This window comes from Bufo bufo, chromosome 1, assembly GCF_905171765.1.
Source record: "Bufo bufo chromosome 1, aBufBuf1.1, whole genome shotgun sequence".
Lineage (NCBI taxonomy): Eukaryota > Metazoa > Chordata > Amphibia > Anura > Bufonidae > Bufo > Bufo bufo.
Genome location: NC_053389.1, coordinates 602,104,326 through 602,170,174, shown reverse-complemented (window position 1 = coordinate 602,170,174; position 65,849 = coordinate 602,104,326). Strand labels below are relative to the sequence as shown.

Genomic DNA, 65,849 nt, shown 5'->3' with positions numbered 1-65,849 from the left:
AACCGTGAAGATTGCGTCACAACCACGTGTGGCTGTGCCCTAATACGGCTGAACAAAGCGTTTGCTGTATTCTGTCAGGGCTCCTCCTGGCCAAACTGCATAAAACTTTTCTGTTGCTTTAGCTACTGCATAGAAGTATGAACCTGTAGTTGTAATGTACTGTCCTTGTGTAGGGCAAGATATTCAGCTGACAGATGTGTTGTAACAGTAAAAATCTTCACGGTATACATATCTGCTTGCTGACTTAAAAGCATACAGTGGCTTAGATGTATAGATGTACAACCCTATGTGAAGCAAGCACTGAAAATCCGTGTCCAGTTTGTTAAATAAATAAATCTTGTGCTTTTCTAATGCAAAGTTGCCTTCTTGTTCTTGTCTCATTTTATGCCCAATGTCAACGTGATTTATGTTTCTTGTAATAAGTCTGTATTTGCATATCTGCTCCATCCCTTTTCTAGCAAAAGCTGCACACAGTAAATTAGTGTCATTACGTTGACTAATATACCCCATATTAGTCAACGTAAACAAAACACAGATGAGCAAGTCCAATGTGAAAAGCTGTCAGTGTGAGGTCCCGTTCTGACCTCCCCTCCTCTGACGGGATCGCCCAACATTATGGCTCGTTCACATGAATCCGTATACGGAACTATTCATTTTAAATGAATCCACAAAAGATGTGGACAGCACTCTGTGTGCTGTCCGCACCCGTTGCTCTGTTCCGTGGACCCGCAAAAATTTTGATTCCTGTCCTATTCTTGTCCGTTTTGCAGACAAGAATAGGCATTTCTATAATAGGCCTCCTTTCCGTTCCGCAAATTGCGGAAGGCACACGGGCGCCATCTGTGTTTTGCGGATCCGCAATTTGCGGACTGCAAAAAAAAAAGCAGGGTCGTGTGAAGGAGTGCTTATACTGATTTTATAATGCTGTGTGATTCAGAGTCCTGGAATCTACTGAATTAGGGCTCATGCACACGACCGTATGTATTTAGCGGTCCGCAAAAAAGACGGATGACATCCGTGTGCATTATGTATTTTGCTTAATGGAACAGCTTTTCCCTAATAGAACATGTCCTATTATTGTCCGCATTACGGACAAGGATAGGACTGTTCTATTTTTTTGCGGAACGAAAATACGGACACGGAATGCACACGGAGTAACTTCCGTTTTTATTTTGCGGACCCGTTGAAGTGAATGGTTCTGCATACAGTCCACAAAAAGAACGGACAAGGAAAGAAAATACTTTCTTTCCTTGTGTATGAGCCCTTACACTGACAGCATTATGTCAATGTAATTCAATGGATTCCAGGTCTTGCATGGGGACAGCATTGACTCGCACTGACGCACACTGCTAGTTTCTTGCATTAAACTCGCTCAGGTGTCTGGCCTTAGGGTTGATTTTATTCACTTTTGCGGTTTTAGGCCTCTTTCACACTAGCAAGTTTTCCGCCAGGGTGCAATGCGTGACGTGAATGCACAGCACCGCACTGAATCCTGACCAATTCATTTCAATGGGTCTGTGTCCATGAGCGTTTTTTTTTTTTTTTTTTTCACGCATCAGTTCTGCGTTGCGTGAAAACCTCAGCATGTTCTATATTCTGCGTTTTTCCACGCAGCCCTGGCCCCATAGAAGTGAATGGGGCTTCAGTGGAAAACGCGTTGCCAGGAGATGGTTGCCAGGAGATGTTTGTGAACCTTCTTTTATCATGCGTGTGAAAAACGCATCAAAACACATTGCGCTTGTGTCGAAAAAACTGAACACAATTGCAGAAAAAACTAACTGAACTTAGGGCTCTTTCACACTTGCGTTGTTCTTTTCCGGCATAGAGTTCCGTCGTCGGGGCTCTATGCCGGAAGAATCCTGATCAGGATTATCACCATGCATTCTGAATGGAGAGAAATCCGTTCAGGATGCATCAGGATGTCTTCAGTTCCGGAACAGAACGTTTTTTGGCCGGAGAAAATACCGCAGCATGCTGCGCTTTTTGCTCCGGTCAAAAATCCTGAACACTAGCCGCAAGGCCGGATCCGGAATTAATGCCCATTGAAAGGCGACGTTTAGCTTTTTCTGAATGGTTACCATGGCTGCCAGGACACTAAAGTCCTGTTTGCCATGGTAAAGTGTAGTGGGGAGCAGTACGGCTCCCGGGGCGCTTCAGAGATACGTCAGGGCGCCCCACGCGCATGGATGACGTGATCACATGGATCACGTCATCCATGCGCATGGGGCGCTCTGACGTCATTCTGGAGCGCCCCGGGAGCCGCACGGACGGTAAGTATACTGCTCCCCACTACTACTATGGCAACCAGGATCCTTCTTCAAATGCTTTCAGTTCACTTGCGGTGTTAAGGATCCGGCGGGCACTTCCGGCAAATGGAGTCCACGACGGATCCGGACAACGCAAGTGTGAAAGAGGCCTTACTTGCAAAATGGTGCGAGTTTGACTGAATGCATCTGGACCTAATCCATCACGCAAGTGACGGACTTGATTTTTTGGCTATTTTTTTTTTTTTGCATTGATGTTAGCTGAAAGTCCATGGGGGGTGAAATATGAGACAGGGCACACAAGCATTTTGCTACCGTCATTTTTGTTAAGTAGGTAGCCTTTAGGTGGAGTTTTTGGCAGCGTTTCGTTTTTTTTCTTCCCCCTGATGTTTTGACATCTTCTCTGTTCACGCAATTTAGAAAAACGTACACTAGAAAAACACTAAAAATCGCATGCAGTAAGGAAAAAAGCACAAGCAAGTCTCTATGACTCGTGTGTTTTTTTGTGTTTGTTTTTTTTTGGGTGGGGGGTGTTAAATGCCAGACCAAATTTGTAAAGCAGAAATGTACCCCTGTAGGTGACAGGTGGTAAACTTACATTGTACTGTATTAAATTGTCAAAGGTGCCCACTCTCCACATTTCTAGTATTAAATGCAAATATGTACAGAACATTGAATGTACCTAACCTGAAAATGCCATTTTTATTGAGATGCATTAATGTTGTCTAAAGCAGAATGTCAAACACTGCACTGTATGAACCTTTCTTGATAAAAAAAAAAAAGTTGCAAAAGGAAACCTTTGTTCTGGACCTATGAAACACTAGTGTGTCATAAGATTTCCACCTTGACTTCTCTGCTAGTCTACAAAGATCAGTAGTTAGAACTTAGCAGAAATATTTTCCACTTCACGTAGGCAATGGAAACTCAAACATCTCTGAAAGGCTGCGCTGCTTAATCAGCCCTGTATCTCTATATGTTCTGTGTTTATCCTTTTGGATCAAAATTAACTTTATCCATACGCCTATGTTCATCTGTTAGATTTGAGCAGGATACATTTTTGCTGCCACATATGTTAAGAATTATGATGTAATGCATTCTTGAACGGCGTGTGCTACTATGCTGTGTTACAGAATGGTTTCCCCTTTACAGTAACCATCAGGATTTCTCAATGTCTTCTTAGTAACTAGCTCTTTTTTCATTGGAGAATAACTACTTGCCAAATTATTATCTGTATCTATGTGGTGTTGTAAGCTGGTGCCTATACCTAAAGTTGGCTTGTTGCAAACATTTCTGCAACTAACATCAATTTTATTCATCTGAATAGGGTTGTTCTGGATTGTGTGCATTTTACTACTGCGACCACATATTATATTGTGGCTTTTGTAACAGAGGGGCAGACATTAACCCATTCACTGTCCTAGACGAGCAAGGTTAGACAATATTTCCCTATGTGCCCAAGACCCAAAGGATTTTCTCATAAAACTAACCAGCCTTGCTAATTATGGCAAATGATTTACCATGCAGCAATATTAGGCATAGGTCCACATAACTGGATCTGCTGTAGGGTGAAGTTCCTATTCCTTAACCCCTTAGCCTTTTTCTTACTGATGATCTATCACAGCAGGCTGGTGATGTGGCATTCACTTTTTCTTTTTCGACAAAGATGGTCAGGTCCATAAATATTGGGACATCTACACAATTCTAACATTTTTGGCTCTATACACCACCACAATGGATTTGAAATGAAATGAACAAGATGTGCTTTAACTGCAGACTGTCAGCTTTAATTTGAGGGTATTTGCATCCAAATCAGGTGAACGGTGTAGGAATTCCAACAGTTTGCATATGTGCCTCCCACTTGTTGAGGGACCAAAAGTAATGGGACAGTTGGCTTCTCAGCTGCTCCATGGCCAGGTGTGTGTTATTCCCTCATTATCCCAATTACAATTAGCAGCTAAAAGGTCCAGAGTTCATTTCAGGTGTGCTATTTGCATTTGGAATCTGTTGCTGTCAACTCTCAAGATGAGATCCATAGAGCTGTCACTATCAGTGAAGCAAGCCATCATTAGGCTGAAAAAACAAAACAAACCCATCAGAGAGATAGCAAAAACATTAGGCGTGGCAAAACAACTGTTTGGAACATTCTTAAAAAGAAGGAACGCATCGGTGAGCTCAGCAACACCAAAAGACCGGGAAGTCCACGGAAAACAACTGTGGTGGATGACAGAAGAATTCTTTCCCTGGTGAAGAAAACGCCCTTCACAACAGTTGGCCAGATCAAGAAAACTCTCCAGGAGGTAGGTGTATGTGTGTCAAAGTCAATAATCAAGAGAAGACTTCACCAGAGTGAATACAGAGGGTTCACCACAAGATGTAAACCATTGGTGATCCTCAAAAACAGGAAGGCCAGATTAGAGTTTGCCAAACGACATCTAAAAAAGCCTTCACAGTTCTGGAACAACATCCTATGGACAGATGAGACCAAGATCAACTTGTACCAGAGTGATGGGAAGAGAAGAGTATGGAGAAGGAAAGGAACTGCTCATGATCCTAAGCATACCACCTCATCAGTGAAGCATGGTGGTTGTAGTGTCATGGCGTGGGCATGTATGGCTGCCAATGGAACTGGTTCTCTTGTATTTGATGATGTGACTGCTGACAAAAGCAGCAGGATGACTTCTGAAGTGTTTCGGGCAATATTATCTGCTCATATTCAGCCAAATGCTTCAGAACTCATAGGACGGCGCTTCACAGTGCAGATGGACAATGACCCAAGCATACTGCAAAAGCAACCAAAGAGTTTAAGGGAAAGAAGTGGAATGTTATGCAATGGCCAAGTCAATCACCTGACCTGAATCCGATTGAGCATGCATTTCACTTGCTGAAGAAAAAACTGAAGGGAAAATGCCCCAAGAACAAGCAGGAACTACAGACACTTGCAGTAGAGGCCTGGCAGAGCATCACCAGGGATGAAACCCAGCGTCTGGTGATGTCTATGCGTTCCAGACTTCACGCTGTAATAGACTGCAAAGGATTTGCAACCAAGTATTAAAAAGTAAAAGTTTGATTTATGATTATTATTCTGTCCCATTACTTTTGGTCCCTTAACAAGTGGGAGGCACATATGCAAACTGTTGTAATTCCTACACCGTTCACCTGATTTGGATGTAAATAACCTCAAATTAAAGCTGACAGTCTGCAGTTAAAGCACATCTTGTTCATTTCATTTCAAATACATAGTGGTGGTGTATAGAGCCAAAAATGTTAGAATTGTGTCGATGTCCCAATATTTATAGACCTGACTGTATGTGAGGGATGAGTTGCCATTATTATTGGTACTAACTAATACGGGGTACATAGGACTTTTTAGCTCTTTATTTCACTTTTTGGGAAACTGGATAAAGAAATGGCAGCAATTCTGCCATTGCTTTTTGGGTTTCGTTATTGCGGTGTGCACTGTGCAGGAAATATTACAAATTAACAATATTTTGCTAGTCAGTGCGATTACAGGGATACCAATTTTATAAAGTTTTTAGGTTTGGCTACTTTTGGGGGGGGAAAAAATCATGTTTTTGTGTCAATTCTCAGCCATATTTTTATTTTTCTGGCAATGCTCTTGTTTGAGGGCTTATTTTTTGCAGGATGAGTTGACATTTTTATTGGTATGATTTTGACGTACATCAGAAAAATCTCACTTGATATTTTTTTATTTTTTGCCAAGGTAACCAAAAAATGTCTGTTCTCGCATAGCTTTTAGTTATTTTACAGCATTCACCTGACTGGGCAGGTCATGTGATATATTTTCCTATCTCCAGGGCCACGTTTCTCACAGTGGTTCAGACTGGATGGTAAATTTGGTGCATGATTAAGTTAACATCAACTACTGGTTGTCTTACTTTGCGCCAAAATTTCTGATGCAGTTTTGACACATTATTCCTACATTATGCTTAAACAACCCCTCGCAGAGTGAGAAGGGATGGGTTATTCTTTGTCATATTTGCTTATAGATAATCTAAAACTTGACATCACAAGTGTGTCAAATCTTTTAATTTGACACACAAATTCTATATGCGACATTGCAGGCCAATGTGTCTGTAGTCTGTAACCATAATGACTCATGTAGACGGGAGCTGTGTACCTAAAACGGTAGGATTTCTTCTAATCAAAACTGTTCAAAGTTGCTTCATTTTTTTATTTTTTTTTAGCCCTATTTTATCGTTTATTTCTACAGTAATGTTTGTTTCAGAAGTTACTGGCTAATGAAATAATTTTTTCTCATTTATGGATTTTGTAAACTATTAAACCAATGTACAGTATCTGGAAATATGTGTATGGACCTTACAAATTTTAGCCTCTAGGGGGCAGCATTTCCACCAGATTTTTCATAAGTATGCATGCATTAATACTGCATTCTGGATAATATGCTTATTTGCAGACATCCCATCATTGCGTCAAACACAATTAACTTTATTCATATCATTTTCATATGTGGAAAAACAGCTGGCAAAGAGATAAATTACAGTATGGGATTATGGGATGTGTATGCAGCAAGTGAGGGCTTGTGGTCTCGGCCTTAAATTATCACCAGCATAACACTCTTGGGCAATACTTGTCTATCAGACTCTGGTAATATGGCCGCAGGTTCTCCACATCAGGCAAATCTTCAGTTTTCGTGTAGAGATCAAACTTACTATGGAAAAAGATAAAGGAAATTTGAATTTGAAATGATGGCAAACTGATTAATTGAATAAAAAGGTATTTCCATAATACAATGTTATGGCATATTGCTGGCATACAACATAAACTTTTGATTGTTGGGGTCCATCTGCAACTTAAGGACCATATTAGCAGTGGCATGCCAAAGGGGTGGAGGGGGTGCCCTGAGTGCCCGCTGTCAGAGTGGTGCTGGATGCAAAGAGCGCTTCTATCAATTCAGATGGAAGTGCTCATTGCTGGAGTGACAGTCCTTTCATTTACTGACCGCTCAGCTCCCTGCGCTCCTTTTCTCCTCCAAGCCGGGGCACTGAATGGAGCCGTCTGCTCCCTGCTTCACCATTCAGCCCTGCCGACACAGATCGTGCTGCCGAACTGTTTAGGAGGAGCGTGCAGGCGCGGAACTCTGCTTGTGCACCTCTCCCACACGGTGCTGCAGGAAAGCTGATCATCAGGAATGGGACATGGTGAGTAGCTACTGTGTGTTTTTTTTGTTAGTTTTTTTTACACTGAGCGGGCACAGAGAGGAAATTACTTCTGTGTAGGGCCATAACAATTGTTATGGGGGCACACAGAGGGCATAACTACTATGAAGGGAATGTAGAGGGCATATCCATTGTGAGGGGGAGGCACAATAAAGGGATAACTACTGTGAGGTGGGACAATGTGGGCATAGCTACTGTGCCCTGCTCACATTAGTTATGCCCCCTGCTGTGAAGGGGTGAAATAAGGCTAGTACTACTGTGAGGAGGGCACAATTTGGGTATAACTATTGTGAGGGGCACAGTGTGGGTACAAGTACTATGAAGGGGTGCAATGAGGGCATTACTACTGTGAGAGGTAATTATTATTATTTTTTAAATGTGGGGTTGCTAGAGAAAGGACCCGCCCAAGGTTTCAAACTCCTTAGGCATGCCACTGCATATTAGAATATTCTCCCAGTACTGCTTGCCACCAACTACACAAGGAAATTCAGCTTCTACGGAGGGAGAGGGGCAGGTCTATACAGGGCAAGAATGCCAGTGTACCAGGAGCAAGATGTCTTGAAAGGTGGGAATCCCTACTGTGTCCCCCCCACAGTAGTTATGCCCACATTGTGTGGGGGCACAATATGGGCACAACTTCTGTGAAGTGGCGCAATGAGGTCATAACTACTTTGAAGGGGCACAAGGTATGGTGGGGTGCCAGAGAAAGGACCCATCCAGGATGTCAGACATCTTAGGCATGCCACAGCATATTAGAATATTCTCCTGGTACTGCTTGCCATCAACTACACAAGGAAATGCTTCTTCTAAAGAGGGAAGAGGGCCAGGTCTACACAGCGCAAGGATGCCAGTGTACCAGGAGGAAGGTGGCTCCAGCCCTCTCCTGCTTTCTGCTTTGTAGCTGTGGGAATCTGGCTCTGAAGTGTCCAGCCGCTGCTTTCACTCTGAACTTCCCTAGTCTTGCTGCTTAGGATAGTGAAGAGGACGTTTCCACAGCCCACTGACAGCAGTACCAGACATATTTTTTGTATTTATCTAATACAGAGTTCCAGATCTACTGTTTGAGATCACAAGACCATGCAATGAAAAAAAAAAATAATTCCTGCAGCTACCACTAGAGATATCTCACTTTTTCAGAGCTTCTATTGAGTCTAAAGTGAACCTGTCACTTGTTTTAGGGCCAGCAAACCACCAGTATACCATTATGCTGCTTGGGTTTAGGATCCCGAACATGCCCATAGCAATCCTATCCATCCCCACAAAGAATAGAAAATGAAAGTCAGACTTGGGACCCATTCAGATGGCCGTCTGAATGAGCCCTTACTGGAAGAAGTGTAAGGGCCCATTCAGACGACTGTAGTGCTTTGCGGATCCGCAAAACACAGATACCGGCCATGTGCGTTCTGCAATTCACGGGCCGCAACCATAATAGAAAATGCCTATTCTTGTCCCCGATTCCCTACCTCTGATCTACATAATTACATGTGGTTGATTTGGTGGCCCTAAACCAGATGACAGGTTCCCTTTAATAATTATAAATCAGTGAGCTTCCAGTAATAAGAATTTTTACATTTTAGGCTGAGTTCACATCAGCGTTCAGCCTTTCCGTTCTCTTGCTCCATTATAGGAGCAGAAGAACGGAAAGGATGGATTCGGCACATAACTGAGCTGAACGGGGCCTACGGAGCCCATAGACTATAATGGGGTCTGTTAGGTTTACGCTCAGAAGATGATTTTGGAGCGGAGATGAAAGTAGTACATGCAGGACTTTTGTCTCCACTCCAAAATCATCTGAGTGTAAACCTAACGGACCCCATTATAGTCTATGGGGTCCTTAGGTTCCATTCGGCTCAGCTATGTGCCGAATCCGTCCTTTCCGTTCTCCTGCTCCTATAACGGAGCAGGAAAATGGAAAGGCTGAACGGTGATGTGAACGCAGCCATACTCAATGTTTTTCCAGGAAGCCCCCTCTTCAAGTGTACCCCTGAATTTTCCTTCAGTTGTAATATATTTTGTATTAAGATATGTCAAATCTATAGATTACTATATACTTAGGGTAGTTTCACACTTGCGTTGTGAGGATCCGGCAGGCAGTTCCGTTGACGGAACTGCCTGCCGGATCCGGAAATCCGTGTGTAAACGGATAGCATTTGTAGACGGATCCGGATGCTGATCCGTCTCACAAATGCATTGCAATACGGGATCCATCTCTCAGGTGTCATCCAGAAAAACGGATCCGGTATAATTTTTTTTTAAACATTTATGAAGGTCTGCGCATGCGCAGACCGGGAAACCGGATCAGTTTTTCCGGCAAAACTTGGTGCCGGATCCGGCATTAATGCATTTCAATGGAAATTAAGTGTTCCGGAATTTTGGCCGGAGAAAATACTGCAGCATGCTGCGGTATTTTCTACGGCCAAATACCGTAAGAGTGACTGAACTGAAGACATCCTGATGCATACTGAAAGGATTACTTTCCATTCAGAATGCATTAGGATAAAACTGAAGCGTTTTTTTCCGGTATTGAGCCCCTGTGACGGAACTCAATACCAGAAAACTTAAACGCAAGTGTGAAAGTACCCTTAGCAATTTAAGATCATTCATTACAAATCATCTTAAAAAGTAATGCTTACTTGAATTCTCGCACCCAAGGTAGCATCTCAAGGTCTTTCTCATTGCTAAGGTGTCTGTAATCACCTCCTGTATGCCATGGGTAAAAGGAATGGAATCTGATCATGTACATGCCCTAAAAAAATAAAAGTATGGTATCAGTAAATTATCACTTTCAGAGCTAACAATTTTAAAGTTAAGCGGGCCTCCATTTATTAGCACAAAATAAGTATTTAACCCCTTGGATACTGGAAGTTTTTTCATTATTGCGTTTTCATCCTTTTCCCTGTCTTCCCAGAGGAATAACTTTTTAATTTTTCAGTTCACATAGCCGTATGATGGCTTGTTTTCTGCGGGACAAGTTGTACCTTTTAATGCCACCATTTAACATGGCATACAATGTAGTGGAAAGTAGAAAAAAACTCAAAATAGGGTGAAATTAGAAAAAAAACTAAATTATGCCATGCCACAGTTTTATGGGTTTTGTTCCTATGGCGTTTTTATGCTGAAAAACTGACCGGCGCCCCTCATTCTCTGGGTAAGTACAATTTTAACTATACCACATAGGTGTAGTTTTTTTTGTGTTTTAATACTGAAAAAATAAAAACCTTGAAAATATATATTTTTTTGGACATCACCATATTCTGACCACCATAACTTTTTTTTTATAGTTAGCAGTTTACTGAGCTGTGTGGGGGCTCATTTTTTTTAGGGACAATCTTTCTGATCACGTTATACAATTTTTTTGGGGTAAGAGAAATGATGAAAAAATAGCAAATCGGCCATTTTCATATATTTTTTCCATAACGCTCCCTTGTGCTGTGATTGGGAAAGCCGGTCCTTCATTCTAGAACACTATCTCTGAAGAGACCCAGCATATTAGAGCTGTAGTTCCTATAGTGGCTTGCAGGTGTCAGGTCTCCATAGGATAACCGCAAATGGAGCTTATATTGTAGTTCTATGGAACTACAATGTAAGCTAAAATAAATCTAACTAGTGTATATTGTAGCCTCCTAGAGGGGTTAAAAAATAAATAAATAGAATCACCCCCACTTTCCTTAGAATAAAAAAATAAATATATAAAACAAAAAAAAAAAAATCATGGGCATCGCCGCATCTTAAAACACCTGCACTTTTAAAATATTTATCCCATACAGCGAAAGGCGCAATTACGTTTTTAATTTTTTCTGTATTAAAACACACAAAAAAACATACAAATGTGGTATCTTTGTAATCAAACTGCTAATTGTATTCACAGGGGCAGGATTCAGTAGGGCAGCATTTCAGTTCCCATAATTTAATATTACTGTACATTTCCCTGTTGGATCACACAAAGCACACTTTTTTGAAATATTTCTTTAAACCGTTCACTTGGGTCTATTGCTGTTACATTTTTGTTGTAGGGCCCCATGGAGTTTAGAACATCCACCTTATATCTTCAGTGCTGGTGAGAAGAAGCTGCTCTAAGTGCAATGATTTTTATTGACTGGTCTACACAATAACTGGAATCACTCCATTGCCTGTATACAAAAAGATGCAGGTGAAAGGACTAAACTATTCAGAACGTGTGACCACCAGTGCTGGACACATTAGGTGGACATTCTAAGAGGAATTCAAAAGAACACTAGGATGGACCATATCATGTACTGTATGTTAACAGTATGCAAAAAATTATTCAAAAAAAAAAAATTGCTGATCTCAGTGGCGTAGCGGGGGGAGACTCGGGAGTGCCAGGCAGCAGGCATTTCAAGGAGGGCTACGGGAGCCTATGGCTCCCGTGCCCTCCATTCTGCCTCATAGGCTTCAGGCCAGGCCTGAAGCTAGGTAAAGCCTAGAATTTATTGGCTTCTTTGAGGGCATGATGTCATGAGATCATGTGACTGCTTCCTCCCGCCCCTTACAGACTGTGCCAGATGCAGGAAAAGGGCTGTAAGGAGAAGCAGAGCAGGGAGAGTGCAGGCACTTATTCTGTGGTCAGTGACTTCTGGTGAGGGGTCTGGGGGCTGTGTTTTTATGTAGTTTGTAGTGGAGTATATGAGGGTGTGAGAGCTGCTAGAAGCTTTTATAAAGTCACCCACAGCTACATTGCTCACCATACAGTACATTCCCTTACAAGGTATTTTAAATCCATAAGGTGGTTTTGCCTCCTCTGTGCGCCCTCCACACTGTGGGTTTTGTCTCCTTAGTACCCCCTCCAGACGGTGAGTTTTGTCTCCTCTGTGCCCCCTCCATACAGTGGTAGAGATGAGCGAATTTCATATTTTGAAATTCGTTTAGTGGTAAAAGCAGAATTGTGTTATGGATTCCGTTACCACGGACCATAACGCAATTCTATGATGGAATGTACACTGCTCAAAAAAATAAAGGGAACACAAAAATAACACATCCTAGATCAGAGTTTATTAAATATTCTTCTGAAATACTTTGTTCTTTACATAGTTGAATTTGCTGACAACAAAATCACACAAAAATAAAAAAATGGAAATCAAATTTTTCAACCCATGGAGGTCTGGATTTGGAGTCACCCTCAAAATTAAAGTGGAAAAACACACTACAGGCTGATCCAACTTTGATGTAATGTCCTTAAAACAAGTCAAAATGAGGCTCAGTAGTGTGTGTGGCCTCCACGTGCCTGTATGACCTCCCTACAACGCCTGTGCATGCTCCTGATGAGGTGGCGGACGGTCTCCTGAGGGATCTCCTCCCAGACCTGGACTAAAGCATCTGCCAACTCCTGGACAGTCTGTGGTGCAACGTGACGTTAGGTGGATAGAGCGAGACATGATGTCCCAGATGTGCTCAATTGGATTCAGGTCTGGGGAACGGGCGGGCCAGTCCATAGCTTCAATGCCTTCGTCTTGCAGGAACTGCTGACACACTCCAGCCACATGAGGTCTAGCATTGTCTTGCATTAGGAGGAACCCAGGGCCAAGCGCACCAGCATATGGTCTCACAAGGGGTCTGAGGATCTCATCTCGGTACCTAATGGCAGTCAGGCTACCTCTGGCGAGCACATGGAGGGCTGTGCAGCCCTCCAAAGAAATGCCACCCCACACCATTACTGACCCAATGCCAAACTGGTCATGCTGGAGGATGTTGCAGGCAGCAGAACGTTCTCCACGGCATCTCCAGACTCTGTCACGTCTGTCACATGTGCTCAGTGTGAACCTGCTTTCATCTGTGAAGAGCATAGGGCGCCAGTGGCGAATTTGCCAATCTTGGTGTTCTCTGGCAAATGCCAAACGTCCTGCACGGTGTTGGGCTGTAAGCACAACCCCCACCTGTGGACGTCGGGCCCTCATATCACCCTCATGGAGTCTGTTTCTGACCGTTTGAGCAGACACATGCACATTTGTGGCCTGCTGGAGGTCATTTTGCAGGGCTCTGGCAGTGTTCCTCCTTGCACAAAGGCGGAGGTAGCGGTCCTGCTGCTGGGTTGTTGCCCTCCTACGGCCTCCTCCACGTCTCCTGATGTACTGGCCTGTCTCCTGGTAGCGCCTCCATGCTCTGGACACTACGCTGACAGACACAGCAAACCTTCTTGCCACAGCTCGCATTGATGTGCCATCCTGGATAAGCTGCACTACCTGAGCCACTTGTGTGGGTTGTAGACTCCGTCTCATGCTACCACTAGAGTGAAAGCACCGCCAGCATTCAAAAGTGACCAAAACATCAGCCAGGAAGCATAGGAACTGAGAAGTGGTCTGTGGTCACCACCTGCAGAACCACTCCTTTATTGGGGGTGTCTTGCTAATTGCCTATAATTTCCACCTGTTGTCTATTCCATTTGCACAACAGCATGTGAAATTGATCGTCACTCAGTGTCGCTTCCTAAGTGGACAGTTTGATTTCACAGAAGTGTGATTGACTTGGAGTTACATTGTGTTGTTTAAGTGTTTCCTTTATTTTTTTGAGCAGTGTATAACGGAATGCCTTTTGAGGCATTCCGTCATAATAGAAGTCTATGGGCTGCATAATGGATTTGTCCGTTATGCAGGGGAGTCCTCTCTTATGTGTATTATTATAATATATAATGGCCCAGGTGTATTATAATATATAATGGCCCGTCTGTATTATTATAATATATAATGGCCCCTGTGTATTATAATATATAATGGCCGGTCTGTATTATTATAATATATAATGGCCCCTCTGTATTATTAGTATATATAATGGCCCCTCTGTATTATTAGTATATATAATGGCCCTCTGTATTATTAGTATATATAATGGCCCCTCTGTATTATTAGTATATATAATGGCCCCTCTGTATTATTAGTATATATAATGGCCCCTCTGTATTATTACTATATATAATGGCCCCTCTGTATTATTACTATATATTAGTGTGCCTCAACTCTGGTCCTCCTATCTGTTTGGCTCTACCACAGTATTGGGGGGCAGCAGGATGACAGTGTTGAGGCACCAGAATTTAGTGCTGTCTTCCCCATCCCTGCACGCCGGCCCAGGGAGGCTCTGCTAACCGTGAGTAAATGAACTACCACCCCCATCAGCCCATCGTAGCCTCACGTGTTGCCCCTGCGGTCCGGTTTGCTGCATGAGTTTCTAGCTTTAAAAGGCTATACTGGAGTTGATACTTGTCTGAACAACACTTACCTCATCTGGTATTGTGCACTGGTTAAACTTAAGCACTTGGTACAGATATTCTGCAGACAAAAAATCAATAGATGGAATCAGAACTCAAAAGTGTGCAAATACAAATAACACTCTGCATGGTGATAATGCAGAAAAAACATTTATGGTTTATATATTATGATGGAATCAGTTAAAGAGGTTGTCTCACAATTATATTATCATAATATTAATAGGGGTGTGTGGAGCAGCAGTCCCAGGAGCTCTGGGGTGACGTACAGTTGTCATGGCAACCAGGGGTCTAGTGAAGGCCCCCAAGCCTGCCAGTACTTCTATTACACCCCGCATAGGTAGTGTTTAGTAGAATAACGGTTAGGGTGACAATATGTCATCTTTTTCCCGCACATGTCCTCTTTCTGGGACCTAAAAAAGTTGTCTGGCCGGGATTTATAAATTAGCAAAAATGTGGGGAAACGGGAAAGGGGGGGGCAGGTGAGCACTATAATGTGCTACAGTGCAAGAGCTGAAGGACCTGTGATGATGTCACCGTCATGTGATCAGTGTGGGCCGGGGGCAGAGTTCATCAGTGGAGAGGAGAAGTGGTAAGGACCTGTGATGATGTCACCATCATGTGTTCAGGGCAGTCAGGGGCGGAGTTCAGCAGTGGAGAACCGGTGAGCCTGAGAAACCGTGGAAGTTGTAGTCCTCTCCTATTATACTGCCACTCTGAATTGTTCACTGATATCCCATAATAATGGCCTAGGTATGCTTGGAGTTATAGTCCTCTCCTATTATACTGCCTCTGTTAATTGTCCTCTGATATCCCATAATAATGGCCTAGGTATGCTTGGAGTTATAGTCCTCTCCTATTATACTGCCTCTCTGAATTGTCTTCTGATATCCCATAATAACGGCCTGGACAGGCTGGGAGTTATAATGAAAGCACTAATGTGTGTGCCGCATATGCATATCTCCATTTGACAAAGTCTTGGCCCTGCGTGGAGCGGTGTATTTTTTGACCAGTGCCTTGTAGTTGGAAAGCTCTATGATACTATTTAGACCCTGGACTAGGCGAAAATTAATGTTTGGTCATTTTGTATTATAAATTATGCTACCATAATATTTTTATGTTTTTTTTTTTAATTTCCAATAGACTAGAAAATCCAATAGACTAGAAAATCATATCAGTCTGTACATAATCCGTATAATCAACAGTGAACAATAATCCGTTTAAAAAAAAAAACTTAGGTTTATGGCCAAATATTGAGTTAAAGGGTTTCTGTCACCCCGCAAAACTCATTTTTATTTTTTTTGGATAGTTAGATTCCTCATAGTGCGATATAGGAGAATATAATGCTCTTACTTACTTTCATGCGGCCGATTCTTTATAAAACGAACTTTTATAATATGTAAATGAGGGCTCTACCAGCAAGTAGGGCGTCTACTTGCTGGTAGCTGCTGCAGCAATCCGCCCCCTCGCCGTGTTGATTGACAGGGCCAGCCGTGATCTCCTCCTCCGGCCGGCCCTGTCAGTAATTCAAAAATCGCGCGCCTCGCGTCATTCGGCGCAGGCGCTCTGAGATGAGGAGGCTCGTATCCTCAGCACTCCCTCAGTGCGCCTGCGCCGATGACATCTTCTCTTTCGGTGATGTCATCGGCGCAGGCGCACTGAGGGAGTGCTGAGGATACGAGCCTCCTCATCTCAGAGCGCCTGCGCCGAATGACGCGAGGCGCGCAATTTTTGAATTACTGACAGGGCCGGCCGGAGGAGGAGATCACGGCTGGCCCTGTCAATCAACACGGCGAGGGGGCGGATTGCTGCAGCAGCTACCAGCAAGTAGACGCCCTACTTGCTGGTAGAGCCCTCATTTACATATTATAAAAGTTCGTTTTATAAAGAATCGGCCGCATGAAAGTAAGTAAGAGCATTATATTCTCCTATATCGCACTATGAGGAATCTAACTATCCAAAAAAAAAAAAAAAGAGTTTTGCGGGGTGACAGAAACCCTTTAAGGAACAGAAAAAGTGGCAGGAAAGTAGGTGTACTTTACCATCATGACCCCAGGACATGAGTACATTTTCTAGTCCACAATTAGGCTCATAGATCCCGTATTCTGTGCTAAACAGGGAAAATATCAGATAAGTTGCACTGTTTTCTGATTACCTATATTGTACAAAGAAGAATATAATATCTGCTACTTTCAAGCCTCAAGCACACGATTTTATTTTTCATCCATGTGCTATCCAAATTTTTTGCTGATAGCACACTGACCGATTGATAGCTATGGGGCCATGCACACATACGTATTTTTTCAGGTCTATTTGGCCGTTCCTCAAATGATAGAACATGTCCTATTCTGGTTCATATTGTGAACGAGAATAGTTCTTTCTATTGGTGAGAGTGAGAAAAGTATATAGTGCACATGGTAGGTTTCCGTATTTTATGTATCCATTGTTTGTGGACTGAAATATGGACACAATCTTTAAAGTGGTTGTCTCATCACAGATGATGGGGGCATATTGCTAGGATCATCATTGTCTGATAGGTGCAGGTCCCACCACTGAGACCCACACCTATTTCGAGAACAGAGCCCTGAAAGTGTTGGAGGGTGCACTCCATTCATTTTCTATGGGGCCACTGAAAATAGCCGAGAGCTGGCTCGGCTATTTTCGTCGGGCCCATAAAAGTGAATGGGAGTGCACCCTCCAACACTTTCAGGGCTCTGTTCTCGAAATAGGTGTGGGTCTCAGCGGTGGGACCTGCACCTATCAGACAATGACGATCCTAGCAATATGCTCCTATTCACTTCTATGGGGAGAATGCTTCTTGGCGGCAGGACAGGAGTCCTCCGGCCACCACCTTGCGGGGCTCCGTTCCCGATATAGGTGCGGGTCCCAACGGTGGGACCCGCACCTATAAGACAATGGGGACATATCCTAGCGATTTGCCCCCATTGTCTGTGATGAGACAACCCCTTTAAATTGATCAAATATTTTACGATGTATATAATTGATCTCATCAGTGGCGTAGATAGAGAAGTAAGGGCCCACAGGACAGAAGGGTTGTCACCTAAACCCTTTTCAATGACCCTTGAGCTTTTTTTTCCACTGCCTCATTTGCGAAAAGTTGATCCCTTAGAGGGTAGAGTCCTGACCACGTTTTCACCTCCAGTAGAAGAGGAGATAACCCCAACTAAGACTGGGCCCCCTCCTGCCTTGGGCCCCATAGCAGCGATAGGTTATAATAGAAAGATCTGCAATTGTTCTGTGTTTTTGACCCGCACCTAGTTTTGGTTCATAATAACTGAACAGTTATTTGGTCAGTTATTTGAAGTGTGAACTCAGCCTTAGGGTACCTTCACACTAGCGTTTTTCTTTCCCGGCATAGAGTTCCGTCCTAGGGGCTCAATACCGGAAAAGAACTGATCGGTTTTATCCTAATGCATTCTGAATGGATAGCATTCCGTTCAGTATACATCAGGATGCATCAGTTCAGTCCCTCTTACGTTTTTTGGCCGGAGAAAATACCGCAGTATGCTGCATTTTTCTCTCCGGCCAAAAATCCTGAACACTTGCTGGAATGCCGGATCCGGCATTAATTTCCATTGAAATGTATTAGTGTCAGATCCGGCATTAAAATTGCCGCATTAACGGATCCGTTCTTCCGGTCCGCGCAGACCTTTAAATCTATGAAGAAAATAAATACCGGATCCGTTTTTCCGGATGACACCGAAGAGACGGATCCGGTATTTCATTGCATTTGTCAGACTGATCCCCATCTGGATCCGTCTGACAAATGCATCCGTTTGCGTCCGGATTGCCGGATCCGGCAGGCAGTTTCGGCGACGGAACTGCCTTCCGGAATCCTCTGACGCAAGTGTGAAAGTTGCCTTAGTTGTCCATAGCATATGCAAACAATCAGATTAATCTTTTCATTTTCTAAACTCACTCTGAAAAATGAAAGGTGGAATATTATTGGTTGCTATAGGCAACTAAACCAGTTTTCCTTTATGGTGGTTCTCCCCCATATAGAGCAATGATTTACCTGTATACTGGGTGCTTTGTGTCTGGATTGTTTTTAAATGTTGTGTCACTAAATACAATGGATTTTTGAAACTTGCAGCCAACTGGAAAAGTGTCCCCAACAACAGCCCACTGTAAAGAGGATTATCAATGTTATTCCCTAAATCAGAATTAGACACTGTCATATATATGCATTATTTAAACTTAAAAGGGGTTATCCAAGACTAGAAATTGTCCCCCATATGCCCGGGCCCCTCACATTGAATATACTTACCTAACTCCCTGCTTCCGGTGCCGCTCCTGGTCCCCGCACCGCCGCTGCTGCTTCTCCCCGTGCATGGATGAAAACATCCGAGTGAATCCACCCTAACTACAATATTTCTTAAAAATGTGCAAAACTGAGGTTTAAAATTGTCACAACAAAGTGTACACACTATCATGGGCACTGGCCCTGTGCACTCCACTTGCGAATGTGAACCCATTCACTTGAATGGGTCCGCAATCCGTAACATACGGCCAAAGATAGAACATTTTCTATCTTTTTGCGGTGCGGAAGCACAGATTGGAAGCCCACAGTAGAGCTTCTGATCCGTGCCCCCACAAGGTAAAAAGATAGGTGAAGCGCTATCTTCGGTCGTATCTGGCGGATGCAGAACGCATTCAAGTCAGTGGGTCCGCATCCATGATACGGAATGCACACCGCCAGTGCCCGTATATTGCGGTCTTGCTGTTTACGGTCCGCAATACGGGCACTGAGCCAGTACGCTCGGAGCATGAACCCTCATTGAGTGTTTTTTCTTTCTAGGGGTCACTTGTCTTTCCTCCACCCATGCAGATTGCACTACAGATGCCGCTTTATACCAGTGCAGATGCTGCCAATAAATGATCTTTTCTATGTCAGTATAAAAGATGTGATCAGTTGCTGATTACGTGGCGTACCTGAGGCTCATTTTCCAGGGCCAGAATCTTTCCAACATCATGCAACAAGCCAACCAAAGGGAACCAATCTGAAAGAAGCAAATGTGTTAACCTCTGAGTATAGGTAGGTTGTAGGGTGCTCCCACATTTACCATAATTTTTAGGCCAGGGTCACACGTGATAAAAAGTAGAAATAAAACCGGTTGCATTTTATGCTGTGCTTCCGCAGCAAAAAACACATGGAAAACAGCAACAAAACTGCACATATTACCTGTGGTTTTTGCTGCGTTAAAACCAGCAGACTTCATTGGAAAGGGGGAAATCTGCTGTATAAATTGACATGCCACGGATTTCAAATCCTCAATACCGAAGATTTTCTGCTGCAGTTTGTTCAGGCAGCATGTGCATGAGAATGCTGAAAATCTCATCCACTTTGATGTACAATACAACACTGCGGATTTGCTGCATGAAAATCCGTGGCAGCAAATCTGCAGCTTATCAGTCACATGTGACTCTAGCCTAATAGGACTTTATTGGTTTGTAGCAAACGCCTGGAAAATCATGCGTTTTTTTTTAACAATAATTCTTTTGTTATACCACTTTATAGCCACACAATATTTTACTTAGCGCTCATGCACACAAGCGTGTATGCCCCTTCCCTGTATTGCGGACTGCAAACAGCAGATCCCAAATATACAAGCACTGGCCGTATGCACTCCATAACACGGATACAGACCCATTGACTTGAATGGGTCCGCAATCCTCAAGATATGGAGCGCACCGCACAGATCGGAAGCACTACAAAGTGCTTCTGTGGGATTTGAGCCTGTGCCTCCGCACCGCCAAAAAATAGAACATGTGACGGTGCGGAGCGTCTCTTGCAGATTGCAGACCCATTCAAGTCAACAGGTCCGTATAAGCAAACAACGTGCACATGGACAGTGCCCGTGCATTGCGGACCACTATTTGCAGTCTGCAGCACAAGGCACACACGCTCATGTGCATGAGCCCTTAAACACACACACAGGGCATGCTGTGATTTAACAAAAATTCCAATACAGTGTTTGCATGGAATTTTATAATTTCCTATTGGCCAAAAAGTTTTGATTATGATTATGTTACATTCACACGAACTTATTTTGTTCCCCTGTCCGTTTCATATATTTTTTTTTGCAGATAGGTTGTTAACCCATTCATTTCATTGGGTCCACAAAAAATGCGGACAGCACACAGTGTGCTGTCCGCATCCGTATGTCCGTTCCGTGGCCCCGCAAAAAATATAGAGCATGTCCTATTCTTGTCCGTTTTGCGAACAAGGATAGACATTGTTACAATGGATCCACTAAAAAAACCGATGCAATACGGATGCCAAAAAGGACGTCATCTGTATTTTTTGCGGATCAGTGTTTTGCGGACTGCAAAACACATATAGTCGTGTGAATGTAGCCTTACAGAGTACAAAAAACTTTTTGTCTAATGCGACCCTGCAGTGATATAATTAATACTCCACTCCCGCTGCCCCTTCTACTGATAATAGAAAAGGGGGCAGATGGAGGAAAGTAACTCATGAATACAGGATCAGACCTTGCATACTCTTTACATAGATATGCATAGGAGCTGCATACACAAAATGGTGGGGCTTTAAAAGAAAGGCTTTTTTTTTTTTTTATCTCGACACTTCAAATTAAAGTCCAGTGGAGCCAATTTGGAAAAACTAGAACACCCAAAAGCACTTAAAAGTACACTGCTCAAAAAAATAAAGGGAACACAAAAATAACACATCCTAGATCTGAGTTAATTAAATATTCTTCTGACAAAATCACACAAAAATTAAAAAATGGAAATCAAATTTTTCAACCCATGGAGGTCTGGATTTGGAGTCACTCAAAATCAAATTGGAAAAACACACTACATGCTCATCTAACTTTGATGTAATGTCCTTAAAACAAGTCAAAATGAGGCTCAGTAGTGTGTGTGGCCTCCACGTGCCTGTATGACCTCCCTACAACGCCTGTGCATGCTCCTGATGAGGTGGCGGACGGTCTCCTGAGGGATCTCCTCCCAGACCTGGACTAAAGCATCTGCCAACTCCTGGACAGTCTGTGGTGCAACGTGACGTTGGTGGATAAAGCGAGACGTGATGTCCCAGATGTGCTCAATTGGATTCAGGTCTGTGGAACGGGCGGGCCAGTCCATAGCATCAATGCCTTCGTCTTGCAGGAACTGCTGACACACTCCAGCCACATGAGGTCTAGCATTGTCTTGCATTAGGAGGAACCCAGGGCCAACCGCACCAGCATATGGTCTCACAAGGGGTCTGAGGATCTCATCTCGGTACCTAATGGCAGTCAGGCTACCTCTGGCGAGCACATGGAGGGCTGTGCAGCCCTCCAAAGAAATGCCACCCCACACCATTACTGACCCAATGCCAAACCGGTCATGCTGGAGGATGTTGCAGGCAGCAGAACGTTCTCCACGGCGTCTCCAAACTCTGTCACATCTGTCACATGTGCTCAGTGTGAACCTGCTTTCATCTGTGAAGAGCACAGGGCGCCAGTGGCAAATTTGCCAATCTTGGTGTTCTCTGGCAAATGCCAAACGTCCTGCACGGTGTTGGGCTGCAAGCACAACCCACACCTGTGGACGTCGGGCCCTCATATCACCCTCATGGAGTCTGTTTCTGACCGTTTGAGCAGACACATGCACATTTGTGGCCTGCTGGAGGTCATCTTTTTCTCAGGGCTCTGGCAGTGCTCCTCCTGTTCCTCCTTGCACAAAGGCGGAGGTAGCGGTCCTGCTGCTGGGTTGTTGCCCTCCTACGGCCTCCTCCACATCTCCTGATGTACTAGCCTGTCTCCTGGTAGCGCCTCCATGCTCTGGACACTACGCTGACAGACACAGCAAACCTTCTTGCCACAGCTCGCATTGATGTGCCATCCTGGATAAGCTGCACTACCTGAGCCACTTGTGTGGGTTGTAGACTCCGTCTCATGCTACCACTAGAGTGAAAGCACCGCCAGCATTCAAAAGTGACCAAAACATCAGCCAGGAAGCATAGGAACTGAGAAGTGGTCTGTGGTCACCACCTGCAGAACCACTCCTTTATTGGGGGTGTCTTGCTAATTGTCTATAAATTCCACCTGTTGTCTATCCCATTTGCACAACAGCATGTGAAATTGATTGTCACTCAGTGTTGCTTCCTAAGTGGACAGTTTGATTTCACAGAAGTGTAATTGACTTGGAGTTACATTGTGTTGTTTAAGTGTTCCCTTTATTTTTTTGAGCACTGTATATGGGAACAAAGGTGTAAAATAACTAAGTATCTACACAGTAGACTCTAGTAACCTTTAGATTTGTCATATGGAGCTTCTGAGAGTTTAAAGAGGACCTTTCATGCGATTTTATTAAGGGAGATATATACCTGTACTGGCTGCCACCCTGCTTGATTTTTTTAAATATGCCTCCTATGCCCCCGCTAGCATACTGAGTGGGAGAAATCCGGCGGGGCATAGGAGGCATATTTAAAAAAATCAAGCAGGGTAGCAGCATCATCGGGGGGTACCCCGCAAGTACAGGTGTATATCTCCCTTAATAAAATCACGTGAAAGGTCCTCTTTAAAGTAAACTGCTGATATTTTATTCTTCTGGTTGTGGCACCTACCTTTGTCTGGGTGAGCCTTGCGGATGCCCTCTGCTGTTTGGTAAGCATGGAAAGAGTTTGGGAAGTCAACATCAGGATCAGATTCATCCACCAGATTATCCAGCAAACTTAGAGCCTCCATAGCACTCATCTTTTTATGCGTACAAGAACTCCAGCGTGCATGCTGAATAGAAAGTTAATGGGACATTTTATAATGGAAAAATACATAAATCATAAGCCTTGATGTTAAAACTCACATTCTGCTATAGAGGCATAATTTGAATGGTCAATATGTAATGCTACATTTACCCTGCAATGGTACCTGGAGGGAAAATATCTGGCTGGGTGTGGCTTTGATTTAAAAGAAATGCTACCTCTAAGGTTCCATTCAGACGTCCGTAGTGCATTGCGGAGCCGCAATACACCCGGCCGCCACCCCCATAGAAATGCCTATTCTTGTCCGCAATTGCGGACAAGAATAGGACATGCTCTATTTTTTTTCCGGAGCTGCAGAGCGGAAGATCGGGCCACCCTCCGGAAATGCGGATGCGGACAGCACACTGTTTGCTGTCCACATCTCTTCCGGCCCCCTAGAGAATGAATGGGTCCGCACCCGTTCCGCATAATTGCGGAATGAATGCGGGCCTATTCTACGGACGTCTGAATGGAGCCTAAGGGGGATATCTCAGGATTAATGTAAAAAATTAAAATCAGACATCATATAGTACATGACCTTCTCTTTACAATCTCTGACAAAGCTAGGACCAGTCCTGTACCTCACAAGGATCTAGAGATCTCTACATTCATTTCTCCAAGTGATCCACTAGATTGTCTTCAGGCTGGTAGCTCAGAGGGTGTGCCCTTCCTAGGGGGTGTGTGTGTCCTTTCTGCTACAGCTCTTTCCCCTTAACTGTCACAGCTACAGTAGATATGGCTGGTGGCAGTTGTAGGGTGATACTAAGCAGGTGTGTCCACCTCATTGAGGTGGACAGAGAAATAAGGAAAATAACAAACAGCAGGTGGCGCTTTACAGATACGTTTTATTGAGTAACTTGGCTATACTCATTTTTTTTTGTTATGTGCAATTAAAAACGTATGTAGGTTCAGGTGCTGGTTTTAAAAATGTTGAATTTTTTTTCTGATGCAACCATTTAAGTTATATAAGACCTACATGATAAAATAGTCCGGGATCTTTTACTTTATTTAACTGTGAAAAGTGACCCAATTGTGAAAGTAATTTAGGTTATTGGGAGGATGTATGACTTGGTGCAAATCTCATGGAAATGTACTGTCAGACATTCAATAGCTCTATTAGTGATACTTTATTATGTAACCAGTAGATGTCAATCATGCAGCACCTTTGAGCCTAAGGTATGAGATTAAAAATAAAGTCATGTTAAAGTATGTTTAATATAGATTCCTTTATAAGATACATTAGATTAGGTCTTCTACATGTGTGTGCCACTATGGAGGCAACAAGACATAAAGGCTGTAGTTAAAAAGATATTGCCCAAAACGAGCAGCGCTACTCTGGCAGCTGTGGCTGCCAAGAGACAGCAGCAAGATGGTGGCAGACACAAACCACCAAGGAAACAGGACAGGAGATCCAGTGAGTGTTTCGGCAACCATTCCCACAAGGGCAAGTGAGATGGTGTGTAATGGCGGTTGCTGACCACCGATGTTCCCCTACTTACCACTGCAGTTCAGGGCTCCGTGTTCGGCGATGATCAGCTGCCGGCGTTTCCCTCTTCACCGACGTAGTTCTGGGCTCTGTCCTTGCAGGCATTGTCCATCCTGGAATCTGCTCCACTGTTTCCTTCCAGCCATGAGCACAGCATGTTTTCCAGCCTGGTCCCTGTAGCACTTCCTTAAAGGGTTTCTATCACTTCGTATGACATAATTAGCTGTCAGACACTAGCGATCCGCTAGTGTCTGCTCTGGCCAACCATCCTAATATAACAGCTTTTGGGGCAGCCGTTTTGCTAAAAAAATAAACTTTTATAAATATGCTAATGAGCCTCTAGGTGCTATGTGGGCGTCATTAGCACCTAGAGGCTCCGTCTACCTTCATACACAGCCACCGCCCAGCGCGTCCCTCCAGCCCGCCCATCTCCTGCTGAATGCGATCCTCTGTGCGACGCAGCGGACGAATTCTCGCGCATGCGCCGTGCGCGGCTGTATTCGGCGCATGCGCAGTGAATGTCTGACCGCTTCCCTGCTCAGACATCTCCACTGCGCCTGCGCCGATGACGTCATAGTGCTCCAAGGAACAGGCGCAGTGGAGATGTCGGAGCAGGGAAGCGGTCAGACATTCACTGCGCATGCGCCGAATACAGCCGCGCACGGCGCATGCGCGAGAATTCGTCCGCTGCGTCACACGGAGGATCGCATTCAGCAGGAGATGGGCGGGCTGGAGGGACGCGCTGGGCGGCGGCTGTGTATGAAGGTAGACGGAGCCTCTAGGTGCTAATGACGCCCCCATAGCACCTAGAGGCTCATTAGCATATTTATAAAAGTTATTTTTTTTAGCAAAACAGCTGCCCCAAAAGCTGTTATATTAGGATGGTTGGCCAGAGCAGACACTAGCGGATCGCTAGTGTCTGACAGCTAATTATGTCATACGAAGTGATAGAAACCCTTTAAGGGCCGACGCACATCACTTCCTGTGATTTATGGGTTTAGTGCATGTGACCGTGCTGACCAATCCTAGCCCTCTTGCAATATATAATAAGTGGTCCAGCCCCTTTCCTAGGTGCCTGAGCATCAAAGGTTGCTGTTGTCTGTGCTGATGTTCCTGTATACCTGACCCTCGCTTGTGTTTCTGGACTCCACTACCTGTTTGATCCTTACCTGCTCTGTCTCAACTCTCCTGTTGCCGACCCGGATTCCCTGACCTTTACCTGTGCCGCCTGTCCTGAACCATTGCTTGTTTGATTTCACTTCTGCCTCATCCTTCGGTTCTGCACTGTCGCTCCTGGTTATGATTCGGCCTGCTGACTACGACTGTAAATCTGGTACCTTGCACTGGTACCCCCTGAACCAGCTGCCATGTGTGCCAATCCTCCTCAATAGGTAACAACCTGGTGTTCCCCTTGGAAAGTCTATCCCCACCATCAGGGATACTGTGAAGAAGTAGGGGTTCACTTAGACAATGCCCTTAGAGGAGGCTGGTTACGTGGCACATCCATTGGTTTGTGACCTGGTGGGGGGCACAGACCATGATGTAACACCAATATTGTGCACGTAGGTATTCCTTATGCCACCAAAACAGCTCTGACCCATCAATACATGGTCTCCAAAAGACCTCTGAAGCTCTCTGTTAGGATACCTGCTCATGGTTGCCACTACCCTGATCTCACCTGTGAGCAAGGACACAATGCTACTGACCCTGCTGCTGCCACAATGCTTCTGCCTAGTACTCCAGCCTCTTAAGGCATGCAAGTGATCTCCTTTGGCCTCTTAAAGGGCCAGTGCACACACTTCCAAATCCTTCCCGAGCCAATAGCTAGGGGTCTCTGGGTATTTAAGGTGCACTCTCCGTGCAATGCAGAGGATGCATGAGCTTAAGGTTCCTGGTGAGAAGCAAAAGTGTTGAAGTCTAGTGCTTCTGTGATTCTCCTGCGTTTACACTGCGTTTGTTCCTGTTTGTGCTCCTATACTTCCAGTTTCAATTTCAGTTCTGTTCGTGTATAAATTAACCCTGTCTGTCTGCCTTGTTCATGTTCCTTTCTAGTACCCAGCCTACCTGCCCTTGCATTGTCGTCACTACTATCTGGCCTGCCAGCTTGTTCTGTGTTTTCATTCATCTACACTACCAGTGTGAAGTCCGGATCTAATAACCTACATTTAAGCCTCAGTGACTGTTCAGACTTCTCCTGTGGTTTTCCTCTGGGTTTTGTGAATTTTCTGTATTCTGAGCTCCCGATGCCTGCAGCAAAATCCTGACCCCTAGTAGATCAGCTGCCAACTTCACCAGGTCAATTCAAGGAGGTAGAGGACCAGTGGTTTCCCTGCAGCAAAGGCCAGATCCCTGTACAGGGGTCAAAGAGTTTATACCAGGGGAGCTCCAATATAACCTCCTCAGGGTTAGCCCTACTCCAAACCGGCCATCTCAGTGAGCCGGGCAAAGAAATGAGAAAAAAAAACTAATAGCAGGTGGCACTATACAGATGCATTTTATCGAATAACTCAGTGGCTGTAAGATCCTCACCTGCTTTGCACTCCAGGGGAACCAAGAGGGGTCCTCGTGGAGTTGCGGGACAGGTTATGCGTGTCTCTGATGCACCAGCGCTGACCCCTTTGCGAACCAGTGCGGGGATGCGTTTGCGTGGACATCGGAGGGGAGGACCGTCGGAGTCCCGGGGACAGAGTGGCCAGGCGAGTGACAAGACGCCGCGGCCAGGGTTGTCTCCGGTGTCTCCTGCGACTTCCGTTTCCGCATCTGGGTCCACGCGCTCGCATACTCGCGCTGAGTCAATCATGCGTCCGTGCGTACGCACGAGGGCAGGTTCGTAAAGGGATACACGGTCGCGAGTACGCGCTTCTTATGCGCTTCGTCGACCAGTGGCGCATAATATACTGACTCACAAGAGCAAAGTGGATTAGGGAGCCAGCCATGGGTTAATCAACTTGTGATTGCCTTAGGCCATGTACTCAGGTGCAGGGCAATTTGTTCACCTATGGTAGTGGACACTTGGCACCCTGGGATTGGTCAGCAGGCATTTAAAAGGAGGTCTCTCAGGGTGATCAGTGCCCACTGTTATTTTCCCTCAACCAGGTATAGGTCACAACTGCTAGTGACTGAAGACTGCCAGGAACTTTGTCCTTTGCAACGGACCCAAGATCTGGAGTGACTCGACTGCCAAGTGCACAGCATCATTCAGCACAGGTTGGGACTATTCCTGGAATCTCCTTGCCTGGTTTTTGTTATTATTCCTTGTTACCAGCAAGTGTCCTGGACGTTTATGTTTCTGGTGAATAAACACCTTTTTGCTTTCATCACTGGTCTGTTTGTTGGTGCCTTGCATTACAGAACAGTGGGCCCAACTAACAGTTGCCATGGACAATATCCAGCAGCAGCTGAGTGAATTAACGGGAGCCGTTAACCTGCTGTTCCAACGACGCCCAAATATACCAGCAGCCGCTGCAGCGCAAATCCAAGAGCAACTGACAACTGTGATGGAGGAGGTTCAGCAGCTTATCCAGGGAGCCTCAGCACTACCCGTCACTATCGCAAGGCATCAAACAGAACCTAAGATCCCTCTGCCTGACCCCTTCACAGGAGAGCGACAGGAGTTCTTAAACTTCAGGGACTCCTGTCTCCTTTATTTCCAGTTGTGTCCGATGGCTTCTGGCACTCTCAGGCAGAGAATTGGGATTGTAATGTCACTGCTACGTGGAGACCCCCAACGTTGGGCATTTAATTTGCCTCAAGACCATACAGCTTTTTCGTCAGTGGACGCCTTCTTCGAGGCTATGGCTGTGATTTACGATGACCCGGATCGTACTCGCACCGCAGAGACCAATCTTGAGCATATTCAACAAGGCCGCCGCCCAGCTGAAGAATACGCTGCAGAATTCAGGCGATGGGCAGCTTTCACCACCTGGGGCGACGCAGCCCTACGCCATCGCTTCCGTTTGGGACTTTCGGATGCGGTCCGGGATCTTCTTTTGGCCTTGCCTACCCCCTTCTCGTTGGAAATGGCTATCTCTCAGGCAATCGATGCCGACAGGCGAATCCGTGAGAGGCGAGTGGAACGGTCGTCTCGGTTTTCATCCTCTCGACCACATCCAGGGCCTCTTAAATCGGCCGAAGAGCCAATGGAGGTTGGATCCTCCCATCTCACACAGGCAGAACGAGCTCGTCGCCAACAGAAAGGCCTGTGCCTATATTGCGGAAAGTCTGGACACCTCGTTAAAACCTGTCCCCTCCTGCCGGCGGGAAACGAATGAACCTAGGGGGCATAGAGGAGAACCCCCTAGGTGCTATTATCCCTCCTCCAAGCCGGGTAATGGTATCCATATCCTTACGGTGGCAAGACAAGGTCCATGAGTTTTCAGCACTAATCGATTCTGGGGCCGCTGGGAATTTTGTGGACTCAACCTTGGTTCGTCGACTTGGCATCCCGTTGATCCAGCCGAAAACCACCATGTCAGTGACCGCGATTGATGGTTCCCCTCTTCAAGATGGTCGTGCAGTGTGGATGACTCCGGGAATACAGGTAACGGTGGGGGCTGATCATCGGGAGACCTTAAGCCTTTTTGTCCTTGACATGCCATCCAGTCCCGTGATTTTGGGTCTCCCTTGGTTAAGGCTCCATAATCCAGTAGTGGACTGGCGCTCGGGTCTTATTTGTCAGTGGAGTACGGAATGCCTTACTAAGTGCATTCGTCCCGACCTGTCACTAGCCTCCATGGAAGTATTAAGTACTTTACCACAGCAGTATCATAATTTCCGAGATGTGTTCAGTCCTCAGGGGGCTGATGTGTTACCTCCCCACAGGTCATATGATTGTCCTATAGACCTGTTGCCAGGTACCATGCCACCACGAGGGCATCTTTATAATCTCACTGGGCCTGAGGTTCAGGCTCAGCGGGAGTATATTAAAGAGAACCTTGAGAAGAATTTCATTCGTCCATCCACTTCCCCTGCTGGAGCTGGATTCTTCTTTGTGAAGAAGAAGGATGGAGGCTTGAGACCTTGCATCGATTATCGTACCCTTAATCGGATTACGGTGAAGAATTGGTATCCACTGCCTCTGATTGATGATCTGTTCTCTCAGGTGGCAGGGGCCCGAGTCTTCACCAAACTCGATTTAAGGGGTGCTTATAATTTAGTTCGCATTAGAGAGGGTGACGAATGGAAGACCGCATTTAATACCAGAGACGGGCATTACGAGTATCTCGTGATGCCTTTCGGTCTCTGTAATGCTCCCGCGGTCTTCCAGGAGTTCATCAACGATGTTCTCAGAGATTTCTTGGATAGATGTGTTGTTGTCTATCTAGATGACATACTAATCTACTCTTCGGATCTGGTCTCTCATCGGAGACACGTGTGTCAGGTTTTCCAGAAGCTGAGGGAGAACCGCCTCTATGCCAAACTTGAGAAGTGTCTGTTTGAGGTGAAGGAATTGCCTTTCCTGGGGTACATTATCTCAGAAAAGGGATTGGCTATGGACCCATCCAAACTTTCTGCTGTCTTGGATTGGCCTCAGCCTAGGGATCTTAAGGGGTTGCAGCGTTTCTTAGGCTTTGCCAACTTCTACCGCAAGTTTATTAAGAATTTTTCTGCGATAGTAGTACCTCTCACCAACCTCACTAAGAAGGGAGCTAATCCTTCTAAGTGGACGAGAGAGGCAGTCAGAGCCTTTGAGACGCTGAAACAGGCCTTTTGCACGGCACCAATTCTTACTCATCCAGACACCTCCAGACCTTTTGTTCTCGAGGTCGATGCCTCAGAGGTCGGTGTAGGGGCAGTTCTCTCACAGTATTCTGGGGACCCTGAGAGGTTACATCCCTGTGCCTTCTTCTCTCGGAAGCTCTCTCCAGCCGAGTGTAATTATGATATCGGCAATAGAGAGCTTCTGGGAGTAAAATTGGCTTTTCAAGAGTGGAGACATTGGCTAGAGGGTGCAGAACATCCCATCACGGTTTACACTGACCACAAAAATTTGGAGTATCTAGAGAGTGCCAAAAGACTCAACTCCCGACAAGCCCGGTGGGCATTGTTTTTCACCCGCTTCAATTTCCGCCTCACTTATAAACCAGGTTCCAAAAACGTGAAGGCAGATGCCCTGTCCCGCTGCTTCCCTGAGGTTGCTTCCGTCCTGGACTCTGAGCCAGAAACCATTCTCCCAACTAAATGTTTTCTTGCTGCCCTGGGGGCCGCAGAAGTAATGGAGGACTTGTCCTCTCTTCTTGAGCCTTCACAGGCAGAGAGTCCACCTGACAAACCCGAGGGTCGATGGTTTGTACCCATTAACCTTCGATTGAAGGTCATCCAACAGCTTCATGACTCAAAGTCTGCCGGGCATTTGGGTGTTAAGAAAACACTTGCCCTTGTTAAACGTCACGTGTGGTGGCCCAACATGTCCGTGGATGTTAAGGCCTATATCCAGGCATGTACTGTTTGTGCCAGATGTAAACCGTCCCGGTCTGCCCCTTCTGGGACTTTACTCCCACTGCCAATTCCCCAGGCTCCATGGACTCACATTTCCATGGATTTCATCACAGATTTGCCAAGGTCCTCTGGAAGTACGGTAATCTGGGTAGTGGTGGACCGTTTTAGTAAAATGGCCCATTTTATCCCACTCCCTGGATTGCCCTCGGCCAGAGAATTGGCAGATCTGTTCTTGAATCATGTCTTTCGATTACACGGAGCGCCGGATGACATTGTTTCAGACAGAGGAGTGCAATTCATCTCTCGCTTCTGGCGTTCTTTCTGCTCCCGATTGGGTATTAATTTGTCTTTTTCTTCTGGTTTTCACCCAGAGACCAACGGTCAGACGGAAAGGACTAACCAGACCCTGGAGCAATATCTCCGGTGCTTCGTGTCAGACTGCCAGGAGGAATGGGCAGCGTATCTACCCTTTGCGGAGGTGGCTTATAACAACTCTGAGCATGCTTCCACTAAGATGTCTCCGTTCAGGTGCGTGGGGGGCAGGGATCCAAGACTCTCTTCTTTGGCCGGACCCTCCACTGACTCACCGGTGGTGGATCAATGGTTCGAGGATAGACGTCCCATTTGGTCGTCGGCCCAGCGGAATCTCCGCAGTGCGGTGGCGCAACAGAAGAAATTTGCTGATCGTCATCGCACCGTAGAGCAAAAATTTAAGGTGGGAGATCAGGTGTGGGTCTCCACCCGGAACATTCCGCTGCGTCAGCCATCTTCCAAGTTGGGTCCTCGATTCATTGGCCCATACCCAGTGACACAAAAGATCAACCGAGTTACGTACAAGGTTGCTCTTCCACCGTCGATCCGAGGAGTGAACACCTTTCATGTTTCACTTCTCAAATCGGCAGCCGACTCCGCTCCCTTCATTCAGACCCCATCCCCGCTGGAGGTGCAAGGGGTACCGGAGTTCGAGGTGAACAGAATTTTGGACTCTCGTTTTGTCCAAAGGTCTCTTCAATACTTGGTGGACTGGAAGGGTTTTGGTCCAGAGGAGAGATGTTGGATACCTGCTCGCCAGGTGCATGCGGATGAGTTGGTGGCAGCCTTTCACCGGGATAATCCGGGGAAAGCTTGCTTGGAGTCTTCAGAGCCGCCTCCTCGAGGGGGGGGTAATGTAAGATCCTCACCTGCTTTGCACTCCAGGGGAACCAAGAGGGGTCCTCGTGGAGTTGCGGGACAGGTTATGCGTGTCTCTGATGCACCAGCGCTGACCCCTTTGCGAACCAGTGCGGGGATGCGTTTGCGTGGACATCGGAGGGGAGGACCGTCGGAGTCCCGGGGACAGAGTGGCCAGGCGAGTGACAAGACGCCGCGGCCAGGGTTGTCTCCGGTGTCTCCTGCGACTTCCGTTTCCGCATCTGGGTCCACGCGCTCGCATACTCGCGCTGAGTCAATCATGCGTCCGTGCGTACGCACGAGGGCAGGTTCGCAAAGGGATACACGGTCGCGAGTACGCGCTTCTTATGCGCTTCGTCGACCAGTGGCGCATAATATACTGACTCACAAGAGCAAAGTGGATTAGGGAGCCAGCCATGGGTTAATCAACTTGTGATTGCCTTAGGCCATGTACTCAGGTGCAGGGCAATTTGTTCACCTATGGTAGTGGACACTTGGCACCCTGGGATTGGTCAGCAGGCATTTAAAAGGAGGTCTCTCAGGGTGATCAGTGCCCACTGTTATTTTCCCTCAACCAGGTATAGGTCACAACTGCTAGTGACTGAAGACTGCCAGGAACTTTGTCCTTTGCAACGGACCCAAGATCTGGAGTGACTCGACTGCCAAGTGCACAGCATCATTCAGCACAGGTTGGGACTATTCCTGGAATCTCCTTGCCTGGTTTTTGTTATTATTCCTTGTTACCAGCAAGTGTCCTAGACGTTTATGTTTCTGGTGAATAAACACCTTTTTGCTTTCATCACTGGTCTGTTTGTTGGTGCCTTGCATTACAGTGGCTATGCCAAATTTCTAATTAAATGCAATTACAAATAAATTCAGATCCAGGTACTAGTTTGAAAACTGTACAATATTTTTGTGCGACAACCCCTGCAATAAATTCTAACTCTTTGTATGATGCCAAGAAGGTCAGATGACCTTCAAAAATTAATCCCTTCCCAATCATATATGCAGCATCTATGTAAGTGTAATCGTGTGTGTATGTGTGTATGTTGAACCCACCTTTTTCTTGACAAAGTCCACAGTTTGGTATGTGTGCATAAGAGTGTAGGTCATTTTCACTCTGTCCACCAGTGGGCCATCCTAAAACAAGTGGAGAGATAAATCTTTATTTTACAGTTTCTGGAAATGTAGCACAAGTATACAACTGGTACTACTATGCTTCTTAAGATGTCTAATCTTAACTAATAACCGATAGCCACATGAATTATGCAGGAAGTAAGTTAAAATCAGACCATGTGGTTGATGTGATATATATCTAGAGTTTAATCCATGTAGCAGCTCAAGCTTCATGCTTAGTATGGGGTTTTGAATGCTAGTTTCTCAAGACACCCACCACTGCGCTAACAGGTAAGCTCCCACTGCTATCTTTGTGTTGTGTTGTACTTACTTTGTAATTCCTGTATTGATCATTTTCAGGCTCTGGCCGGTAAGTCAAAGATGGATCCTGCAAAGAAATTTTTTTTTTGCATTACATTATGCACATTGTATGTAATTTTATGTAATTGGATGCACCTTTATAATAGGTAGCATTAGGCTGTGCTCACATTTTACACTGTATTAAGCACTATTTCTACTGCCAAACGAATAGACACCACAGTGGCACCCTATAGACCCAATAGTAAGTCAGTGGGGTCTGTTGGGCACCAGTGGTATCCATCATAAGGTAAATTTGGTATTGCATGTGGTTTTCATTATGAGTGGAAACCACAATGCAGGTGTGAACAAAGCCTATCTCAATTTATCCTGCTCTATTTTTATTTTTATTTTTAGTAAATAAAAGTAAATCATAGCTGTTTGATTTTTTTAAGTATAAATACAATGCTGGTCTGGGGGTCAGACTGCTGATTATTACCTTATTACAAAATGCTAGATAGACACCTTATTACCAAAAATGGATGGCACTCAAGAAATCTGCCCCCACCAGAGATTTATCTATAAAAGATCTTATGAGCAGATGATGTTGACATTGTCCGATATCCCACAAAAATAGAAATCAGGACAGCATTCCATGAAAAACAATGATAAATGTTGGTGCACGCCCAATGGAGCCAGGTACACTGTGACTCCCAATGTACAGCCCAAAAGGCGAGGAAGGCATCAAATGATCTTAATTGCCAAATGGAGAGGAACTTTGATCCATAGAGATCTGCATCTCTGGATATGATCCCAATGGATTAAAGTTCTTCTCCACTTGGTGATCAAGATCGTGTGCTGCCTTACTTACTTTTTGGATTGCTTATATCCAATTAGAAATGCTGTAGGTATGCAAATATACAGAATTTTATAGAATAGATCTAGTGAGCTATTCGATTTGTTACTCACTAGCTGAAATCTCTTTAACCACCTCCCGTCCGCACGTTGACTATAAACGTCCGGGAGGTGGTTCTCTATTTCTGAATGGACGTTCCAGAACGTCTGTTCAGAAACTGCAGCTGCACGCTAATCGTGCAGCTGCTGATCGGGTTGCCCGCTGTCAGTGACAGCAGGGCAACCCAGAGAGAAGACAGGGACAGTGCCCAGGTGTCCTTGCCTTCTGGATCACAGCATAGACAGCGCTCACCGAGCGCTGTGCGCTTCCTGTTCCGGCCCGGCGGTCATGTGACCGCCGGGACCGGAGAGTGCAGGAGCTGTGAGGTCTTTCAGAGACCTCGATCAGCTCTGCACTGAGGCTGTATAGCACTGTATTGCGCTGTACAGCCTCTCTGGGGAGGGGGGGGTGTATTTCTCCTGTAACTGGGGCTACTATGTCAGCCCCAGTTACAGGAGAAATCAACAGTGAAAAGAAAAAGTTAGGTAAATGTCCCCCAGAGGTCTTGTATGACCTTATGGGGGACGAAAAGTGTAAAATAAAAAATAAAGTGTTAAAAAAATAAATAAATAAATAAAAAAAAAGGTTTCACATGTAAAAAAAAAAAATTCCCCAAGTAAGGAATATTTTTTTTTTCTTCTAAAAATAGAAAAAATAAAATAGACATATTTGGTATTGCCGCGTCCGTGACGGTCGGTTCTATAAATATATCACATAATCGACCCAGTCCAATAAACACCATAAAAAATTAATAAAAATAACTGTCAAAAAAAGCCATTTTTGTCACCTTACATCACAAAAAGTGCAACACCAAGTGATCAAAAAGGCGTATGTCCCACAAAATGGTACCAATAAAACCGTCACCTCATCCTGCAAAAAATGAGCCCCTACATAAGAAAATCTCTCAAAAAATAAAAAAAAACTATAGCTCTCAGAACATGGACACATTAAAACATAATTTTTTTGTTTCAAAAATGCCATTATTGTGTAAAACTTTAATAAATAAGAAAAAGTATACATATTAGGTATCGCCACGTCCGTAACAATCTGCTCTATAAAAATTTCACTTGACCGAACCCCTCAGGTGAACGCTGTAAAAATAAATAAATAAAAACTGTGCTAAAACAACCAATTTTTTGGTCACCTTGCCCCATAAAGTTTTATAATGAATGATCAAAAAAATCATATGTACCCAAAAATAGTACCAATAAAACTGGCACCTTATCCCTAGTTTCCAAAATGGGATCACTTCTTGGGAGTTTCTACTGTAAAGGTGCATCAGGGGGGCTTCAAATGGGACATGGTATCTAAAAACCATGTGGAGTTCCTTTTCTTCTGTGCCCTGCCGTGTGCCTATACAGCAGTTTATGACCACATGTGGGGTGTTTCTGTAAACCACAGAATCTGGGTAATAAATATTGAGTTTTGTTTGGCTGTTAACCATCGATGTGTTAAAGAAAAAATTGGATTAAAATGGAAAATCTGCCAAAAAAGTGAAATTAAAAAATTTGATCTCCATTTTCCTTTAATTCTTGTGGAACGCCCTAAAGGGTTAACAAAGTTTGTAAAAATCGGTTTTAAGTAACTTGAGGGGTGTAGTTTCTACAATGGGGTCATTTATGGGGGTATCCACTATGTAGGCCCCACAAAGTGAGTTCAGACCTGAACTGGTCCTTAAAAAGTGGGTTTTGGCAATTTTCTTAAAAATTTTAAGAATTGCTTCTAAACTTAAAATGGCATTTCCAAAATGATGCCAACATAAAGTAGACATATCGGGAATGTTAAGTGATAAATATTTTATGAGGTATCACTTTCTGTTTTAAAAGCAGAGAAATTGAAATTTAGAAAATTGCAAATTTTTTAAAATGTTTGGTAAATTTGGGATTTTTTCATAAATAAAGGTGAAATATATTGACTCAAATTTATAACTATCATGAAGTACAATGTGTCACGAGAAAACAGTCTCTGAATGACTTGGATAAGTAAAGACGTTCCAAAGTTATTACCACATAAAGTGAGATATGTCAGTTTTGCAAAATTAGGCCTGGTCAGGAAGGGGGCAAATGGCCCAGATGGGAAGTGGTTAAGGCTAGGGTCACACAACAGCTGGAACGGGCATTGCAAAGTAGCAATGATCCCATAGAAATTAATAGGATTGCAGGGCGAGTAGTAAAAAAAACATACAACACTGCTGAATTTTTTGCAACTTGCCCTGCGATTCTATTCATTTCTATGAGATCATCTTTACTCTGTGATCCTAGCTGCGACCACTGTCACGTGGCCAACCTAAAATATCATCACACTACGTACATAACAAACTAATAGAAAATTTAAATAATTGTATAATTATTCATCCCCAAAAATTTATTTTTATGTATTTGGGTAAATAGTATGTTGAATTTCACATTGGCATAGAAGTTTAGCAGAGTTAACAAAATTTGGTCGTGCAATGTTTTAATTGCACAACTTCAGTACTAAATACTAAAATAAGATTGATTACAACACCATTGAGATTGAGTTATTAACCAATGGTGTCAACAAACAGTGCAAATTATTGATCTTAGTTTTACGTTTCTTTTCATTTCATAACAAACACGGATTCCTGTATTTCATGGCAGTAATTCTATCAGTTCACTAAGTGCATGCCTGGATTCAAGCTATTGCCTTATGTTGTGCAAACAGCAATAATAACTTGCCCATTTAATACATTTTTGGACACTTGGAAAATATTTTCACAGGTTGGAATGTATTGTTTTGTTACCATAGAAGCACCATTATTGCCACAAACTTTCACACTGTCACCTGTTCTATATTCTTCAGTATACATTACAGACGGAGCTGCTGGAATATTTCCAATAATCATATTCCAACAATATATTCCACAGCACTATATTGACATACACTATAGAAGGGTGAATTCACATGTAATTTATTGTGGCATCACTTGTGCATATTTTTTTTTACATATATTACACACTTGTGTTTTTGGCATTTAAAAAAAATGCAGCATGTTGAAGCAATGACGCTTTCTTCAGGCAAGTGGTTTCTAGGGCATGTTTTTAGTGGTAAAAAATGGTGGAGAAAATTTGTCTATGAACTTAGCCTTTTAGAGCTAAATGCACAAGATGGTGCCATAGTTTCCTGACCCCAGTGCTGACTGCTAAACCAGTGAACCTACTACCAAAAAACAATCAGAACTGCAAAATGATATGAATTTAACACAACATATCAACAATCAGTGGTGAAGGACAAGGACAGTAACCCATTATCTCCATTAATTCCGTAAAATAACCTTCAATATTAGATCTTGCATACGTATAAGAAATATCTATCACCAAATGTATCCCTTCCCTACAGCATTAATTTTTGAATGTAGATCTGGAGGTACTCACCAGCTGAAGTACCTTCATCCTTTGAGCTACCTGTGATGGAAATAATGCTCTGGAGAAGTCAGGGGATCACAGAGTAGCAACAAGAGAGAGTTCTCCCACTTTATTGGAATTATTATGTAAGAGTGGCAATGACCAGGCAATAAGTGACCCTTTAACCAGAGAATAGGGCAGAGGTTAGAGGTGTTTCTGCTGAGTCTTCCAAGCCTGTCTGGATCAGCGGTTTGTAGTATAACCCTTTCAGGTCATTAATAGTGAGTAATATCATGTGCTATCATTGCATAACATCTCCTAAAAAATGAGAATAGCAATTTGTTTGGTTTTTCTCCCTCCCAATAATTGATAATGATCTATATCATCTCTACCTTTCTAACTCATTCTTTCATTCAAAATATTACCTTACGACTTCATATATACAGGACCCAGGGGCGTAGCTACAGGGGAAGCGGCTGCTTTGGGGCCCTGACCCAGAAGAGGCCCATCCAGGAGGAGAAGGACTAAAAGACTTTGTCAGGGCCCCCTCAACAGTATTACACAATGAAATTATATACAGTGACAGTATAGATAGTGTATAAAACGAATGGAACAGCTGCCGGGCCTGGTCTGAGAGAGCGATCTTTACTAGCCACAGCAATGGGGGCGGCATAAAAGGAAGGGGTTGCGAAAAAATTACTGGGGGAGGGGGGACCCTATTCAAAAATTTGCACTGGGGCCCAGTCATTTCTAGCTACGCCACTGACAGGACCATTCTTTTATTGAGTGAAAGGCTGAAGGTCATATTTTGCAAAATCTAAAATTGTGCTTGGGAAGAAGGACTTCCAGCCTTCACAGAGCCATAGCTCCCAGTTGCATGGGGTTTACCTTACCTGCGGTACATTTAGTAAATTGCTGCCCACCCTATATATCTTAATACCCCATAACCCCCCCCCCCCCACAGTAATGCCCCTGCATTTTAACTTGTGTTAGGCCTCATGCACACGACCGTTCCGTTTTTTTTTGCGGTCCGCAAACCGTGTGCCTTCCGCAATTTATGGAACGGGCGGCCCATTGTAGAAATGCCTATTCTTGTCCGCAAAACGGACAAGAATAGGACATGTTATATTTTTTTTGCGGGGCTATGGAACAGAGCAACGGATGCAGACAGCACATGAAGTGTTGTCCGCATCTTTTGCGGCCCCATTGAAGTGAATGGGTCCGCATCCGAGCCGCAAAAACTACGGCTCGGATGCGGACCACAACAACGGTTGTGTGCATGAGGCCTTATTTGAATGGACATGATTTTAAATTAACTATATGTAATACTTGAAAACAGCCCAGGTGGCATCAACTGCTTGTAGTGCAGTTATCAGTAGTAAAGCTCTCTGGATCAACTTGCAGGATGACAGGCCGAAAAGGATGGACAAATGTCTTTTTTCGGCCTTATGTACTATGTTACTACTATGTTACATTCTGACTACTATTGATTTGGAGCAGACCGAATTGTATATTTGCTTATCTTTTATTTGCTGGTTTTCTTGGCAGCTGTATAGCAAACATTTCAATTTATTTGACCATTTTCATTGAAGAATGTTGATACATAGATATGTGAAATCATTTCATTTTATGCATTTTCTAGGTCTGTAAATTAATAATGTAAAACAAAATACAGTATAACACATTTCAAGTGACAATGGGGGATTTATCAATAGTAATAATATGGATCCAAAAAATGCTGCACAGCTTTTTTTTAATTTGGATGATCTGTGTACTTCCATAGTCACATAGTATGGTTGAAAAAAGACATCCATCCATCAAGTTCAAGGAATGATGTGAGGGGATGTGAGTTAACAGAAGGAGACTTCTACATATTTACATAAGTGTTAATATTATTTAGTTCTAATAATTCATCTAAGCCTTTTTTCTTAAATCATCTACTGTTCTTGATGGAACGTGTTCTGAGGTAGACTATTCCACGGATTTACAGTGCTCATGGTGAAGAAGCCTTGTCGCCTCCGAAGAGGAAACTTTTTTTTGTCCAGTCAGGGAAAATTCAAGATAGATTGATACACAGAAATTATGGGGGAAGACAACTGCAACAGTGATGTCCAGTAGTTATAATTTCATATAATGGATAATAGTATCATACAAGAATTGTGCCAGTACATATAAAGATACCCACACAGGCCCCTATGTTTTAAACTAACATTACATCATGGACCTAACAGTTACAAAATATCCGGACAGAAGTTGATACCAATGAAAATGATCCAGAACAAAATAACAATTATAATAACTGTGACAGAGCATTAGGCTTCGTTCCCATCACCGTTCAGCCTTGTTTCCGTTCTCCTGCTCCGTTTTGGAGCAGGAGAATGGAAAGGACGGATTCAGCACATAACTGAGCCGAACGGAACCTAAGCACCCCATAGACTACAGTCGTGTCCATAAATATTGGGACATCGACACAATTCTAACATTTTTGGCTCTATACACCACCATAATGGATTTGAAATGAAACAAACAAGATGTGCTTTAACTGCAGACTGTTAGCTTTAATTTTATTTTTATATATTTTTAATTGATGCATCATCAGGTAGAAAGATTACATTTGTATCCAAAATCATACATTTAATGATACAGGATGCATTTAGTTTTCAAGTAAATATTAAAAAAATATTTAAAAAAATGTAATACATGGCAAATTCAAAATAAAGAACAAAATTCCCACCCTCCCTATCACTTCAAAACTTCCCAAAAGGATATCTGCTCAAGTTCCTCCCTCCCCAACTTTAGAATCGTATATAAGTAACATCACAATGAAGATACCATTGGACAAGAACCCAGAGTCCTCATTTCAAATTTTCCCAAGTTCCCCTTCAACACCTTTCTGTGTATTGGAAAGCTGACATGAGCCTATTGATGTCTGTCCGTGTAAGGTGTTTTTTTTAAAAAAAAGGTCTTCCATTTACGAAACAAGCCTTTTGTTTTTTTTTTCCTTCTGGAGTTCCGTGTCTAGTTTATCAATGTACATAATGTGAGACATCTGGGATATTAGATCCTGTAACTGTGGGATATTTGGCTTCAGCCAATTATTTAGAAGGCCACTGTTAAGGAAATTATCTAGCTTTTCTGAAAGTGGATATAAAATTCATAAGATGTTTTCATTTTCTCTGTATACGTGATATAATGTGGTGACATTTGAAAAAAAACAAGCATATAACAAGCGTAAGCTAAAAAAAAAAACTATAGAAGTGAACTGTGTGTGTTAAGATAAGGTTTGTACGTACTACTAACCAAAATTAGCATCTCTTGCTAAAACACCTAAACTCATTAGTTAACACATTTTTGCTAAAGTGAAACTGGTAAAATACTAACTGTTCTGTCCCCACATGAAGGCGAATGAAGGTGTAACTGATAATGACTTTGTGACTATCCTACTTTCGTATCCAAGCAGTGGAGCAGACCAGACCGGCAGATGTTCAGGTTAGATGGATCCAGATGTAGACATGAGGATGCAATCAAACGTGGGTTTATTTGATCCAAAGCAGCGACATACGGTGATGCAATACAGTGATGCAGTAGCAGAGTAGATGCTGTCATGTGGATGTCTTTCCTGAGGCTAACTGCTGGTCAAAAACTGATGCCTTCACAAGCCAAGCACTGAAAAATGGCTACAGGAAGTGACAAGGACCAAGGCTGCAAAAACCACGCCCAGCAGAGAAAAACTTTATTTAACAAGAACAAGGCGTGCAGCATACGAATTCCGGGCAGCAGAGAACAATACATTGAAACAACATAGTAAGAGAAGAGATAATAATACAGTGTATGAACTAAATTTGAAAGAACAGCACACTAACCAATCAATAGATGGATTCAAAAGCCATTATTGAAATGTCTGTAAACCAATCATGTTTTACTTTGTGGGGTTACACCCTTTGAACTGTGTATAAATAAAGGGTTCAGGACACTTTCATGTTGGGTTCCTGACAAGGTTTTGAACTATACTCAGACTTCTGTCATTTTCCTCCGTCGACGTCATTCACCTGAACACGAGGCAACGATCATCACGTGGCTGACCCTTGGCCTGCCACAACATTTTCTGGTGGAGAATTGCGGACACCACAACAACGCTCCTAGCTGCAGATCGCGATACGGAGACCAGGACCCAGGAAGACCACGGTAAGTAACCCATTGTGTTACTACCTGTCTCCTGAGCTCTGCTTGCTGTTCTGCAGTGTGGTGTGTGAACGTGGTGCCTGTACCGTGTTCTGGTGAATGTATTATTTCCCCTATATGTGCAAAACTGTCTTTAGGCGTATGAATGCACGAATGTGTGAGTGGCTGAGATAAGCTGAATCTTGGAGGGGTCTGGCCCTGCTCCTCCTGAGCCAAGCTGAAAGTCTAGAGCTCGCTGACTGGCTTGTCTGGTCCCTGACTCTGGAGGCCTCTGGTTCTGGTGGAGAAAGGGTTGACGGACCTATCCTGGAGGAGGCTGTGAGAAGTGGCAGTGTATAAAGCTGTCCAGTAAGATTGGATAGGGGCCCTGCAGTTCCTTGTTGGTACCTGAAAAGGCGCCTGAGGTCAGGGGTTGTTTCAATGTTATGTCATACTGTGTGGTTTCACATGTACTGAGTGCCTGCTGATATTGTGTGAGGAAGAATTACTGCATAGTTGCCAATTCCTGTGCTGTACAGTGTATACATGCGTGGGTATTATGATACCAGTTTGGATTGGGTGGTTGCAGTTATAATTATTTGGATTGCAGTATTTGTTTGCTTCCTGTGCCATAGAAAGAACGTAGAGGGGTTTAAGGGGTTTCCAGCGAGTAACCCCAGAGAGGACGTGTGAATTACTCTGTGTGAGGGCAAGACTATATTGTAGTATCGCCAGACCAGTGGATCAGTGCTGCCTCGGAAGTGTGCTCACGGCACCACTGGTAGTAGAAAAAGTGGTGCCGCCTCGGAAGTGTGTCTATGGCACTACTGATAGTGCTGCCTCGGAAGTGTGTCCACAGCACTGTTGTAATTCACCAGGTGTGTGAGTACCTGGATAGTGAATTACAAGGAGCCACCCACGGGATGGGGGCTACACAGAGTAAGCGTTCCTCTGAGAAGGGAGCAGAGAAATGGGTCTCTGCAATTGATATTATGCAATGCGCAAAGGGCACTGAAGCAACCAATGACTGTAGACAAATGCTAAAGAAATTGGGAGCAGGTGTGAATGGAACATTGGATGAGCCAGTATGGCAGAAATTTCTCACTAATTTTAAGGGGTGGTTGGAAGACCATAACAAATATGACCAGGCCACAATGTGGTATGATGTAGCCCAGGGAATGACTTTGACTGCCCATAAGGCAAAAGACACTGACAAAAGGGACTATGTATGAAATATGGGATGAAATTAAATTGCCAACAAAAGAATTAAACATCCCTTCTGAAGTATGGTGTATTATCCCCCATAAACCACAAAAATCTCTCCCTCCCACAGCACCACCTCCATATAATGGCCCGGAGGGGTGGACTTGTCCTAATTGTGGACAACAGAACCCAGACTCAAGAGAGAGATGCTCAGCCTGTGGGGGGCCCAAGCCACACTCTCGTGTGGGCTTATACCCATTAGTCAATAAGACCCTCCCCACAGTAAAAGCTGGGCAACTGGAAACACGTGATTATGAGGTTTATAGGCCATAGACTCCTAGTGAGTTGCTGGCTATGTGCAACACTTTGCCAGACCCCGTACTGTCCCCAGTACTTTCCTTCGTAAATTGGAAAGTATCCAGACCGTATATAAAGCCACTTGGGCGGATCTGGAGAGTCTTCTAGAGACTAAAGGAGGGGAAGTACTTAAGAATCAAATGATGGCAAAGGCCCCTGGTGCTGTCCCTGTGGATAAGGCCACAGACCAGTCAGGCCAGGAATTTATCATGGCCCTTAAACCCTGGGTAAAAGAGCAACAGGACAATCAGACTGACAATTTTATGATGCAAACACAAGACGCTAAGCAGACTGTAGCTGACTATGCCACAGCTTTAGAACAGCTCTGGCTTGACTATGGGTATGAGACAGGAGACAGTAAGGACATGAGACTACTAAAACATATATTCATGTCTGGATTAAAAGCACCCATACAGGATGCTATAAAGAAGGCTCGCCCTGATTGGCGGACCTGCCAGTTCCCTGACCTAGTGGCCATAGCAAAGGGAGCTGAGCTAGACTAACCAACCCTTTAAACCTAAGGGCAGGTTCCAGGAAAGGGTACCAGGTGGGGATCAGTCTCCACGTAACTGGGACCAAGTAACATGCTGGAATTGTGGGAAAAAGGGGCATTACTCAGTCAAATGTCCCCCGAGAGGTCAGGCTACTGCCCGGACCTCTCAATGAAGTGACGGCAATCCTGTGAGTTCCCTCAACATTAACTACCCCCTTGATGCAACCCCAGGTCCACAACTAATCATCACATCCACATGTGAGGACACGGCGAATTCAATTGAATTTTTGGTATACACAGGAGCAGCCCATACCCTAATACAAGAAAAATATGTGCTGAGGAGCTTATCTCCTCAGATTACATTTATATGTCAAGGGGTTGAGGGAATGTCTGTTAAACTCCCACTAACAAAGCCTGTTAAACTTAACATTCATGATGCCTTATCTATTTTCACACGTGTGTTGGTAAGCTCAGATATATTTTCTCTACTGCTTTACACTCTGTGTTGCAGTCCTGGCAGCCGGCCTATCCGGACATTGTTCTTTTGCAATATATTGATGATCTGTTGCTTTGTTGCCACAGCTCTGAACAGTTTAATGAAAAAACTTTATCTTTGCTTATTTTCCTTGCTGAAAATGGTTGTAAAGCCTCCAAGGAGAAGCTGCAACTTTGTAAATCTACTGTGATTTTCCTAGGTCACTGTATTTCTCCAGGTACCAAACACCTCACAACTGAGAGGGTTACTGCTATACAGCAGCACCCCCTGCCAAGTACTCCAAGGGCTCTGCGTGCCTTTATTGGACTTGTCAGTTACTGTCGCCCCTGAATTAAGGATTGCTCTCAGTTGATGCAGCCACTATATGACTGCCTCAAAGGAGAGACCTTTGAACTCACCAGAAGCTGTGAGTGCATTTCATGCATTAAAACTCACTCTCACCACAACACCAGCATTGGGCATCCCCAATTAATTACAAACAAACTTTCACATTGTATTGTCATGAGCAAGGGGGATTTGCCTCAGGTGTACTGACGCAGAAACACGGGGACCGCATGCGGCCCATTGCATACTATTCTACCAGTTTGGATTGTATTGACACATCACCAAACTGAAACATTTGTACAGAATCACAAAAAAAATGAGATGACACTACTCAGTCCCCACATTACCTTACAGCGCTGTACTCTTCTAAATCCAGCTACTTTGATGTCAGTGGATTTAGAAGAGGGGGGGGGAGAGTGGGAGTAGTAGAAATGTCTGATCCAGTTGCAAATCATAACTGTCATGAATTGATTGCAGAAACAAAAGGGTTACCAAATGTTACTGAAACACCATTAACTAATCCTGATGCTGAGTATTTTGTAGATGGCTCCAGATGGTGGAATGACGAACAAGGACACTTTGTCACCGGGTATGCGGTAATCCAGGATGGTAAGGTAATCATACAAAAGCCACTCCCATCTTGTGCGTCTGCACAGGAGGCGGAGTTGAAGGCACTCACTGACGCATGTACAATGGGTAAAGGACTGAGAATAAATTGGTACACTGATTCAAGGTATGCTTTCGGGGTAGCACATGACTTTGGTGTTATCTGGAAAACTAGGGGATTTCTGACTTCATCGGGCAAACCAATTAAAAATTCAGAAGCAGTACAGAGCCTCATAGAGGCCCTAGAGCTGCCCACAGAGGTAGCCATTGTTAAAGTGCCAGCCCATGTGAAGCAAGATGATCCGCTAGCTGTGGGAAATGCTCAAGCAGACCAAGCAGCCGGTCTGCCGCTCCTGACATTGTTTTTTCCAACTATGCCAGATTTGTCGCTCTTGCAGGAATTACAGGCCCAGATAACGCCTCAAGACAAAAAGGTATGGATGGAGGCGGGGGCCACGAAGACAGGAGAGCTCTGGCAGGTAAATGGCAGAACATGTTTGCCTCGGAGTTTGTATCCGATGATGGCCAATTTAGCACATGGCCCTACTCATTTGTCGAAAGGAGCTATGAGCGCACTAGTGTTAGAACATTGGCTTGCATCTGGAATTCAGACCCTCTTTGAAAAGTTTGTTCAGGGTTGTCTTACAAGTGCCAGACATAACCCTGGGAGGTTTGTAAAGACCCCCAAGAAACACACTCCCAAACCCTTGTACCCGTTTCAAAGAGTTCAGGTGGATTACATACAGCTACCCAAGGTGAGCACATATGAGTACTGCTAAGAAAATATTGTCAGAGGTAGTCTGCAGATATGGGATTCCAGATGTGATAGAGTCAGACAGAGGTACACACTTCACTGGTGAGATAAATGGGACACATACTGAAGACCCTAGGGATCACACAAGCTCTACACTCTCAACAGTATGGAGTCACTATAGTGGTGGTCCCAGATGGAATCACTCAGGTTGTACGGTTACTGCGTTTATTACTTTCTGTTCTGTATTAAGTAGCTCTAGAACCTAAGTGGAAGTTCGGATGGAGACTCTTCTTTGTCAGGAAGGAAGTGTCCATCCCAGGTTTCCCATCACCGAAGTGTCCATAATGTTGACTAGAGGAGGATGGAGGTGGACTTTCAAGGCGGTTCCAGGCCTACTCACCACAGGGCTGCCCATTATGATTTACCCATGAAAACTGCACAGACCTTCTGAGCTGTGCCACAATTATTAGCTGTTGTTATTATTATTGTCAATTATATGTTCCCATCTATCATTCCTCATCTACATGTCAAAGTATTTATTCTGAGTGGTTCCATGTCAGTGGAGCCCATGCCAGTAGGGTTACTAGATGATCACATTTCTCAATCCTACTGACAGGAACAGAGCTGGGTCACAAAAGGACAAGAATATTGACCTAAACCAGATGAAAGAAAGCCTTACAGTGGCTGTGAGTGAGTCGTATTCAAAATTAGCCAATCACATTTAAAGAGGACCTGCCCCCTCTCCTGATGTCTCTGTTTTTTTTTACTTGCATTCCCCATGTGATAACAATTTTGGAACATCTATTACTATGATGTGCCATTTCTTTGTTATTTCTACTAGTAGTTTATGACTGAATTGTCAGCAGCATGCAGCAAAGGTACAGCTGGGTGTTACCAGTCGGGGGTGTGCCCCTGCACAGTCAGACACACCCACTACTGGTAACATCCAGCATTACCTTTACTATAGACTGCTGGCAATTTATTTGTAAACGTCTAGCAGGAATAATATTGGAATGGCACCACATTTACACCTATTCACATTGGTGTGATTTTTTTACCCTCTTCTTTTTTCACTTTCTTGTGGATTGAAGATGTATTAAGTACATGGGAAAAGTGCTATAAGACATAACAAGATTAGTGTTGAACGAAGCAAGCTTCGGATCATAGATCCAAAGTCACTTCGGTCAAGACTTTGCTTGAATGCTGTATGGAGATCTGTCTCCATACAGCATTCAAATGTATGGGCTCCGCTGAGGTGAAATTTGTTATCTCCGAGCGACACTTCGGTGAATAAATTCGGACATCGATTATTCAACTTGAAAACAATTTTAAAACTGGGATCTAAAGTTTGTTTCGGTACCCAGGTACCATAGGTTCCGAAGGCGACTTCGGATCCCAGTTTTAAAATGGTTTTTAAGTTGAAAAATTGAAGTCTGAAGTTTTTCACCGAAGCTTGCTTTGCTCAACACGAGAACAAGATACAGGTTATTTGAATACTGTACGGCAAAGGAATCATAGGAAAATATTAGTAAATAAATATTGATATGTAAAGGCACAGAATAAATGGGTAAAAATATTTGATAAGGGGACAAATAAATGCTGACTGTGTGCACTTAAGAAGTTGAATGTATTATATGTAATTTTTTAAATGTATTTAAAGGTTAAACATGTTAGTTAAATAGGAGACAGAGGCTGATATGCCCCAGAGGAAGCTGGAAACTGATGAAATCCAGGGTCAGATGGACTGATTGTGGCATGCTGTATGGAATGAGATTTTATATATGCCTTTTTAATCTTCTGTTTGTGGGTATATTAGAATGCCTTTATTCATTTTACCAAGAGAGGTGCTGCTCTATGTCTTTGTACCATTTAGGGCTCATGCGCACAAACGTATTTTCTTTCTATGTCCGTTCTGTTTCTTTGTGGACCATATGCGGACCCATTCATTTCAATGGGTCCACAAAAAAACAGAGGTTACTCCGTGTGCATTCCATTTCCGTATGTCCGTTCCACAACAGATAAAACATATCCTATTATTGTCCGCATCACGGACAACGATAGGACTATTCTGTTAGGGGACAGCTGTGCCGTTCTGTAAAATACGGATTGCACACGGATGTCATCCCTATTTTTTGCGGACTGCAAAATACATACGGCCGTGTGCATGAGCCCTTAGGGGGAGTTCACATCACCATTAGTTTTTCATTCTTCTGATCTGGCAGAACAACAGAAAAATAAAGAAAAAAACGGATCCTGTGCATCACTTATGCACATTTGGTATCCGTTTGAGCCATTTCCACCTAAGGTCAGTTATTTCAGAAGGATAAAAAAAAGTCCTCCATGCATCAAACCGTTGCGAAATGTGCTGTAATGCAAGGCACCAGAGAAACAAACCAGTGAGGATGAAGTCAAAGGGGTTTATTAACAAAATAAACAAAGTCGAGGTAAACTTCACTGGGCAAATATCAGGCAAACAAAAAACAACGGAAAGCCAGGAGTAGTCCCGATCCATGCATAAGTGTATGTGCAACTTGCCAGGTAAACGGATTCGTCACGGAAAGTCCCGGGTCCTGGGTCCCACTGGAACGGACGGAGTCCCAGCAATCTTCAGTCAGTAGCTAGCAGTACTGACCTGCACCTGGATAAGGAAGGATAACAGTGGGCACTGACCGACCTGGGAGGCCACCTTTTATGTGCCTGCTAACAAATCCCAGGGCACCAAGTGTCCACTCCCCATAGGCCATGATCCTGCCCTACACCTGTGTACAAGGCTTTAATCAGTCATTAGTCAATTAGACCAACGCCAGCCCCCTAATTTACTTTGGACTTGTGGCCAGGTGCTATTCCCTTTGCTGGTCGGCGAAGCGCATAAGATGCGCGTACGCGCTACCGCGTATCCCCTTGCAAACCCGTTTTCGAACATACACGCGGATGCACAACAGGCTCTGCGAGAGTGCGCGAGCGCGTCAACATGGACACCGGAATGGAATCCGCAATAGGCACCGGAGACAAGCTCAGCTGCAGCGTACTGCCACTAGCCCCGCCAAGCTGTCCCCGAAAGCCATGTGGTCTTCCCCTCTGGTGCACATGCAAACGCATCCCTGCGTCGGTTCGCAAAGGGGTTAGAGCTGGTGCATCAATGGAGACACGCATAACCTGTCACGCAGCTCCACGAGGAGTGCGAGACAGGTGAGGATCTTACATGTGCACAACTGATGCACAGGATCTGTTTTTTATAGGATCCTTTTTTTCTTTATTTTTCTGTTCTTCTGACAGATCAGAACGGAAAAATAACGGTGATGTGAACTCCCCCTTAGTTCTAACATCCAGGAACAAATCCACAAGAGATTTTGGCTGCATGGAATAACAGAACCTAGTGCTAGGAACATGAAGTAGGATTTGTGAAGATTGAACAAGCTGGAACAATGGACACCTAACTTGTATAGTAATGTGTCAGGCTATGTGATCTGATACATGACTGGTCTGATGATGCTGTAGGGCACGTAGAGATGTAGTATGAAACAGGTGACGCCGCAAGGTATGATAATAAATCACAGAAAAAAAAATTATATGATAATAATGCACTAACAAAAAAGATGCAGGCATTACAGTCAAATCCATAAATATTGGGACATCAACACAATTCTAAATTTTTTGGCTCTATACACCACCACAATGGATTTGAATTAAATGCGGACTGTCAGCTTTAATTTGAGGGTATTTACATCCAAATCAGGTGAACGGTGCAGGAATTCCAACAGTTTGCATATGTGCCTCCCACTTGTTACGGGACCAAAAGTAATGGGACAATTGGCTTTTCAGCTGTTCCATGGCCAGGTGTGTGTTATTCCCTCATTATCCCAATTACAATAAGCAGATAAAGGGTCCAGAGTTCATTTCAAGTGTGCTATTTGCATTTGGAATCTGTTGCTGTCAACTCTCAAGATGAGATCCAAAGAGCTGTCACTATCAGTGAAGCAAGCCATCATTAGGCTGAAAAAACTAAACAAACCCATCAGAGAGATAGCAAAAACATTAGGCGTGGCCAAAACTACTGTTTGGAACATTCTTAAAAAGAAGGAACGCACCGGCGAGCTCAGCAACACCAAAAGACCCGGAAGACCACGGAAAACAACTGTGGTAGATGACCGAAGAATTATCTCCCTGGTGAAGAAAACACCCTTCACAACAGTTGGCCAGATCAAGAACACTCTCCAGGATTTAGTTGTATGTGTGCCAAAGTCAATAATCAAGAGAAGACTTCACCAGAGTGAATACAGAGGGTTCACCACAAGATGTAAACCATTGGTGAGCCTTTAAAAACAGGAAGGCCAGATAAGAGTTTGCCAAACGACATCTAAACAAGCCTTCACAGTTCTGGAACAACATCCTATGGAGAGATAAGACCAAGATCAACTTGTACCAGAGTGATGGGAAGAGAAGAGTATGGAAAAGGAAAGGAACTGCTCATGATCCTAAGCATACCACCTCATCAGTGAAGCATGGTGGTTGTAGCGTTATGGCATGGGCATGTATAGCTGCCAATGGAACTGGTTCTCTTGTATTTATTGATGATGTGACTGCTGACAAAAGCAGCAGGATGAATTCTGAAGTGTTTCGGGCAATATTATCTGCTTATATTCAGCCAAATGCTTCAGAACTCATTGGACGGCGCTTCACAGTGCAGATGGACAATGACCCAAAGCATACTGCAAAAGCAACCAAAGAGTTTTTTAAGGGAAAGAAGTGGAATGTTATGCAATGGCCAAGTTAATCACCTGACCTGAATTCGATTGAGCATGAATTTCACTTGCTGAAGACAAAACTGAAGGGAAAATGCCCCAAGAACAATCAGGAACTGAAGACAGTTGCAGTAGAGGTCTGGCAGAGCATCACCAGGGATGAAACCCAGCGTCTGGTGATGTCTATGCGTTCCAGACTTCAGGCTGTAATTGACTGCAAAGGATTTGCAACCAAGTATTAAAAAGTGAAAGTTTGATTTATGATTATAATTATGTCCCATTACTTTTGGTCCCTTAACAAGTGGGAGGCACATATGCAAACTGTTGTAATTCCTACACAGTTCACCTGATTTGGATGTAAATACCCTCAAATTAAAGCTGACAGTCTGCAGTTAAAGCACATCTTGTTTGTTTCATTTCAAATCCATTGTGGTGGTGTATAGAGCCAAAAATGTTAGAATTGTGTCGATGTCGCAATATTTATGGACCTGACTGTATATATGGACTAAGCCCTCACTCTGATGTGATAAAATCTGAGACACTTAGCCAATACATTTTGATCAAAACACATCTGTGTCCACCTACCCCCGCCAAGGTGGGGCAGGTCCTACGCTAAACCTACCTAAGCCATTGGGCATCTATGTTCAGGAGCGCAGACTCTGCATATATGGTGTGCTGCTCCTAGTCACCTCCATGTGCATCAAGCAACCAATGAGAGGAGGAGCACACACACCTATATGTACCTCCTAATCAAGGCTGTCTGATAGGAAGTGCAAAAGTGCACATGAATGCTACTCCCAAGATAAAATAGGAGCGCATTTAAGCTTGAAGGTGCCACTCCCTCAAGCATATACTACATAATAAACAAAAATCACAGAAAAGAGAAAAAACAAAGATAAAAACATCCTGCACAATATGATAAATAAACATGCGGATGTCCCTGGCTACATTTATGAAAATAAATCACAAGAAAAAAAAGATAATAATGCACTTGCAAAATAGATGCAAGCATTATATATGGACTAAGCCCTCAATGTAATAAAATATGGTGGTCTCAGGCCAGGCAGGTCCTACACTAAACCTACCTATGCCATTGGGCATCTATGTTCAGGAGAGCCGACCCTGCACATATAGTGTGCTGCTCCTAGTCACCTCCATGTGCATCAGGAGGAGCTCACACCTATGTGTACCATCTAATCAAGGCGGTCTGTTTGATAGGAGGGGCAAAAAGTGTTCAGGACTGCTACTCTGCCAATGACATTTATGATACTAGTGGGGTTATTATATAGCTCTATGTGGGACATTATATAAAATGGATCAGTGCATTGATTATGTTACCCCAGGAGGGTGTTCTCACATGTAGCACATTTATCATAACTGAAGAACACTGTCCATACATCAGATTTGTTTCGCAAATCTACGGGCCAGTCACGTTAATCCAAATTGACTTTGCAATCAAAGTGAACAAGGTTGTGTTCTGACCTCCAAGTTTTCTAGCATGTTTGGATTTCTTGTTACCGTTGTCGCATGCCAACCTATGGATTGCAAGGCGCCCGCTTTACTTTCATTAGCTGTGATGTAGGCAGCGATTGACTGCAATCTTTGGCTTTGTGGCATGTGTCGCATTCAAATCCGCCATGTAGCCCCAGCCTAAAGATATTATGACAGCTATTAATGTACATCTAGCAGACAGATATAACTAAGCAACATTTCAATTATAGATTTAATAATTAGATTAAATAGTTGGCAAGAAAATCTCAAGGATCTATATCTACTGGGTTTTTTTAGTTTAAGAAAAGTATCCCTACTTCTAATGTGAAACAGAATACAGCAAGCAAAGTCAGAGCAGAGTTCAGGACATGCAGTGGGGTAGACTGTTAAGCAATACTGGAAACAAAAGTCACAAATATAATTTACGGTAATTAGATTATTACAGATAGGATCATTTGCATGCACGCCATGTTCAGGCTGCCAGCAGTGCGACTATGGCTCGGGCACAGGTAAAGGACTGAAGAGCAGGTGCTGGCTGCATGTCAGTTTAGAGGTCATAAATAAATAGGATTGAGTTATTGTGGGTTACATCCTTTGGGAAATTGCACAACATTAGTGGTAAACAGCATCAATGTTATAAAAACGTATGTAAGTTTATTGGCATACAAATTCCGAATACCATGTGCAAGAGATAGGACAGTGTCCAAGTCCTTCAAATCCGAATAAAATGTTTTGTCACACTCCAATAGTATCAAACAGGAGTTTGTCAATGAACACACTCCACTCCAATTCCAATGTAACCAGCGACCATTCCAGTTGTAAAAACGTTCAGTCAGATGTGCATTTCTTCACTTTAATTGGTGCCTTGTTATTGCTGAGTATGCCTTTTTTTTTTAATTAAAAAGTAACTTTTAATAAAGGTCAGGTAGTAGTGAATGATTCAGAGCACTGAGAGGAATATAACGGTCCGCTGAATACTGCGGTCTCCTATCTAATATATTAGCCTAATAGAGCTTTCCCTAAGGCTGGTTTCACACGGGCGTTGCGGGAAAAGGTGCGGGTGCGTTGCGGGAACATGCGCAATTTTTCCGCGCGAGTGCAAAACATTGTAATGCGTTTTGCATGCGCGTGAGAAAAATCGGCATGTTTGGTACCCAGACCCGAACTTCTTCACAGAAGTTCGGGTTTGGGTTAGGCTACTTTCACACTAGCGTTCGGAGCGGATCCGTCTGATGTTTCATCAGACTGATCTGCTCCGATAATGCAGACGTTCACATCCGTTCAGAACGGATCCGTCTGCATTAAAACTTAGAAAATTTTCTAAGTATGAAAGTAGCCTGAGCGGATCCGTTCAGACTTTACATTGTAAGTCAATGGGGAACGGATCCGCTTGAAGATTGAGCCATATGGTGTCATCTTCAAGCGGATCCGTCCCCATTGACTTACATTGTAAGTCTGGACGGATCCGCACGGCCAGGCGTACACCCGAACGCTGCAAGCAGCGTTCAGGTGTCCGCTCACTGAGCGGAGCGGAGGCTGAGCTCTGGCAGACGGATGCATTCTCATTGGATCCGCCTCCACTGAGAATGCATTGGGGCCAGACGGATGCGTTCGGGGCCGCTCGTGAGCCCCTTCAAACGGAGCGCACGAGCGGACACCCGAACGCTAGTGTGAAAGTAGCCTTAGGTGTTCTGTAGATTATTATTTTCCCTTATAACCATGTTATAAGGGAAAATAATAGCATTCTGAATACAGAATGCATAGTACAATAGCGCTGGAGGGGTTAAAAAAAATAAAAATAATAATTTAACTCACCTTAATCCACTTGATCGCGCAGCCGGCCCGGCATCTCTTCTGTCTTCTTTGCTGTGTACAGGAATAGGACCTTTGATGACATCACTGTGCTCATCACATGGTCCAATCACATGGTTCATCACCATGGTGAGGGACCATGTGATTGGATCATGTGATGTGACGTCACCACAGGTCCTTAGCCGGCAGCTCAACATTACAGAAGACAGAGATCCGCAACTACGCGATCAAGTGGACTCTGAGTAAATATATATATTTTTTTTAACCCCTCCATCACTATTTTACTTTGCATTCTGTATTCAGAATGCTATTATTTTCCCTTATAATCATGTTATAAGGGAAAATAATAATGATTGGGTCCCCAGCCCGATCGTCACCTAGCAACCATGCGTGAAAATCGCACCGCATCCGCACTTGCTTGCGATTTTCACTTCTATGGGGCCTGCGTTGCGTGAAAAACGCAGAATATAGAGCTTGCTGCAATTTTCACGCAACGCACAAGTGATGCGTGAAAATCACAGCTCATGTGCACAGCCCCATAGAAGTGAATGGGTCAGGATTCAGTGCGGGTGCAATGCGTTCAACTCATGCATTGCACCCGCGCGGAATACTCGCCCGTGTGAAAGGGGCCTAACAGCCCTAGTCTTCAGGCGGGGAATAGCTAGCTGGCTGTATGTCGGAGCACCCGCCCTGAAAAGAGCGACCCCCAGCTTCAGGATACCTCGGACCTAACTTCAATTCCCTTATCTCCTGCTCATTAAATTGCCCTAGATAGCTAGTGCTCTGAATCATTCACTACTACCTGACCTTTATTGAATTTTAATCTAAGACTAATAAAAGTTACTTTTTAATTTAAAAAGAGGCATACTCAGCAATAACACTAATACTAAGCCTCTGAGTTGGAGACAAGCAGTGGTGTTAAAGGGGTTGTCCCATCTTAGACAATGGGGGCATATCACTAGGATATGCCCCCATTGTCTGATAGGTGCGGGTCCCACCTCTGGGACCTGCCCCTACAAGGAGAACGGAGCCGGGGAGAGTTGTGGCTGGAGGACCCCGGGTTGTCCGTCCACCACCAGGCGCAGCTCCCCGCCTCTCCCATTGAAGTGAATGGGAGCGCACCGCTCATGCGCGGCCACGGCTCTCATTCATTTCTATGGGGCTGACGGAAATAGCCGAGCCAGCGCGCGGCTATTTTCGGCAGCTCCATAGAAATTAATGAAGGGCGGCTGCGAATGTGCAGTGCGCCCTCTACTTTCTCCGCTCCGTTCTCCTTGTAGGTGCGGGTCCTAGAGGTGGGACCCGCACCTATCAGACAATGGGGGCATATCCTAGCAATAGGCCCCCATTGTCTAAGATGGGATAACCCCTTTAAGTAACCAACACTATTTCTGTCAACATTAATTCACATTAATTGGTACCTTCTGGTAACATATTAGATAGTATAAGTATTCAAGATAAAAATAAAGATAGATAGAAGATGTAATAACGTCACAAATCATTCTTAGAGCTAATAATTTTAGCCAAAAATTCATAATTAAAGCCAAATCACAGATTTGTAGAGTAGGCAAATTTAAACTCCATAGGAATACATGGGGAACTGTTTATGATGCAGACTGTGTGGAATAGTATAATGGATCATACAGTTGTGGTCGGATCGGCTATCAGAAAGGTGAACCTAACCTATCTAACCCTATCTACAACAAGCAGTAGAATTATGCCATAACTGCTGTGGTAGGGCAGCCTAAAGTGGCCAAAAAGAGCAGACCTTAGTTTAGAGTAAATATATACATATCGTTACGACACCCACTTTTGAACGTAAAAGACGTTTCACGATGAAGGTGCGGAATATACCGTATATAACAGTGACTTCCATCTACCTTACCTCTTTGTCTTGTGCACCGGCACATCGTTCTTGGAGATGGTTAATGCTGATGCGATTGAAAGAGTGAATAGGAGACGATTTACTCCTATGTCGACTAACAACATATGAACATATTACGAGAAGGTCTGAATCCTGAGAGCTGCAGACTGAAACAATCAATGGTAAATCTGTTGGAAGGGCCTAAATGAACTCCAACCATCCACCAAGGGCCCTGATCGGGCATCGACTGTTCCTGGTGGCAAAATACTTCACCTCTACTTATTCCCCAGGCCACACTTTATTTTATTTTTTATAAAGGACCCAAAAGTTAGAACATGGCGTATGCGGGCTTACTCTAGTAGTAGATTAAGTGAAATGTGTAAACCCACCAGGCTTATGGAACCATAAACAGGTATATATGTTCTATTTCGATTAACGAGCTAATGTTGCCTGTAATCAGGACAGAACGTACACATAATACCTACAGTTGTGACAGAAAATAAGCTTAAGGTCGTGATAAACTATGTATGCTGCGCCTGTAGTCGTGATAGGATTTTTCGTGACTGTAGACGTGACAGACTTCGTAAATTGCGCCTTATTACTGTACCTCCTACTGGAAGATAGACAGATACCCAGGGCTTAGGCCGGACACCAACACCCTTAGCCCGAGTTTGTAGATGAAGTAAGCATGCCTGGGAGAAGGTGATGTCCGCAAAGGCAGGCTTGGGATGACTGCTTATAAAGAAAACAATGATTTTCCTTTTAGACCCAACAACCTAGAAAAATAAAAAGTTAGAGAAAAACAATAATGTGAGTGAGCCACACGTGAGAGACTAATGGCGGGGCCACACGTGAGAGACTAATGGCGGGGCCACACGTGAGAGACTAATGGCGGGGCCACACGTGAGAGACTAATGGCGGGGCCACACGTGAGAGACTAATGGCGGGGCCACACGTGAGAGACTAATGGCGGGGCCACACGTGAGAGACTAATGGCGGGGCCACACGTGAGAGACTAATGGCGGGGCCACACGTGAGAGACTAATGGCGGGGCCACACGTGAGAGACTAATGGCGGGGCCACACGTGAGAGACTAATGGCGGAGTCCTGTGTGTAAAACTTAAACGGAGAAGCCATGCGTGAGCGACTCTAATGGCGGATTCCCCTTTTTTTTTTATATATAAACCACTTATGCAGCACCAGTATGACTTGTGAACTCGCATAACCATGACCCTCTCCGACAATAAACCTAGGACGCTAACCAGCCTACAACCATATTGTACACATAACGAACATGAACGGTCATCGGGCCCCCGAAGTCATGAGGCCCCCCGAAGCCAAGAGATTGAACTGGATGACCTTACAGTGACGATAAGTAATTAAAACGTGAGCCAGACCTAATGAAAAATGCATAGACATTAGTGATCCGAACCACGCGCATAAACAAAACATTAAACCAACTGCCAAACTGAAACAGATAGGAGAAAAACAAGAGCCAGAGGCATTGCAGTTCGCTAAGAGAAGACCCTTGTCGTGACAAACGAATGAACAACTGTGAAAACATAGTAGGAACTTACTCCTATTGGCCCACTGTCCGCTAGGGAGCTATTTGGTTAATATCACGGTCGGCGTGGCTATCACATACATGACACAGAGGGAGGGAACGAGGAAGGCCCTGCCCAAGTGAGAGGGAAGGTGGTGACCCCTGACTCACCTGGCGGCTGGCACCTGGCTGCCCTGACGTCCCTAGACGGGTTCCTCACCCGTACGCCGATCACGTGCCTAAAGCCCTGGCTTTCCCTGAGCTGAGCCCTAGATAGTGAACAGGGCGATGGGAACACTAGTCCGCACCACTAGCTCTAAGGGAAAACACCAAGGGGAGGACAGACAACACAGACTCAACATATAATCCCAGGTGGGCGACAACAGGAGACAACAATAAGCCCAACAGGGATCCGGAGGGTAGCACTCTGGAACGACAACCAGGATTCACAACTCCAGTGGGTCAGTATAGATGTCCAGGCAGGAAGCTCTATAACTGGCAACTAGAGAAGTGTGAGGGGAGAATATAAGGAGGTTGGGAGTGGCAGACAAGAAACAGCTGAGGAGGAGAAGCTACGGATCCCTGAGTGAGACAAAAAGGATAGCAAGGCAAACACAGAAAACAATCACTAAGAAACAACGTGATCTTTAGATATAGAGCGCACAGCCACCCGCTGCGACTTCCTGACCCCGGGTATAACGGAGTCAGACGTGGCTCTTGATACCCTCGTGACAGTACCCCCCCTTTCACGAGGGGCCTCCGGACACTCAGGACCAGGTCTCTCTGGATGAGAGGCATGGAAAGTCTGAATTAACCTGTTGGCGTTTACCTCTGACGCTGGAACCCACATTCTTTCCTCGGGACCGTAACCCCTCCAATGCACCAGATACTGAAGAGAGCGGCGGACCCGACGAGAATTAACAATTCTGGCTATTTGAAACTCCAGATTACCAGCCACAATGACAGGAGGAGGTGGCAGCGGCGATGGTTCTAGAGGTGGAACATACTTCTTGAGTAACGATTTATGGAAGACGTTATGGATCTTAAAAGTCTGAGGTAGCTCCAGGCGAAAAGCCACAGGGTTAATGACGGCTACTATTTTATAGGGACCAATGAACCTAGGACCCAGTTTCCAAGAAGGAACCTTCAACTTAATATTCCTAGTAGACAACCACACAGTCATTCACTCCTAGGTCCGGACCTGGCGACCGTTTCTTATCGGCCATGCATTTATATTTACCACTCATCTTTTTCAAGTTAACTTGCACCTTCTGCCATACCGATGAAAGAGATGAAGAAAACCTTTCCTCTTCGGGAACCCCAGAAGACCCCCCCTCTTTGAAAGTACAAAATTGGGGATGAAAACCGTATGCACCAAGGAATGGTGACTTGCCAGTGGACTCCTGATAATGATTATTTATGGCAAACTCAGCTAAAGGTAAATATGATGACCACAACTCTTGGTTTTCAGACACAAAACACCTTAAATATGTTTCTAGGTTTTGGTTGGTACGCTCAGTCTGTCCATTCGACTGAGGATGGAAAGCTGAGGAAAAGGACAAGTGAACCCCCAAACGGGAACAAAAAGCTTTCCAAAACTTAGAAATAAACTGGGTTCCCCGATCCGAAACCACATCGGAAGGGACCCCGTGAAGCTTCACGATTTCACTGATAAACACCTGAGCGAGAGTTTTAGCATTAGGAAGTGCGGGTAGCGCAATAAAGTGTACCATTTTGCTAAACCTGTCTACTACTACCAAGATAACTGTTTTACCCGCCGACAACGGTAAGTCAGTGATGAAATCCATTGACAGATGTGTCCATGGCCTATTGGGGATGAAAAGTGGCAATAAAGACCCTGCTGGACGTGTATGAGAGACTTTCGCGCGTGCACAAGTAGAACAAGTAGACACGAAATCCATTACATCCTGACGCAACCTTGGCCACCAAAAACGACGAGATAAAAGCTCCAAGGTTGCTTTACTACCCGGGTGTCCAGCAAGTGCCGAATTATGATGTTCTTTTAATAATTCAAGACGCAGGTTTAACGGTACAAACAATTTCTCTGAGGGGCAAGAGGCTGGGGCGTCCCCCTGAGCCTCTAACACCTTTCCCTCTAGAACAGAGTGTACAGCAGAGACAACCACTCCTCTTTGTAAAATAGGTACCGGATCACAAACATTACCCCCTCCAGGGAAACTACGAGATAATGCGTCTGCCTTGGTATTTTTTGCCCCAGGACGATAGGTGATTACAAAGTTAAATCTGGTAAAGAATAGCGACCACCTAGCTTGTCTAGGGGTGAGACGCTTAGCCGATTCTAGGTACAGAAGGTTCTTGTGATCCGTAATCACCGTGACGGGGTGGATTGCTCCCTCTAAGAAGTGACGCCACTCTTCAAGCGCCAGTTTAATCGCCAACAGTTCCCTATTTCCAATATCATAATTCTTCTCCGCAGAAGATAATTTTTTGGAAAAGAAAGCGCAAGGACGCCATTTGCCAGGAGACGGACCCTGAGACAATACAGCTCCCACTCCCACCTCTGACGCATCTACCTCGACAATAAAAGGCTGGGAGACATCAGGTTGAATTAGAACAGGTGCCGAGGTAAACCTCTCCTTTAGATAGGAAAATGCATCTTTAGCGGCGTCAGACCATTTGGAAAAATCCGTCCCCTTCCTAGTCATGTCGGTAAGGGGTTTAACGATCACTGAATAATTTTTAATGAACTTTCTATAGAAATTAGCGAAACCCAAAAACCGTTGTAGGGCTTTAAGGTTCTCAGGAAGATCCCAATCTAAAATTGCCTGGACCTTCCCAGGATCCATGCGGAAACCTGAAGCAGATAATAGATATCCCAGGAACTGTAATTCCTGAACGGCGAAGACACATTTTTCAATTTTCGCATATAATTTATTCGTCCGTAGGACCTGCAGTACTTGCCTGACATGCACCTCATGTGTTTTCAGATCAGCCGAATAAATTAAGATATCATCTAGGTATATGACTACAAACCTGCCGATGAGATGACTAAAAATATCATTAACGAAATGTTGGAAGACAGCAGGGGCATTGGTCAGACCGAAAGGCATAACTAGATTTTCATAATGCCCCTCAGGGGTGTTAAAAGCTGTCTTCCACTCATCCCCTTCCTTGATACGAATCAGATTGTAGGCCCCCCTAAGATCAAGTTTGGAGAACCACTTAGCACCCGCAATCTGATTAAAAAGGTCAGGAATGAGAGGAAGAGGGTATGGGTCACGGACGGTTATCTGGTTTAACTCACGGAAATCTAAGCAAGGACGCAGGCCCCCATCTTTCTTTTTAACAAAGAAAAACCCTGCAGCCACGGGTGAAGAAGAGGGTCTGATGTGTCCCTTAGCCAGACTCTCGGAGATATAATCTTTCATGGCTTGTCTCTCGGGACCCGAAAGATTATACAACCTGGACTTGGGTAATTTTGCCCCGGGAATCAGGTTAACCGGGCAATCATAAGGACGATGAGGTGGTAGTTTCTGACAACCCTTTTCAGAAAAAACGTCCTCAAAGTCCGAAATAAATGTAGGTAGGGAAGCTATGGAGGCGATTAAGCAATTGTTATTTAAGCAATTCTCTCTGCAATGCTCACTCCACTCCAATATCTCCCTGGCCTGCCAATCCACCACTGGATTGTGCGCTACCAACCAGGGAAGACCCAATACCACCGGAGAGGGAAGGCCCTCCAGAACGTAACATGAAAGACACTCATTATGGTGGTCCCCTACCCGAAGGTGTAAATTATGAACAATGTGGGTGAGGTTTCTCTGAGACAGAGGAGCAGAATCTATAGCGAATACGGGAATAGGTCTCTGCAGCGTACAGAGAGACAAACCCATAGTGCGGGCAAAATGGGCATCAATCAAGTTTACCCCTGCTCCACTGTCTAGAAAAAAATAAATAGACTCCGTCTTAACACCAAAAACAATGACCGCTGGTAACACAAATTGAGATGTTCGTATGGAGGAAACGTATACCCCCCGGCTGACATCCTCCGCACAGCCCGGGGTTGGTAGTTTTCCGACGGTCTTTTGTTTTTGAGAAAGGAGGGACAGACATTAATGAAATGACCCTTCCCCCCACAGAAAAAACAAGCCCCCCCCCTACGGCGAACCTCGGGAGGGCGGACCTGACGAGAAGTTCCGCCTAGCTGCATAGGCTCATCTAAGTCAGTACAGGCTGACTGTTGCTTGGGAGAGGTAACCAATTGCTCCGGAATTTTCGATCTCTCCCTAAGACGTCTATCTATTCTGATAGAGAGGGACATAACAGCATCAAGGGAAAGGGGGGTCTCATACAGCGCCAGTGCATCCTTAACCCTTTCAGATAACCCAGAGCAGAACTGACTCCTGAGAGCCGGGTCGTTCCACTGAGTATCCGTAGCCCACCTACGGAACTCTGAGCAATATTCCTCTGCTGACCGATCTCCCTGTAGGAGTCTCCGTAACTTCGACTCAGCCAGGGCAACTCGGTCAGGGTCATCATATATGAGACCCAAAGCCCCAAAAAATCCCTCCACTGACCGAAGAGCCTGAGAACCAGGGGGTAACGAGAACGCCCAGGATTGCGGATCCCCCTGAAGCAGGGAAATGACAATCCCTACCCGCTGTTCTTCATGACCTGAGGAGTAAGGGCGCAACTTAAAATATAATTTGCAGGCCTCACGGAACGTCGCAAATTTGTCCCTTCCCCCAGAAAATCTGTCGGGAAGAGCAACCTTGGGTTCTGTGACAACCTGGTTACCCATAGCAACCGCTGGGGGTGCGGTCTGCTGCATTTGCTGCTGTTGTTGGAGAACAGACGCCTTCAATCCTGCCATCTCCAAAGACAGGCTTTGAAGCTGTTCTGCCAAGGCATCAATAGGATCCATATTGGATTCTAAGTAGAGAAAAAAAAAAAAAAAATTATATAATTTTTTATTTTATTTTTTTCTCAAAAAGTAATGGCCAGTTATAATATCACGGTCGGCGTGGCTATCACATACGTGACACAGAGGGAGGGAACGAGGAAGGCCCTGCCCAAGTGAGAGGGAAGGTGGTGACCCCTGACTCACCTGGCGGCTGGCACCTGGCTGCCCTGACGTCCCTAGACGGGTTCCTCACCCGTACGCCGATCACGTGCCTAAAGCCCTGGATTTCCCTGAGCTGAGCCCTAGATAGTGAACAGGGCGATGGGAACACTAGTCCGCACCACTAGCTCTAAGGGAAAACACCAAGGGGAGGACAGACAACACAGACTCAACATATAATCCCAGGTGGGCGACAACAGGAGACAACAATAAGCCCAACAGGGATCCGGAGGGTAGCACTCTGGAACGACAACCAGGATTCACAACTCCAGTGGGTCAGTATAGATGTCCAGGCAGGAAGCTCTATAACTGGCAACTAGAGAAGTGTGAGGGGAGAATATAAGGAGGTTGGGAGTGGCAGACAAGAAACAGCTGAGGAGGAGAAGCTACGGATCCCTGAGTGAGACAAAAAGGATAGCAAGGCAAACACAGAAAACAATCACTAAGAAACAACGTGATCTTTAGATATAGAGCGCGCAGCCACCCGCTGCGACTTCCTGACCCCGGGTATAACGGAGTCAGACGTGGCTCTTGATACCCTCGTGACAGTTAACTGGGACAGGAGACCAATCTGAGTGAATACGAACCAGAAGTAAAGGAGACCAGTCTGAGTGAATGCAAACCAGGACTAAAGAACACCACAAAACTTTTTTTTTTTTTTTTTATCGAAGTGAACAGAAAGGTAGACCTACTGAAAGAAACGTAAGTCTGAAAAGAAAGCAGCTATGTTTATTGGAAGAGCAGTATCAGAGCGGTGTGCTGATTGCCCTAGTAAGAATACTGAGTAACCATAATGTAGCAATGAAAAGAAATGCAGCTTTAAGTGGAAGCAGAGTATAACACATAATGTAAGAACAAGTGGGTGAATGCAGCTCTGGATGTGAGTGGTGCCTAAAACATGGTATGGGCACAGCTCTGAGTATGAGCATGAAGAGCATGGTATAAAGCAGCCGTATGAATGTAATCTGTAAGGGAGCAGATTATTGACGTAATGCAACAGCGGACGCATGAACGCAGCTCTAGTAGTGAATGGTGTATAGGACAAAAATGTAAATGCAGACACACAGACGTAGCTTTGAAGGTAACAATCCTAACCACAATCATTCGACCATTAGCCCCCAACCCCCTTCGCCCCAGAGCGCTACAAGTCACGGACCGTGTAACCAAGTCCGATCCTACCGTGAATGCCAGCACTCGCCTGGCACCATAACTTAAACACAGCGTGCACACGCATCCCGTATGTAACAGGTATCAGAAAACATGCGACCATACCTATTCTAGGCACATGCTTACACCAATAATAATATGCAATAGCCCCCAACAAGCCCCTAAACAGCCGGACAAAAATATACTAACAACAGTCATTTGATCATTAGCGTCCAACTCTGCTTCGTCCCAGCGTATGCGCAGACCGCAATGTGGGTCTCGTGCAAACAAGTCTGATTCTACCGTGAACACCAGCATTCGCCTGGCACTTACTGCCGCTGCCCAGGCGTGAACGAGCCTCTGCACGATGCTGCTGCATTTTTTTTTTTAAATCCACATTTACCATCACTTAAACACAGCATGCATAGCTTGAGCCAACTGCAGACACGCACCCCGCATGTAAACCAGGTATCAGAAAACATACCAGGCCTCTGAATAGCTGGACAAACAATACAAACAACCATCGTTCGACCATTAGCGCCCAAACTCTGCTTCAACCCAGAGCGCTACATGTGTTGGACCGCAGCTTGGGTCCCGTGCAAACAACTCCGATCCTACCATGAATACCAGCGCCCTCCTGAGACATTCTGCCGTCGCCCAGCCGTAAGGAGCCTCCACACCATGCTGCTGTATCCTAGCGCTGACTCAGAGGTAGTGAAATCAGCTGAACCGGTGTTAGCCTGGGCCCACAGGTGCCTATAAATAGCCTAGTAATCAGCCAGCCTGAGCCCACAGGTGCCTATAAATAGCCTAGTAATCAGCCAGCCTGAGCCCACAGGTGCCTATAAATAGCCTAGTAATCGGCCAGCCTGAGCCCACAGGTGCCTATAAATAGCCTAGTAATCGGCCAGCCTGAGGCCACAGGTGCCTATGAATAGCCTTGCAATCAGCCTCCCCTCCCACAAATTCAGCAATATCTTGCTTATACTTGTCACAATCTTTATTTATGTCAAATAATGCCCTTTCTATGCAGCCAGATATAATTAAATGAGTTGTAGAAAATATAGTTGATTGTTATGGGTCTGGTAGCTGCAGCAACATACAGGAAGCTGTCTAATTCCCCTCAGTGCCTAGAACACCTGGAATATACCATATCAGGCTGAAATCACTCTTTGTAGCAGTTTTTGTGGCCTTTATACTTCTTCTACCTGTTGGATCCTCTTTTGGCTTTGGCCCAAAACTGCATTAAGAACTGCATACTTAATTCCAGCCATGTCTGGAATATAGGTAGGGCACCTGGGGCATGTGCCATGCAGCCTCCGTCAATTTAGAGACCTAGGGGTCCTCCACCACACACACACTCCTGGATGACCATTCAGTGATCCTGTGGTGATCTGTGGTGCTCATGCATGTATGTGGCTTTCTTTTCAATGCCTAAGGCAGTCACTGGTTTGAATGTCTTGATAATTTTCATAGACATCAGTGAA

General features: G+C 44.5%; 1 protein-coding gene and 1 long non-coding RNA gene across 2 annotated transcripts; one reads left to right on the top strand and one right to left on the bottom strand.

The window, feature by feature from the left end:
* Positions 1–6,702: 6,702 nt before the first annotated feature.
* MIOX (myo-inositol oxygenase) lies at positions 6,703–38,404 on the bottom strand. Its single transcript, XM_040413557.1, has 10 exons — positions 38,297–38,404; positions 33,984–34,040; positions 33,596–33,676; positions 23,269–23,431; positions 19,629–19,696; positions 18,712–18,821; positions 16,718–16,785; positions 14,690–14,739; positions 10,096–10,208; positions 6,703–6,954 (listed from the first exon to the last, which is right to left on the bottom strand). The coding sequence occupies exons 1-10, from the start codon at positions 38,312–38,314 to the stop codon at positions 6,846–6,848; spliced, it is 837 nt and encodes a 278-aa protein (XP_040269491.1). The 5' UTR covers positions 38,315–38,404; the 3' UTR covers positions 6,703–6,845.
* On the top strand, positions 14,747–16,915 carry LOC120985550. The gene is made up of 2 exons (XR_005775552.1): positions 14,747–15,932; positions 16,669–16,915. It is a non-coding gene; the product is annotated as an uncharacterized LOC120985550 (long non-coding RNA).
* Positions 38,405–65,849: the final 27,445 nt, after the last annotated feature.

What these genes read in the sequence shown, in the direction of transcription:
- MIOX (XM_040413557.1), bottom strand. An exon ending in TGGACTTTGTCAAGAAAAAG is followed by an intron (nt 23,432 to 33,595) that starts GTGGGTTCAACA and finishes CTTTCTATTCAG; the next exon opens with CATGCACGCTGGAGTTCTTG. An exon ending in CCTTGGGTGCGAGAATTCAA is followed by an intron (nt 6,955 to 10,095) that starts GTAAGCATTACT and finishes CTTTTTCCATAG; the next exon opens with TAAGTTTGATCTCTACACGA.